The sequence below is a fragment of the Mustela erminea genome, chromosome 17 (assembly GCF_009829155.1).
Source record: "Mustela erminea isolate mMusErm1 chromosome 17, mMusErm1.Pri, whole genome shotgun sequence".
Taxonomy (NCBI): domain Eukaryota; kingdom Metazoa; phylum Chordata; class Mammalia; order Carnivora; family Mustelidae; genus Mustela; species Mustela erminea.
Genome location: NC_045630.1, coordinates 50,946,774 through 51,018,862, shown reverse-complemented (window position 1 = coordinate 51,018,862; position 72,089 = coordinate 50,946,774). Strand labels below are relative to the sequence as shown.

The window sequence follows — 72,089 nt, the reverse complement described above, 5'->3', positions numbered from 1 at the left end:
CCAAGACCCATCTTTTTTATACAGTATTTTAAAGCTTCATGGAATAGAGCATTAAATGACAGCAAGAGAAATTGCTCTGTACAATTCAAAACCTACAGTGATAATTGCTAACAAAAATTCACAACTTTCTCATCCTTTTGGAGACATGTAAAACTCAGCAGTGTGTACTACTGGTGAATGATAGCACTCTAAATATAAATGAATTGTATTTTTACTATCTAAATATAAATGAATTGTATCTAAATATAAATGAATTGTATCATTTGAAAGACCACCATTATATGACTAACTAATGCACACCTTTTCTACTGTCTTTTCTGAAGCTGTTTTTCCACAGGAGGGAATGAAAACTTGATCTGGCTAAAGATCCAGATTATGTCCAAATGACTTGGTAGACAAGAAAAATTCTTCAGTCATCTATCTTTCAAGAAATTCTATTCAAGTAAGTGCTATATATTAAAATGTAATTAGATGCATACAGTCACACACAATCTGTGAATACTCTTGAATATTTTTTGTTTACTTATAAATAAGACACACAAAAAACTAATTCAAAGTTTATGTAGCGATACAGGAAATACAGCAAAGTAGTATCTAAATAAATACCACAGATTTCAGAAAATAAAGAGATCATGGTGGATTGAAATTATTACAGGTACTTTTAAGAGAAGGTAAGATTTGATTTGTAGAAGCTACAGAGGAATCGATTAGGGAAGAAAAGAAAAAAGGATTTCTCAGCTTCAACAAAAGTAATTAGCTCTGAGAAATAGGGCATGTTCTGGAGATAATCAAAAAGTTTATTATGTAATTGTTCCTTCACTTATTTCCAGTGATGTCAAAACTGAATTCATTCTAGTAAACAATAATAAAAATAATAAAATATGACAATTAATTTTAACAAGAAAACAACAGATAATGGATATGATATGAAAAGCTAGAAAATAAGAAAATAAGTGAAGATGCCTTGGCTTAAATACAAAATTACCTCGGCTAGTTCAGTAAGTTGGTGGTCATCAAACTATATTTTATACAGCGATTCTTTATAATTTCATAAATCTCTTTTTTTTAAGATTTATTTATTTATTTATTTGAGAGAGAGAATGAGCAGGAGGCATAGAGGGAGAGGGAATCTTAAGCAGATGGCACCAAATGCAGACTCTGACATGGGGCTGGATCTCAGAACCCTGAGATCATGACCTGTGGCGAATTCAAGTGCTGGATGCTTAGCCAACTGGATCACTCAGGTGCCCTTTATAAATCTCTTCTAATGGAAGAATGGAACAAAATGTCACATCTAAATTGTGATATTTCTCTTAACAGAGCACGTCTGAAATCTTAAAATGTTATAGTTACAGTTCACGAAGAATAATATGTGTGTCATTCATCAGATTGCAAGACACTTTCAAGCATTCTAATTGAAGTGATTCTCACAGTAACCCTCTGAAGCAAGTATGGTTTTTTCACTGTCATCGTCGTCGTCATCGTCATCATCATCATCACTATTTACCATTGAATAAATAGCTGCTCAGAAGAGTAGAATAAATTTTTCTATTTATAGAGAAAGAACCCCAGCACAAGTTTTCATATAACAAATTTTTTGATTTATATAGTGTCATATATCTTAACATATATCTTAATTTACTGAAATTTAATATAGAAATGCTGGTAGAATATAAATAAATAGGGGATGCGTGGGTGGCTCAGTGAGTAACTGTCTGCCTTTAGCTCAGGTCATGATCTCAGAGTCCTGGGATCAAGCCCCATATTGGGCTCCCTGCTCAGTGGGGAGTCTGCTCCTGCCTCTCCTCTCCCCACCTCTCCCCCACTCATGCTCTCTCTTTCTAATAATTAAATAAAATCTTCTAAAAAAAGAATAGAAATTAATATACTGGCTATTTAGGAGTAATTATTTTCCATACAGTCATAATCAAGATTTGTGGGTAGTTGTAGATGGCAGAAAGGACAGAAATTCATTACACAGAAAACCAAGTCAATGTGTAAAAATGAACACATTCAGATTTTCTGAATGTAGCACACTTAAAAAATTCCTCAGCTTTGGGACACCCGTGTAGCTCAGTCCATTAAGCATCTGACTCTTGATTTTTGCTCAGGTCATGATCTCACGGTCATGAGATCAAGCCCTACATTGGGCTCTGTGCTCAGCTCAGAGTCTGTTTGAGATTCTCTCCCTCCCTCTGCACCCCCACCGCTTGCTCAAGTGAGCTCTCTCTCAAATAAATAAATAAATAATCTTAAAAAAAATCCTGAACATTACAAATATAGCTATAGATTTGTCAGAAGATGAAAAGTAATATTTATTGACCTCTCTTATGTTATTCATTTTTCATGGTATTCTTATTTTATTAGTCATGTTATAATTTGCATTCAATAAGTAATAGCTGCAGTATTTCATTTAACTGAATACCTCCAAGTTTCGCACAGTGATAATCATGTAGCACATGTCCGGTTTGATTAATAAAACTTAAATGTTTTATAAATTTGATTTAAAAAGTTAAGTATGATGAAATTAAGGTTCATAAATCTTAGAATAGTTGCATAAGATTTCATGATTGGGCTTTAAAACAACTGCAGCCTTGAGGTGCCTGGAGAGGAGAAATGAGTTGGGGGGGATATCGGAGGAGGAGAAAAACCATGAGAGACTAAGGACTCTGAGAAACAAACTGAGGGTTTTGGAGGGGAGGGGGGCAGGGGGTTGGGCGAGCCTGGTGGTGGGTATTAAGGAAGACACATATTGCATGGAGCACTCGGTGAGGTGTATAAACAATGAATCTTGGAACACTGAAAAATAAAATTACACAAAAAATTAAAGGCCATTAAATTTATTAATAAAGATACAAACATATTTTAATATTTCACAAACTAGTAAACTAAATGATGTAGGTAGGTGTGTATGTACATAAGCCAACATTTGGTTTATTTGTATTTCCAGCATCCCAGCTGAGAAAAAGTATTTTACATCAAAGTACAAACTGAAAATATCTATTTATAAATATCCACGTTTGGCAATGTGCAAGCTAGACATCTATAGTAAAGTTGCATACACATGTGTGTTTATATTTGGCAAAGTGATTGGAACTTTTAGGGAAAAAAGTAACATTGAGACTAAATTTTGCTTTATTATTGATGGTATAAGTAAATTTGAATTTATTGTTTATAAATGCATCTGTATGTGCCTAATGAACATCTGTACATCTATATGTGCTTTATAACAAGTAAAAGACATATTAAGACCGAAAATTGAAATATAGTGTCAAATAATAATCTATTAATCAGTTATAAAAAATAGATATCACTACAATGGAAACTACCAATGACTTAAGAAATTCAAGATTTCTTTTGCCTCCTCTCTAGACTTTTTCTCATTTTCATTGAGAACAGCTTTAGATAAGAATTGTGTAAGTGGGGCACCTGAATGGCTTAGTCCAACTTATGGTTTCAGCTCAGGTCATGGTCTCAAGGTTGCGAGATTGAGCCCCGCCTTGGGGTCTGCATGGAGTCTCCTTGTCCCTCTCCCTCTGCTCCTCCACCGGTGCTCGCACTCTCTCTGTCTCTCTGTCTCTGTCTCTGTCTTTCTCTAAAATAAATAAATAAAATCTTAAAAAAAAATTATGGAAGCACTTTTCCTATATCAATAAAATGCAATGTATGAAAACAGTTTAAAACACTTACACAAAATCTTAATATATAATTCCTGAAATAATAAAACAAAAGTCCTACATTATTATCAGACATCTTCAAATAAGAAAACAATCATAATTAATTAGTAAATAAGTAAATTTGAAATTTTAATCAATTAAATAGTATGTATATGATTACTAATACTTTAAAATTACAGGCAATAGGAGTTCTTTAATAGGCACTAGGGAAACAATGAGAATTGGTCCTTGTTCTTGAGCACTTCATATTTTTATAGTGGCACTGACAAGATAAAGCAACACAGCTCCTTCACTGCCACCACCCACCATCTCCCAAAAAGGAAAGGAGGTCTGCTATGGGCTTGGTAAACTTTAAGGACTCTAACAGAACCCTATTGTTAAGAGCCTTAGAGTTTTAAAAAAGTTTGCTCTGGCTTCCTTCTTTTGGTGTTCCCTTTGATGTGATCTTCTCAGACTCTCTTCTTCCTAATCAGAATCGAAAGCTACAGAGGCCAAGATATGGATGAGAATTTAGAGAGAAAGCATGAAGAATACTACTTGATCTATTTTAGTTGTAGGCCTTACGCTCACTTCTAACCCTGAGCTCAACTGAAAACTGCTCTGTGGTCTGTGAGCCAAAACAGTTACTAGTGATAACACATCCCTTTGTATATCCTTGGCCACTGTGCTCATATAATATCCCTTTAGAGAATGTCCCAGGTCTCAGACAGACAATGATTTAAGGAGAAGTTTCCAATATATAGGGTCTTATGTCCCAGAAATATCTCTCTCAATCTTTTCACATACTATATAGCAAAAGACAAGTGTACATAAGTACAAAGTGCCTTTGAGGATAAGGCACAATATACTAACAGGAGATCACAAAGTTAAGAGGAGAATGAAAGACTCAATGGTATACGCAACTTCAGAAACATTGAATGTTGCCAAGTGATAGCATATCTAAAAAAATTCACCTGTTGGTAATCCATCTGTTTCTAAAGCCAAGAAAAATAAGATTTTGTGGAATAATGTGAGGGAGGAAAAAACAATAGGAAAGTAGTAGAGTTAGTCTGTGTGTGTAACTTTATGATACATTGGAATGTGAGTTAGTGTCTTAAGGTATTCTCTCTAGTAAGAGCTAATCTATTTGTTTCTAAAACTGTGAATGACTTTATCTGCCATACCTGACCCCTTTAACCCCATTCCCAGAACTTCCTTGCAAGAGCTATAGGAAAGCAGCTGTTTGCACTCTTAACCCTCCCAGTACCTGGTGAATCTATTCCAACCTGATGTTCATTCCCATTCTGTCACCATGAAAGTCACCAACAATATTCATATTGTCAAATGTGGTAATCAATTCTTAGTTTGTTTTTTTTTCAATTCTTCCAACAGAATTTGGCACAGCTGATCCTTCATCTTAAAAATATATACCCCACTCTCCTTTCTATTTCTCCTTATTGCTCTAAAAGGTCCCTTTCAGAATCTGGTTGTAGATTCACCACTTCCAGATAACTCTAAGTGTTGATGTATCCCAAGCTTCTAGGACCTCTTTTTATTTATATCTGCAGTCATTTTCTTGCTCCTTTCACCCTAGTCTGAAGACCTCAAACACCACCTATATACTCATATTTCCCAAATTGATATTTTCCCCTGACTACTTTCCTATGTTCCACCTTCATATAGCCAATTTTATACTTGATACTTCTCACTGGATACTTACATAAAAACCTCAAACCTCAAATATGGCATGTCAAAACGGATCTTGTTTCTATGATATCCCCTCCCCACAACAAACCACATTATCTGTCCAGTATTCTCCATTTTGATAAATAGTCCCACTATTCATACCACTAACCAGGCCTAGAACTTTGCATTTTCTTGACTGTTCTTATTACCCAAATCCCATGTATATCCCCTTATAAAAGATTATTGACTCCAATTTCAAAATACCAGAAACACAATAACCGATACAAAGTACACTGCTATTCTCCACACTCAAGCCTTTGTCGTCTTGCTCACTGATGACTTCAACAGCATCTGGAGTGATTTCCCTGCTTCTAGTCTTCCCATTCTATAAGTATTCTCTACATGTTAACTACAGAACTACTAAAAGCTATTGAAAAAAAAATGAATCTAGACATAGACTTTTATCTTTTACAAAAATCGAATCAAAATGCAACATACACGTAAATATAAAATGTGACTACAAATCTCTTAGAAGACAACATATGAGAAAATCTAGGTGGTCACAGGTTTGGCAATAACTTTTTGTAACAAAAGTATAATCCATGAAAGATAAACCAATAGTTTGACTATGTTAAAACTAAAAACTTAGGCACTACAAAAGACATCCTAATAGTACAAAAAGGCAAGCCACAAACTAGTAGTCTGGAAGATTTATAGAACACGTATATGCTTTGTATTTGCAGAATATACAGGGACCTCTCAAAACTCAAGAATAAGTAAACAAGGGGTGCCTGGGTGGCTCAGTGGGTTAAGCCTCTGCCTTTGGCTCAGGTCATGATCCCAGGGTCCTGGGATCGAGCCCCGCATTGGGCTCTTTGCTCAGCAGGAAGCCTGCTTCCTTCTCTCTCTCTCTGCCTGCCTCTCTGCCTACTTGTAATCGCTGTCAAATAAAATAAATAAAATCTTAAAAAAAAAGAATAAGTAAACAATAGGCAAAAGATCTGAACAGATACCTCAAGAAATAAGATATATAGATTGCAAATATGCATATGAAAAGGTGATTACATATGTCATCAAGGAATTGCAAATGAAAATGAGATACTACTATACAGCTATTAGAAAAGCTAAAATCCAAAGCTTCTCACTCATCACTGGTGGTAATGCAAAATCATATAGCCCCTTTGGAAGACAGTTTGACAATTTCTTACAAAAATAATATAATTCTTATGTTATGATCTACCAATTGAATCTCTTGATATTTACCCAGATGAAAATTATGTCCACATGAACTCCAGACACAGATACTTATAACACCTTTATTCATAACTGCCAAAGCTTGGAAGCAGCCAGGATACCCTTCAGCAGATCAATGTATAAACTGTAATACATCCATACAAGGGAATAGTTTTCAGTGATAAAATGAGCTATCAAGCAACGAAAAGACAAGGAGGAACCTTAAATGCGTATCTCTGGTGAAATAAACAAATCTGAAAAGTCTACATACTGTATAATTCCAACTACACATTCTGGAAGAAGCAAATCTGTGGAGACGGTAAAACTATGGGTGCCAGGAGCTCAGGGGAGGGATGAATAGGTGAAACACCAGAGATTTTTAACAATGAAACTATTCTGTGTGATACGGTGAAGATGGATATGTGTTTTTATACATTTCTCAAAGTCTAGAGAATATACAACACAAAGAACGAACCCTAATAGAAACAGTGGACTTGATATAACAATATTGATTCAACAATTGTAAATATACCACGCTAATGCAAGATATTAATAAAGAAATCTATGGAGGTTGGGTGAGAGGGCATATAGGAACTGCATTCATTCTACTCTATTTTTCTGTAAAGTTAAAGTGCTCTGTAAGATAAAGTTTTTGTATTTTCTTAAAAAGCTATTGAAATTATATACACAAATATATCCAGTATGTTTTCAGATTTAAGATAAATCTTAAAGTCTTAAACTCTTAAATTCTAAAATAACTCTTGCCAGAATTCAAAAGAATTTGCATGGCCCATCTCCTGCCTGTCTTTTAAATACCATTTTCTATCTCTCCTTTTCTGTGTGTCCTTGTTTTAATGTGCCTTAGGCACTACCAGTCTTTTTGCCTTTCCTAGGCAAATCAAGCATGTTTATCTTCAGGGCATTTGCCTTTGCTACTCCTTTAAGTGGAATCCTGTCTCCTTATTTGCTTCATATTTCTTTTTAATATGCCTATGTATGATATTATGTTTCATATTAATTTGTGTAGTTATTATCTATTTTTGTAGGAAGTATGAAAGATTTATGAAAGAGAAGATGGTTTTGCTCACTGCTGTATCTCTACTTCGTAGAATAGTGCCTGCTGTACAGCAGGTGCTCCCTAAATAGTTGTAGAATGAGTGATTGAAAAACTTGCAGGGAACCATCTTAAAATATTTTGAAAACTTCTATAAATACTCAGAAGTTAAAAGTACAACAAATCCCCATTTACCAATGACCAGACTTGAAGAATTGTCAACATTTTGAAGGGAGTCATTAAATATGGCACATCTATTATTGTAATGACAGTTCATTTTATCAGCTTCTTTTAATGCGAGCAAATGGTCTGTAAAACAGACAAAAAAAATATCATGTGGTTAAAAAGGCCCACACTGCATTAATAGAACAAATCTATATAAACAAAATAACTCATCATTATAAAACACCATATGTGAATGTATCAAAGCATTCTTTCGTACTCCCATAACAACGATAAAACAGCAGATTAAATACACAGTTGAAAATATTTCTCCTGACTCGCTGCTCTTCATTTTACACATTTATATATTCTGCTTCCTTCAGGGCACCTCTTTTATCATCATCCTTTTCAATTTCTCATATCTCTATGACGTCCTGTTCAAAGACCTCCTGAAACATGCATCTTTGGGACTGTGTCTGCCTAAACTGTTTGACCTTTAGTACCCAGCTTTTTTAGTTTATCTTATCAGCTAAGCTTGTGCCTCACTGAAACCCTTTCATAATTGGTCTAGAGACTACCAGTTTTTGACACTCATGTCATCTCATGTTTTAAAGAATTTTCTTAGCTTTAAAAGGTAATGCACTGAAAAAATATATACACGGTGTTCTTTTTCAACCTGTGTGATCATGGAAGTGTTTCAAGAATTAATTTACCTACTCAATGCCTTGTATTTGTGTACAAATATTATGTTGAAATAATGACAATATTTTATTCATACATCCTTACCTATGTTTTCTGAATGATGTTGGACTCACATGTATCCCTAATGGCCTTTCATTTTGGTCAGCAAATTTTCTGTGTTAAAATCTGTGCCAAGCATTGTTCTAAGCAATAATGATAAAACAATACACAGGATAGATGAGGCTCTTGCCTCAAATCATCTTATATTCTAGCAGACTACTATGCAGTTTCACCAGTTAAGTAATTAGCCTCAACAGCCTGTCTTTCTTATCTAAAGCACTGGCCATACATTTCTTACAGTATTTCATATGCCTATTCTAGTGGATAGGGATGGAGTGCAGAGTAAGAGAAACTTGTTCCTTCCTCTTCACATACCAGACTGGTATTATTTATTATAGACCATAAGGAGTATTATTAAGAATCCATACCAACCCATTTTCAATTAGCCAGAAATAAGCCAAAATAATTAGTCCAAAACAACCAATTAGACTGGCATTAAGGAACCTGCATTTGAGTTAAAAACCAACTAAGCATCATACAGTTTCTAGTTGTTTCAGTAATGCAAGAACAAGAAACAAAAGAACTTATAGACTAGAATATAAATATGTGGATTTAAAGAAGTCATAAACTGTACAAAAACAGATGCATAGATCAAAGGAATAGAAAACCCAGAAATGGACCCACACCTGTGTGGTCACTAATCTTCGACAAACCAGGAAAGAATATTCAATGAGGGAAAGAAAAACCGTCTTCAATAAATGGTGTTGGGAAAACTGGACAGCAACATGCAGAAGAATGAAACTGGACCACTTTCTTATACCACACACACACACACACAAAATTTTAAATGGGTGAAAGACCTAAATGTGAGACAAGAAACCATCAAAATCCTAGAGCACAATACTGGCAGCAGCCTCTTTGACACTGATTATAGCAACTTCTTACTAGACATGTCACTGGAGGCAAGGAAAACAAAGCAAAAATGAACTATTAGGACTTCATCAAGATAAAAATCCTCTGCACAGCAAAGGAAACAATCAACGAAACTAAATGGCATCCTATGGAACAGGAGAAGATCTTTGCAACTTACACGTCTGATAAAGAGTTAGTATCCAAAATATATAAAGAACTTACAAAACTCAACACCCAGAAAACAAATAATTTAGTTAAGAAATGAGCAGAAAACATGAATAGACATTTTTCTAAGACATACAGATGGCTAACAGACACATGAAAATATGCCAACATCACTCATCAGGAAATACAGATCAAAACCATGGTGAGATATTATCTCATACCTGTCAGAATAGCTAAAATTAAAAGAGGAAACAACAGATGTTGGTGAGGATGTGGAGAAAGGGGAATCCTCTTACACTGTTGGTGGGAAGGCAAACTGGTAAAATCACTGTGGAAAATACAGAAGTTCCTCAAAAAGTTGAAAATAGAATTACTCTACAACCCTAAATTGTACTACTAGTTATCTAAAGGATGCAAAAATGTGATTCAAAGGGGCATGTGCACCTCAATGTGTATAGCAGCATTATTAATAATAGCCAAATTACGGAAAGAGCACAGATGTCCATTGGCAGATGAATGGATAAAGAAGATGTATTATATATACATCAAAGGGACTAATACTCACCTTCAAAAAGAATGGAACCTTGCCATTTGCAACAATGTGGATGGAACTACAGTGTACGATGCTAAGTGAAACAAAACAGTCAGAGGAAGAAAATACCATAGGACTTCACTCATATTTGAAATTTTAGAAACAAAACAGATGAATATGGGGGAAGGAAAAAAAAGAGAAAAGCAAGCCATAAGAGACTCTTAACTATAAAGAGCAAGGGGTGGTGGGAAGTGATGGGCTAAATGGGTAATGGTTATTAAGGAGGGCTCCCACTCATGTGCTTGTGTTGAACACTAGGTGTTTTTTTTTTTTTTAAGATTTATTCATTTATTTTAGAGAGTACAGGAGCAGAGGGAGAGGGAGAGAGAGTCTCAAGCAGACTCTCCACTGAGTAGGGAGCCCATTTCATGAGGCTTGATCCCATGACCCTACGATCACAGACTTAGGCTGAAATTAAGAGTCCAGTGCTTAGCCGACTGAGCCACCCAGGTACCCCCTGAGCACTGAATGTTATATGTAACTGATTAATCACTGAATTCTAAAACCAATATTACACTATACATTAACTAATTAGAATTTAAATAAAAATTTAAAAGAAAAAAGAAAAATATATACGGTCATAAATTATAATGTTTATAAAATTGAGCATGTTTTATATTAGTTATTAAATGTTGAAAATTAAAACTAAGATGGCTAAAACATGGAGTAATTACAGGTAGACTTAACCAACTATATATAATACTTATAAAAATTACAAAATATTGCTAGGAGAAGGAAATTTTAAAGCACTCAGTGTTCATGAGTTGGAAAACTAAATACTATTAAGATATCAAGTCTCCCAAAAATGACCAATAAATTCAATGCAATGTGAACATAATTCCAACAGATTTTTTTGAGGGGAGGATTTTTTTTTAAAGATTTTATTTATTTGCCTATTAGAGAGAGAGTGCACAAGCAGGCAGAGCGGTAGGCAGAGGAAGAAACAGGATCCACACTGAAGAAGAAATTGGATGCGCCACTGATTTCAGGATCCTGGGATCATGACTTGAGCTGAACCAACTGAGCCACTCAGGTGTCCCATAGTGGAGGATTTCTGATAGCAGGAGAAGCACAGTCTGATACTAAAATGTATGTGGAAAGGCAAAGAACAAGAATATCCAAAACAATTCTTAAAAGAAGAAGAAATTTGGAAAACTTTTGCCTGGTTTCATCTCATTATAAAAGTACTATAATCAGGGCTCCTACGTGGCACAGTCAGTTAAGTGTTCAATTCTTAGTTTCAGCTCACATCATGATCTCAGGGTTGTGAGCTAGAGCTCCTTGTAGGACTCTGCACTCAGCTCAGAGTTGGCTGGAGAGTCTCTGCTTCTCCTCTGCCCCTCCCACTCATGTGTGCTCACATGATCCCTTTCTCTTTGTCTCTCTCTTTCTCTCTCTCTCTGTCTCAATAAATCTTAAAAAGAAAGAAAGAAAGAAAAAGTACTATAATGAAGACTGTGGTTTTGATGTGAAGTCAGACATGTCAATCTGTGGAACGAAATAGAGCATCTGAAAATAGGTCTACAAAAATATGGTCAATAAATTACTGATCCGTACATTAATGTGGATGAATCTTGAAAACTTTATATTGAATAAATACACCAATCTCACCAGTGCATAGTGTATAAATATATCTACATGCAGTTTTAGGAAAAAGAGTCACTCATTTTTAATTAAAGAAGGTAGGTCAGAATTTAACTCACGCTGAGTTGTTAAGGAGATTTGCTAGATGTAAGAAAACTTTCTGGGGTAATAGACATGTGTTCACAGAAGAAACAGGTGTCACACTTCTCAAAAGTCTTCCTGTTTACATTTTAAATAGGTATGTTTTATTGTTTCTAAAAGATACTTCAATAACATTCATTTTAACACTCCGCAGCACTGTAGATCCATCTTAGTTTTATGTTGTTAAACACATGTTAATTTATATTTATACATATGTATCTCCAGTAACAATTTTATATATTCTTACAGGTTCAGCTTTTTCTAATATGATTATGGCTTCCAAATATTTACATGAGATGCAACCCCCTTTTTTTTTTTAAAGATTTTATTTATTTATTTGACAGATAGAGATCACAAGTATGCAGAGAGGCAGGCAGAGAGAGAGAGAGAGGAGGAAACAGGCTTCCGGCTGAGCGGAGAGCCCAATGTGGGGCTTAATCCCAGGACCCTGGGATCAGGACCTGAGCCGAAAGCAGAGGCTTTAACCCACTGAGCCACCCAGGTGCCCTTTTTCTTTTTTTTTTTTTTTTTAAAGAGAGATGCGACCTCTTATTAACTGTAAACCCACTATTCTAATTAGTTTAATTAAGATTGTCTTTTTTTTTTAAGCTTTCATATGATTATAACTTGGATAATATTCTTTCCTTACTATAGTTAAGGTGACCTAAACTCTGACAATGAGCCCCCTCTTTAGCAAAATTTGAAAATGATATCCCAGTCTTTGTCTAGCTGGTCTAGCTATCACTGTATTTCCTGGTTCCATTTTCTTTCTGAAACCTAGTAGGTCGTATCTGTCCTTTTCCCCTTTTTTTGTTCAGATATCCCTAATGGATTTCTGTTACTTGTAACCAAACAGTGTTAAGCACTCCAGATAAGATCAATGGTAGTAACCAGACTATACTCGAAGAATGATATGCAGGAAAATTTCAGGGAGGTTGTTGGCTTAGATGAATAAAAATCAGCACACTCAGAAAGAATGTCACATTTAAATATCTAGAGTGATGACGACAATATAAGGAAACTTTTTTTTTAATTAAATTAGTTTTTAGTCTGCAAAGGTTACCAAAATTATTTTGTATAAATTCTTAAGTTAGTATATTTTGAATCAGTATGACATATACACATTTAATACATTTACCTTTTGCTCTATGCATTTATCTTTTCACATATTTTTTAAAGATTATTTATTTATTTATATGACAGAGATCACAAGTAGGCAGAGAGGAAGGCAGAGAGGCAGGCAGAGAGAGAGGAGAAAGCAGGCTCCCCGATGAGCAGAGAGCCCGATGTGGGGCTCGATCTCACAACCTGAGCTGAAGGCAGAGGCTTTAACCCACTGAGCCACCCAGGCACCCCTCTTTTCACATATTTTAAGATGAATTTGTCCTGTTGACTCAATGGCTTCTGGATACAATAATAAATCTCTGTGCATTAGTAAGTATGTGAATTAAATTCCTAATAATGTCTGTAATAAAACATACTTTGTAAGACCTTATCTTAGTTGTGAACTAAAATTCATCTCGAAAAATACTTATTTTGTTCTGTCTTCAGTAGAAAGACCTTGGTAGGGTCCTGTTGTTTTGTGATAGGTAGCTGTAATATATGGGCCTCTGATCTTAATTTTTCTCTATACACTAATATACACTATGTAAAATATACACTAATGTAAAATATATACATTACAATAGTAGTTTTATGATCTGTGGCAGAAATAATTTGAGCTTGGTACAAATTCCCACACCAGGGATATTAGCAAGTGAGAAATCTAAAGCAGGAAAATAATTTTGTAAAATGTTAATTTAAATCACACCTTGTTCCCAAAATAGATTAAGAGTTTAAAAACACAAAATAATATGTAACAAAATAGCATAAATTAGAAGTAGGTGAGAAAGGAAAAAAAAACAGTAGGCGTATAAATCGGAGCCAAGGACAGATATAAATATGCATTTCATAAAGTGTAAACTTGCTATTGGGGAATCTACAAATTGGACTCTGATTTCGAACCAGCTAAAAAGTAAATCTTGATCCGATGCATGATTCACCGTGGCTTTATAATAAATCTCCAACACATTTTCAAAGGAAGACAATTATCTCCAAATACCAAAGCTAGATAACACCTTATTAAAAGAACACTTAAAGAATACTGAACTTAGTGTAATGGACAGCATCTCTACAGAAGGCCTCCTAATGCCATTAGAGGCTCTAATGGAAGAAAGGAAGGAAGCCTTTTTCCTGAGGTATTCCTCACTATTTTTACACTGAAGAGCAATGTAGTAAAAGCAAATATATATTTGGGGTCCAAGCGGAATACATATTCTTTAATCGGTGTTCTGTACAAACATGAAGAGATGATCAGTGAAAAAATATTAGATAGGGTTGACTTTGAAGATGTGGGCCCTGATAAGTAAGAACTTGGCATTTATGTACTCTAGATGCTCATGGAAGCTTATGATTCTTGCTTTAACTGAGTACACAGTATACTGTAGGGTACACACTATTTTTTTCCTCAAAAACTTTGTGGGGAAACCAGCACTAAGACTTGCTTAAAGTAGGTTCTCCAAAAGAAATTAAGAAAATTAATATTGACTGGTGCCAGGATTGTGACTTACTAAGACCTAGAAATCACCCAGTTTGGAAAATAACATGGTACCTCTAGTGGAGATGGAAGAAGAAGAGATGGAATTCCTGTGAAGGGTCTGGCCCTTAGGGAAACATATGCCACTACACAAGTCCCTTTATTTAGGGACTGGGAAGGGTAAATTCCTTTCAAACCTAGCATAGAGACCAAAAGTAATCTTGTAGATTTAGTTTTAAGTAATTGAGGAGACTACTGATAACAATATGACTCTATAACTTGGTTTACCTAATACCACAAATTTGTAATCTTAAAAGAACCAAGTCCTGCATATTTAAAAATTCATGACTGTAGAGTTCTAAAAATAATTTTGCTAGGTTGAAATTAAGTGTTATTTCTACTTAAAGAAAAGTCTTTGATTATATTATCATATTCATAAAAATTGTATTGTTAATCTATAAGTTTATCTTACTAGTTTTTCAGGTATCATTGGCTGAGTGTTGATTTTAATTGAATTTAAAATCTATATATAATTGCCCTACATAGCTCATTTATATTGCTCTCTTATTTTTCTATTTTTCTAGTTATAAAATATAAATTGATACCTTTTTCTGTTAATATATCTAATCACAGCAGGACCAATGAAAGCAGTCTATTAAATATCATCAATCTTTATTATTACAAATCATAAATACCAATTAGATACATGATACTGCTTCCATAGGAAACCGATTCTAATATTTTCTGAACTATAAAGCTATTTGAGTTTATAAAATTGAGCCATATATTTCCCAATACATGTTATTTCATATCTGTATGTTTATGTGCATAGCAGGTCATTTCAATCACCTTACCTATAACCAAGAAAAATCTTTGTTTATTTAGACATTACCTTCCAGTCTTAATAATAGTCGCTTCACAAAGAAATGAGAAGTAAATAAAAATTAGATGATAGAGCAGAGTAAGGACAAGTTGGGGTTCCAGGCATCTTTCTGTCACCTTATCTGACTAATAGGCTTCCAAGTGCAATAGTATCTGCTTTACTTCAGCCTTCAAAATTGTGCATAGGTTCTTCTTTTAAGAAGCCATTCTTAGCTTGGCACATACCAGGAAGGAATTTCTTGGAAACCTGATTCCCAACCTTAGCCAAGTAAGCATCACACAATTGGGCATATCGGCAATTATAAAATGTACACTGAGTTGATAAGATACAGTGTAACATTTGAATCTATGGATCTTCTACTGTGTTATATGACAATTCTCATAGTCCCTGAAAACCTTCCAGTTATTTTGAAGTATGTCAATATGAATAGCATGGGTCTCTTAATCTATTTAAAAATACTTTCCTTTCCAACTAATGCACATCTTAGGGGCACGATTATATCCAAAATAAACTGCATACTTATAATAGGTGGGAGAAAAGGCCATTTTTTTTTCATTTAATTTTTTGGAGAAATTATTCCTTTTGATTTGCCTCCTCAAACTCTCCCATAAAGTTTTTGCCTTTTTTGAAAGTCAGTGGGTGAAAAATGTAGGATTCTTAAAAGAAAATTACCATGCCTCTCCCTGCCTACACGTTCTACCAGTATATGTGGAGTCAGAGCATCCAAACAATTGCCAGAACTACTCATTTCTAAAGTCATGCTTCATGTGTAATAACAATATGTTCCAAATAAAAAGAGGCAGTAAGACTTGTGATGTAATAAATCTTCCATTTTTAGTTACCCTAAAGCATTTTACATAACTAAAGAATATACCACAATAAATGACTGAGTTATATGCATCTTTTTTCCTATTAAGTGGGGAAAGAGAAATTATGACATGGAAAATGGAAAGGGAAACTTTTCATGAAGTTAGGGTCAGGAATTTCATTTTTTAAAAACTACTACTGTCAAACATACCCTTGGAAATCTCTTAACTACTTACAAAGGAACTTCATTCTACTATTGAAATCATTAAACCGTTAGAGGTCTTATTTGAAAGACTATTTGAAAGTATTTGGATTATATCTTGAGACAATGGGGATATATGGGCTCATTAATCAGGGGGTTGCCGGTATCACACCAGGGTGTGGAGAATGAAGTGGAGTTGCAAATGCACAAAAATGGGGATGATTTAGTAAGACATTTATGTAATTCAAAATGAGAAATAATGGTGAATGAATCTGAGAAATAGTAGAGGGGGAAGAATTATTAAATACATGTTAGTGACATGAAAATTAGGATAAGATTTAGTAGTTGATTCTATGTGTAAGGTAAGTGAAGTGTCCTAGAAAATTCCAATTTTCTGTCTCTGGCAATTGAATAAACAATGCCACCTACCACTCAGTCATACAGAAACAGGACAATGAATAGGACAACACTAAAGTAGAAATCAGTGGGCTCTGTGGAGTGGCATATATTGGTCTCTGCCACCCAGCTGCATGATGTTTGCAAGATTTCAAGAGAATATGCTTCAGGCATAACACTGTTAACATACATTGAATACAATGATTGCCAAAGAAATACTGAAGGACAAGCATCATGTAAAATCCCAAAGGAACCTTTCTTTAAGTACCGATTTTTGAGTATCCTTCTAGATTTTTGTTTTTAGTAAGTCTGCCGTGGAAACAGGGAAACTCACCAGGTATTTTCTGAACACACTTTGGTTTGGAAACTATGGCACAGAGATAAGCATATGCACCAATTATAGAGTTTCTTGCCTGGTATGGCTAATGCTTTCTTTCTCAATCTTTGTTTATTAAATGGGATTTCAGGGTGACCAACCTCTTGAAAGGCCTCTGAATGAAAATCAACTTGGTCTTAGCACAGATATTCCCAGAGAAACAAAAGATTTCTCCCATCACCACACATAGCCATCGAACACTTTAGCTCAGGTGTCAATTATTTTCCTGGACAGTGTGGAAAGTAATCAAAACAGTCACTTCTGTTTTGTTTTACCAGATAAAAGCAGATTAATTATTTGGAACTAAGAATATTACAAACAGTAATTCAGTATATCTGGTGGAAATCACGGCAAGGCTTTTTTCCAGTTCAGTGTGTAGTGTTCTCTTTAGATGATCCAGATTGGATTTCAAAGCATAATCAAGTCAGGTCAAGTCAAAAAAGAAACAAATCTCTTTTTTGGAAAGTATTTCATAAGCCAGTTGCCAAGATTCTACTTACTCAGTCAAATCTACAGCAGTATTTCTAATTCTATACCTCAATACAAGTTTTGTGCATTCTTAGTTTGACACTAATGTTCAGATGACTTCTGCTATGATTTCCTGTGAGAGATTAGGCCAGGTACCACTGCCTCTTCTCTTAATGGTGATTACAGATACCAATGAATTTTATTATTGCTAGGACTTTAAATAATTCAGACACTAGAATGAAAACTAGTGGAAAATAGCAAAAGTTAATATATAGGGCCTCTTCCTTGTGCTTAGACTAAGCTATGTCCCAGTTATTTCTAGACTTACCACGAAGAAAGTTTTGCTAGCAGGTAAACATATGCGTATATAGCGGAAAGGAAAGATTTAAACAATTTCATGAGATATGAAATCCTGGAATTTCAAGGGGACAGTGCTACAGAATGAATGTTTGTGTTCCCTCCAAATTTATATGTTTGAAATTCTAACCCCAAGGTGATGATATAAGAATGTGGGGCCTTTGGGAGGTGATTAGGTCCTTAGAGAGCCTTCCAGAATGGGAGCAGAGCCCTTACAAGAAAGCCAAAATGATCCCTTGCCATTCTGCTATATGAAACACAGTGAAAGATGGCCATCTAGGAAGCGAGTTCTCACCAACACACCAAATCTACTGGCACCATGCTCTTGGACTTTGAGGCTTCCAAAACTATAGGCTACCCAGTTTGTGATACTTCTGTTATAGCAAAATCACTTGGGATTTTTCTTACGGGCTATGGTAATGGTGAGACACCACCACTATTACACATGAAGAGACTCAAGAGAATCAGAATGAACATAAGAGTGAAGACTGCAGGTTTATAAAAAATAATAATAATAATAATAATAATAATAAATAACGGTGACTGTAGAGTAGAGACATCAGTATTTTTAAAGAATTTTACATTTCAAGTAGAAATAGAAGAATTTATGGATAGCACTGAAGGCCTTAATATGATTCAAGACCATAAAGCAGTGGGACACTAACATTATGTACGGTTACATTCAGCAGTGTGGTAGTGCAGGAAAAGAAGAGGAAGCATTGGTGTAATTCAGTATTGTGGTGCCCCACCTCTACTTGACCCAAATAAATCCTGATTAGATTAATCCAATCCTATTGCCTCATTCCTTTTGTTAGAAATTGGCTTAGAGTTGCTCCAAGAGATGTGAAAGTTCTGAGGAGATGTGAAGCTTCTAGATCCTATTTCCTAGGGAGAGATAAACAGAAAACTAATGCTTTTCTTTCTGCTTTGTTTTGCTCTATCTGCTGGTGATACCCAAAATTTCAGCCATTACTTTGTGACTAGAAGAATATGCTGAGGGGGCACCTGGATGGCTCAGTTGGTTGAGCGTCTGGCTTTCGGTTTTGGCTTAGGTTAAGATCTCAGGTTGGGCTCCATGCTCAGCAGAGTCTGCTGAAGATTCTTTCCCCCTTATTTTCCCCCCTCTTCTGTTCCTCCCCATACTCACTCTCTCCCTCTCTAAAATAAATAAAATCTTAAAAAAAAAAAAAAAGATATGCTGAGGATGGCAAGGAGAAGGGATAAATGGAGCCATATTTTTTATGACATCATTAAGTCTCTGAATTAACCCATCCTCCAACCCTCCATTCACAGAGTTAGTAATGTGAGATAATAAAGTATCATTCTGAAATCACTTGAGCTTTTTCTAATAGGTGAAAGCATCCTAAAGAAAGTAGTCATATTTCCCACATTTTTATTATGCCTTCTAAACATTGTGAGTAAAAACATTTCTTTTATGTAAAAAAATTAGAACAATTATCTCTATGTATGGTTTAGTACTCAAAGTTTTTACAGAACTTTACTATGAATTTATTAGTGATTCCTCCCCACTGTTGTGTACGATAGGGTCAGTGTTCTCATATTTTAACTATTAAGAAGCCAAGCTAAAAGAGATAAACTGGTTTATCTAAAGTGACTTAGTATGTCTGTAATTTCCAACTCCTATGCAAGAACTCTTCTTTGATTAGAACTTTGCCTCTGCTTCCTGCTCTGGTTCACTCAGCATTAATGGCTGACTGACTGGTAGACAGTGTGTCTCCTCTTACTGCAAGAAGTAGTTTGGGTTAAAATTAAAGAGGTGCTGAAATAACTTTCATACTTTAGTTTTTCTCTAGATTGAACACCCCCAAGAATCTGCAAGTGGCATAGTCTTAGTGAGCTTAATGCCACTGTTTAACATTTATATAGGATTCTGAGTACTGGAAAAGCTCTTCGCTTCTGCTGACATTTTGACATGGGTTTAAGCAGTTATGTGAGGGATTATTTCAGCTCTGCCAAAATGACAAAGAATTTTGCTAATTGTAGAAGAATCTTAACATTTTTTAAGCATTGTGCTTTCTTAATACTTCCAGAGCTTTCATTCAAATAAAAGTCCAAAAGAAGATTAGTTAATGTTGAATAAAAACACAGGTTAAACAATTCTATCCTTAGATTATCCACGCATGAGGTTATTATTGCTTTTAGTTCTCTAATATTTGATATTTCTTTCATTTTATGACATTTTCAATCCCCTGCTACTCTTTATGAATTCAACTAATTCAAATATTTGGTTTAAATCCAAATTATGAAAACTCTATTAAAAGCCTTGTTAGTTAATATTTATTTTCACTGATAAGCATTTTAAAGGAAAAACAAATTGTGAACATTTTTATTTAAATAAGTTTTAGCAAAAAATTAGACAAATTATTTTTCATTGACTAAGAAAATGAGATAGAGCTGATTAATCCTGAGGGGGATGGGGTTAAATATGTCAATATAATGCTGCAGAAATATAATTGAATCAAAAATATCTAACAGGATAAGTGTACAAGCCAAACTCTGAGTCTAGATTTATTAGAAACAATGAAAGTATTCATTAATTATTAATCATTAATTAATTAAAATCATTAATTAATTAAAATATCCTTTTTAATGCATATTGGACCCAAATAACCCACTAGAAATTTGTTTCGTATTTTTTCCTGGAATAATTCAGGTGATGGTGAGGAGATTCCACAAAATATATAGTGAGATAGTTTGGTTATTTCTCTTTATTTATTTGTAGTAAAAGTATCTAGAGCTAGTTTAATTATTTGAATGCAGTATTTTGATTAGTGCCTAAGGCTCTTTTTCCTCTGTGGTTTTTACATGTGTTTTTAAATTTCATATAAGATATTATTATATATTATACTTTTTACTATGTGTTTTTTGTAAACAACTTAATTTTCTTTTGAAAACAAGGGAATGTAATCCATAAATATAGCTATAACTGAATTCACAAATAATATTTTTCATAAGAAGTATCATGACTTTTTAATAATTACAATTTGAGGATAGTTATTATATGTTTTTCTATTCTTGTAAGCTCATATTATGGCCCAATGTTTTACACAAAGATGGTGCTCTGTAAAGGCTTATTGAACAAATTCAAGTATAACAATTACAGGTCTGTCTGATTAAATAAAATATGCACATCAGGAGAATTGGCTTTTGAATAGTAACAGATAGGAAATGTTTTCTGAACTCAGGCAAACCTTGACAGAATCTTAGGTCTGCCAGTTATTATCTATGTGACCTTAGGCAAATCACATCCCCACTAAGAACTCTGTTCCCTCATTTATAAAATGGGGATGCTCAACCTCCATTGCTGTGAAACCACTAAAGGCAATGTATGTAAAGTATCTAACAAATGTCTACCATGTGGTATACATTCATTTAAATGATAGCAATTATATTTATGGCTTATTAATTCTACTTTTTAACTTTCTGTAAATATAGCATTTCTTATTATTCAAGGTTGATATATGACAAATTTTCATAATAGATAAGTTTTCAGCTCTGTGTACTGCTCTTTCACACCTTGCATATACTCTACATTTTGCTGCCAGTAATCAATTCCTTTATAGCTTATTGGCAGTGTGACTACTCTAATATGGATGGGGATTCCCAGCCCCATGACAGAAATTATCCGACACTGCCCATATTTTTCATCTCTTACCTCCTTCAAGGTGGATCCAAATTCAAGAGTAAGCATTTCTAAGGCATCGTGGGGGAATTGGAATATCTGATTCTTTATTTGTCCTTACTGGTATCCATTGAAATATCTCATTTCTTGTCTCATCTTTTGAAACTAAAAGCTAATTGAGAAATTCCCTTCCAATTGCTTCTGTTGCTGTGCCATAATTTTCCAAGAGCAGTGCCATCAAGGAGCCTGGGTAGAGTCAATACTCTGACCAGGTAGCATTGGTTACAAGGTATTGGACAAGTTTTCTCTTTATTTCTCTGTATGTGCAGAGAAAAATGTCTGAAAAACAGTTAATAGTTCAACTGTATTAAACTTCCATATGCAAAAAGACAAGGAATATTCAAACAGTAATGGATAATCTGTTGTTATTAGCTGAAAGGGAATTTTAGAGGGAGAACTGTATCCCACTAGTAGAGGAACTAAAATCAGGTTTAGATACATCAAAGTCAAGTCAGTCAAGAACTCAGAAGTTTGTAAGAGGCTGCTATGCCTTTGCTGCCCAGTAACCAAGGGCAGGAATCAGGTTACACACAATACTCTGACCAGGTAGCATTGGTTACAAGGTATTGGACAAGTTTTCTCTTTATTTCTGTGGCAATAATGGTTAAAGGGGAAAGAGAGAAAGAGAGAGAGAAGAAAAGTTCTTCCTTGTGTCTTCTTGGGAGAAAAAATTGCCTTGAAGTTGTATAATTTTTACTTCATGGAGTGCTTACCTGTTATTTGTAGCTTGGCGAAGATACATTGGCTCATGAGTAAATATTACATAGTCTGTTCTATCCAGGGTTTATATTATTCCTAAATCATACTACTTTTCTTCATAATACTCCAAGATAAATTAATTCTAGAACTTCAGAAGACACTCAGAGACAGAAGATAATTGAATTTAAACAGATCTTTTAATAAACCAACTATAGAAAGTGCAATTAAATGGAATGTTACTTATTTTTATCCAGTTCTGACCAAAAAAAAGTGATTGTCCTATTGTAACATGAATCATGGATCATCAGAAAGCTTAGGAATCTAGAAGGAAAAAATGCAGAATCAGGAAGAGCTATGGAGAAGATCACTCAGGATAGACACTTTCACACAAATCTCATCTAAATTTCCCCAGTAATGCTTCAAGACTATGCATCAGACAAGTGATCTAGAATGCTGATACATTATAGGAGGTAGACCATTGTGAATGGATAGATCAACCTATGTGGGTATTGTCTCTTGTTCTGGCTCTAGGTCAGCCAGACAAGCAATTGGGAAATAAAGTAGAAAAGCTGACACCTGCACAGAAAGATTGGAATTCATGAGAGTGTGGCTACTGGAATCCATAAGGACAGAATGGAATTTGTGTTTGTCTCTCACCACCTACAAGAATGATACCATGAGGGGCACCTGGGTGGCTCAGTGGGTTAAGCCTCTGCCTTCGGCTCAGGTCATGATCTCAGGGTCCTGGGATCGAGCCCCGCATCGGGCTCTTTGCTCGGTGGGGAGCCTGCTTCCCCCTCTCTCTCTGCCTGCCTCTCTGCCTACTTGTGATCTCACTCTCTCTCTCTCTCTGTAAATAAATAAATAAAATCTTTATAAAAAGAAAAAAAAAGAATGATACCATGATAGCTGCAAGAGAAGGAGGTACCCTTTGCCCTGTTGCTTCACTACACCTGGCCCACAACTTGAAGCAGGAGACATGATATGAGCTGAAGAATCTGAGGATCCTTTGGTGCCCTACTCTATTGAAATGAATTAGTAGGTCAGCAACAAGGTAAAAGAGCTTCCACAGTACCTGCTGATCTGCACCAATCTTTAGAATTTAAGATTTGCCCTCCAGATCTTACACAAAGTATCTTGTGGGTAGTGCCTGCAGGGAAGGGGGTTCTGGATATGTAGTTTCACTTTAGGTAATAGACACAGTACAAAGTTACCACAGGTATTAATACTATACATTTACTTTAATTATGAATGAGCATGTTTATACCTTGTTCTCAGTCATTTTTATTTATACTTGTAAACTACTAAGTAGTTTACTGGTTATTTCATTGTGTGAATAATACCAATAATGGATTATGTGATAGCAAAATATATGTTTAGGATACTAGCAAAGTAAAGGGACCCAAATTATTTTTGAACAAATTTGAAATAATTTACTATTTCCAAAAATGTGACCAAAAAAACTATGTTTGGTGTTTCAATTGATATTTTATAGTTTGGTGTTGCTTTTTGTTGAATTGTGTATTATTAGATGGGCAGTAGTTAAAAACATACCATAACTTTATCAGTCCTTAAGATCTCCAAAGGGCTTAAACTATCCTAAAATCTACAATTATCAAGAATAACTGAGTTGTTTATACAAAAATCTCAAAAAACAAACAAACAAACAGAACCTTTTTATGATTTAAAAAGTAAAATCCTACAGACTAAGTCCAGTCAACTTTTGAAGTCACCTCTTGGTAGATAGTCTGGGAATAAAGTTAGGAGCACTCCTTACAAGATGAAGCCTCAGAAGGGACAATTTTCTAGGTGGCTGAAATTTGTATATGTAATAGAACTATGGATTTGTTTTATGTTATCACCAGGAAGTTTAAATTTATCAAGACTAACCTTTGTAAGGAACTATAGAAAATGTGATGCCTATCAATATCTTTCAACTGATGAATAAATAAAACCTAGTAGTAAAGTGTCATCTCTTGCAACTTTATTCAGGCTCCAAAACTGATTCACTGATTCATCAAAATTTAGACAGATTTCAAATCCCTTTTATATTTCCTCTCCTCTTGTATATTGTGTATCCTTACAGAAAGGGATGGTAATTCTATGTAAATAAATTGAAAGAGCTCCTGGACTAAGGTTGCCAGATAAAATACAGGACATTCCAGTTCAATTTAAATTTCAAATAACCAACTTTTTTTTTTTTTTTTTTGTTAAAGTGTAAGTGTTGCATGGGTGTGTGTATATGTGTGTGTATATATATATACATATATAATATGTAGGTTTTTTTTTTTAAGGTGTATCTGTTATCTGAAATTCAAATTTAACTATTTGCCTTGTATTTTTATTTTATTTGTCTGGCAATTCTACTCTGAGCATATGGTAGGAAATTAATATAAAAATGCTCACCTGAATTATATGAATCACCATATGGGAATATCAGAAGAGGGAATGAGAAGGCTGGAAAGAAATCTTCATGAGATCATTTGCAAAGTTTTCTTGATAGGGAAGATGTCCCCTCCTTGCCTCCTTATCCCCATCTCTACTCCATCCCTGGAGTCATGTAAACTAGCCATTTTAGCTTCAGGGGCTTACCTATGTCACTAAGAATGAATTAAATTGGCTGTGTATCTTTCCCATTCCCCAAGTAAGTGTTTATCATTGTTGTCATGTTTCCCTTGTCTCTCAATGTTTCTTAGTAACAATCTCAGTTGTGAACATTGAAAAGGAACAAAAGATTCTGTTGTCATAAAAGTGCTTCTAATATATTTTTTTAATTATACGCTGTGGTAATATAACTAGCTTAAAAAGTCATCTTTGACGCCATCAAGAGAGGAAGGAAGGGCTCTTGAAACCCCAAAAAGACAAAAATAGAAAAAATGTTAAAACTGCAATTGATCCCATTCTGATGCTTTCAACAGCTTCTTTCCTCTTTCAGTTATGAGAGCTTAACATTTAAAGACATATTGGGAGGAGCAGTGGCAAAATGATTATAAACAAATGAAGACTAAATCTACAAAACAGATGAATAAAAAGCAAATATATATGTTTTCTTTTATATATCAGTCAAATAAATGAATTGCTTTTAAACATTATACCTTCTCCATGCCCTGTAAAAAAATCATAAAATATATAAAACAAAAGTTAACCTGGATTATTGCAAAAGTTTATTGTCACTAGTTTTCTAGTGATTTTTTCCAACTAATTTGTATTGACATCAGTCACTATAACAAGATGTTACAAGATTTTAGAACAATACACAGTCTCTCTTAACAGAGTAGCATTTGTAGTTAGATAGCTCAAAAATAAATATGGATTCTGTCTCTTTTTAGCTAGAGGATCTTGGTCAGGTAGGCTATTTAACCTTCAGAAGCTCTGGTTTGGTGTCTCCATTTAAAAGTTGGTGTTATTATGGGCACCTCTTTTATGGGGCTGTGTTATGACTAAGTGAGATAATGGTTGTACAGGTTTTAGAATAGGGCCCACCAAATAATGGACCCTAAGATAATTATTATTTATGATGCAGCTCATTTTTTCTAGAAGTTATGTCTCACAGATTGTCACATAGAAATATGTGAAGTTTTGTCTTGAGTCTGGCAAGAAAAATTGAAGAAGCATTGAACTCCAGGGAGCACAAAGGGGAAAAAGATGTTTTTATTCATTCATTTATTCAGTGTATTTACTATGTACCTGACACTATGGGATACTGAGTTTATAGAGCTAAATAAAGCACCCTCTGTCCTCAAAGACCATATACTCTAATAGAGGGAAACAGCCAGTGTACAAGACATTGTTTTATAGTGTGTTGAGTGCAATGATGCAAACACTCACTAGATGAAAGGCACTTACCAGCACCTAGGGTGGACAGAGAAGGAGACATCCTTGAGTATAAATATCTTTGTTTAGTCTTAAAAGATATACATGAATTATTCAGATAAAGGATAGTTTATGGCTGGATTTTACGACGTAACTACAACTTGGAGTTTCACTGTAGCATAGTACAGTGTCTACAAGAGCTATAGGGAACTACAATGTCAAGTGTAATACAGCACAATCAAGATATTAATCTATTGGATGCCACAGCCAGATAGTGGAAGATCTTACACAGCAGAGTTAGGAATTCAGATTTTATCATGACATCACTAAGGGACTATGGGAGGATTTTAATCAAGGGAGAGATATAATCAAACTTTTCCTATTTAAAAGATCACTCTATAGACATGAAAATATTTTATTGGAAGGAGGTGTGTTCAGAGCTAAGAAGCCCACATCTGTTACAGTAATCAAGGTGGAATTCTGATTAAGAAAATGGAAATGACAGCAGAGACAGAGAAAAAGGATCAGGAAACACTTAGGACTAGAATTAGAAGGGTTGGAATGTGAGGGTGAGGGAAAAGAATAATCAATGGGGACTCCCAAATGTCTGCTTTAGGACACAGGTTAGAGTATGGAGGCTGGCAGAAGGGCAGGGCATTGAGTTTCTGTAAGTCATTAAATAACTGGCAGCATTAGCCAGAGAATCTAACTGTGAGGCATTTAATTGGTATCAGGAAAACAGTATTTCAACATGTTCTCCTCTGTTAGGCTTTTAATTTTCCCAGAAATCTAGAAGTAGTGTATTCTGGTTTTAAAGCACTTGGCAGATACTTTGCATATATCTAATCAGCTCTTTTTCATTTCAAAGGGGGAGTTTCAAGTGAAAAGATGCTCTTTTCTCTAGTAAAGAGAAGAGATGGAGAAGAAAGCAGTCAAGGGTAAGAGACTCTTGCTAACAATTTTACCTTTAGTGGACAGCAAAGCATATGCCATAAATTCACACATATATGGAGTTACTCAAAAGAGAGAACTCCTAGATATTTCTAAAGCATTTCATCTAAAATTGAAATGAAAGCAAGAGTACTTGTAAAACTAGATTTAAATATGGGGTCAAAACATAGATGGGAAAAAAAAGCTGCATATGATTAAAGACAATCAAAAAGGGGCGCTGGGTGGTGCAGTCATTATGCGTCTGCCTTCAGCTCAGGTCATAATCCCAGGGTCCTGGAATCAAGCCCCACACTGGGCTCTCTGTTAGGCGGGAAGCCTGCTTCTCCTTCTCCCACTCCCCCTGCTTGTGCTCCTCTCTCTCTCTCTCTCTCTCTCTCTCTGTGGCAAATAGATAAATAAATAATCTTAAAAAACAAACAAATAAATAAATAAAGACAATTAAAAAAATAGTATAAATGGAATATCTAATGAATCTCCAAATAACTAAACTTAAGAGAGTCCTTTTCTCTGGGAAGTCTAGCACTTGCTACAGCACACAAGTTATATAATAACAACAACATTACTTATTAGAATAAGAAATTTTATGAGACATTGGTAGAGTATATTGAAATGGCAGATTACTGTGAAGTCCCAATTTTCAGTAGCTTATAACTTTGGCAGAACATTTAATTTCAAATGGAACTTGGCATGAATTTACTCTCTGTCAGACTTCAGTCCTTGCCAAGTTTGACAAACATCCAGTTCAGCTGTTTTGGGATAATGTGAATGCCAAAGTAAAGACTTTTTTTTTTTTTTTTAAATATCCAACTGAACATTTTTCATTATAAAAAAGCAAAATGAGTAAATGAGTGTTTATTGTCAGGCTCTTTAATTAATGTAAAACAATCCTCACACACAAAGCAGAAATGCAGAGTGATTCAATGAGCAAAGTAATAGAGTGGGAACTCCATAAGTAATTCCAGTTTTGCTACTAATTCACTTTATACATTTGGAAAAGTAACTTAGCCTCTTGTGTCTCAGCTTACTCAACAGTAAAATTAGGAGATTAATAGAAACCTGCATAATAATAATAATGAAGTGACAGAAAAGCAGTTTTCAAATTTAAACATATAGTAGTGCCTTTTGTCAATATCTTTGCATTTTAATAGATATCTTTGCATTTTTTATAGATAAGTAAATTTTGCTAAGCAATGATGACATATATAAAGTTGTATAAAAAGATCGTCTATTAATATATAAACTATACCCTGGGAATTAGGATCTTGGGAAGCTGTGTTTATTCCCTTTGACTCATTGAATCATTTAGTAATTAATGATTTGGTTCACCATTTTGTAAATTACTACTTTGTTATATAAAACAACACTCTTATGGCTTAAAAAGCTTAATTCAGTCTACTCCAAAAAAAACAACAATTTTCTATTTGAAGATAGTTTATGCACTGGATTAAAAAAACAACTAGCTCAAAAAAATAACTGAAAACAATGTAGGTTCTTTCTCTGTGTAATGAGTGAAATTACTATTGTCTTGGTCACATTAAAAATCAGGAAGCTCTTTTGCCTGGCACAGTCAATTAAATGACAGTTTGAATTGCCTCTCAGGACAACCTCAAAACAGCAGAATAATCTAATAATTTTGATTCCATACACATAACAAAAGATTATATCCAACAGATTTCCGTTTATTTATGTCTACACTGCATAGAGCCACACACTAAAGAAAAAAAATTAAATGACATTTAGTTATATACTTATCTACAGACATCCAGGTATTTGCTATTGTGTAAGAGTAAGCACAAGATGGAAAGAGTAGGAGATGGAAAAAGTAGGAGACCTCAACCTCCATACCTAACAAAGATCAACAAATAGCTATCTAAAAATGAAAACAGATCTTAGAGTGCTCTGGGAAATCATTTAAGAAACACCAATTATTCAGTGCAACCAAAAAAAAAAAAAAAAAGAAGAAGAGAGAGAGAGAGAGAGAATATACACACACAAACAGAAAGGAGAACAGCTTCATTTTGCCTGTACCATCTCATCCAACAAGGTAGCTTTGTCAGTGCCAAGAGGAAACAACCCAACTAGAGAGAGTTTTCAGAGAGAAAGGAAGGATGGGTTAAGTGACCAGCTTTCCAGCCTTTTAGAGCACTGAAGGATGGTCCTGGTTTGGTTTCACCCCACTCAGATATTGGCAAAGCTGAGATATATAGAGATGGCTAGGGACAAGGAAGAGGTCAAATAATTATTTTATGATGCTCAGAGAGCTACAAAAGAACAGCAGTAAATAATTGAACAATACCAAGAAAGCAGTGCAAAAGCAAAAGAGAAGTTCAACAAGAAGATAGAAAACATAAAAAAAAAAAAAAACAGAAATTATGGAACTGAAGAATACAATGACAAATTGAAGAATTCATTAGAGTTTCAACATCAAACTGGACCAACCAGGAGAAAGAAGCAGTAAACTTGAAGACAGATCATTTGATATTATCCTGTCAGAGGGGGAAAAAGGAAAAAAAATGAAAAGGAATTAAAAAGCCTGCAGGTTTTATGGGTTATCATTTTAAACAAGCAACCTTTGTATCATTAGGTTCTGAGGAAGTGGTGGGTGGCAAGCTTCTTAAAAGAAATATTGGCTGAGAACTTCCCACACCTAGGGAGAGATCTGGACATCCAAGTACATGAAGCTAATACATCACCCCAAAATTCCAATGCAAACAGTCTTCTCCAAGACACATTATAATAAAACTCTCTGAAATCAAAGATGACAGAACTTTAAATGCAGCAAGAAAGAAAACCTCTCTAATATAAGAGAACTCTCATAAAGCAATCAGTAGATTTCTCAGCAGAAATCTTGCAGGCCAAGAGAGAATAGGATATGTATTTAGAGTGCTGACAGAAAGAAGACCAACCAAGAATACTTTACTTAGCAAAATTATCCTTCATAAACGAAGGTGAGATAAAGACTTCCCAAACAAGCAGAAGCTGAGGGAATTCATTATCATTAGATTTGCCTCATAAGATTTTCTGAAAAGGCGTTCTTCAAGTGAAATAAAAGGATGCTAACGAGTAACACAAAAACATTAAAAAAATAAAACACTGGTAAAGACAAGTATTTAGTCAGATCACAATACTCTAATGCTGGTGATGTATTAACCACTTAATTCTAGTTTAAGGGTTTAAAAATGAGAATATTTAAAATACCTATAGCAACAGTAATTTGTTAATGGACACAATACAAGATATAAAATGATGCAGACGTCAAAAACATACAATGTGTGAGAAGAAAATAAAAGGGTAGAATATTCCATTTTCTATTTTCTATTATATCTATAAGATGTTTTAAGTAAGTTTAAGGGCTACTATGAAACAAAAGCCTACAGTAGATTCATAAAGACAATAACAGGGGAAATCAAAGTGTACAACTGTGAAAAACTACCATTCACAGAGGATGACAGCAAGAGAGAAAGGAACAAAGGAGCTACAAAACAAACAGAAAACAGTTAACAAAATGCAATATAGGAAGTCCTTACCTGTCAATAATTACTTTAAATATAGATTAATTAAATGATCCAATCAAAAAGTTTAGAAGGACTGGATGGATAAAAAAAAACAAGACCCAACTATATATTGCCTACAAGAGACTCATTTCAGCTTCAAGAACACATACAGGCTCAAAGTGAAGTAGTAGAAAAAGATATTCTGTGCAAACAGAAAGCAAAAGAGAGTAGGAATATCTATACTTACATCAGATAAAATACACTTTAAGTAAAAAACTGTAACAAGAGACAAAGAAGGTTATTATATAATTATAAAGGGATCAATTCACCAAGAAGATAGAAGAATTGTGGTTGTGTGTGTGTATGCATATAGATAGATAGATAGATAGATAGGTCTATATCTATATGCATATATGAATGATCACAGCACTTAAATATATTAATCATTAATAACAGATTTGAAGAGAGTAATAAAAATATAACGAGTAGACTTAAGTACCAACTTTCAACAATGTATAGATATGAAGACAAAATAATCAGAAAGGGTTTTCCAAATAAACTATCATGTCATCTGCAAAGAGAGAGAGTTTGACTTCTTCTTTGCCAATTTCTTTCTTTTTCTTGTCTGATTGCTATTGCTAGGACTTCTAGTACTAGGTTGAACAGTAGTGGCGAGAGTGGACATCCTTATCCTGTTCTGATATCAAAGGGAAGGCTATCAGCTTTTCACTATTGAGGATGTTATTAACTGTGGGTTTTTCATAGGTAGATTTTATGAAGTTGAGGAATGTATCCTCTAGCCCTATACTTTGAATTGTTTTAATCAGGAACAGATGTATCTTGTCAAATGCTTTTTCTGCATCAGTTGAGAGGACCATGTGGTTCTTCTCTCTTTTATTGATTTGTTCTACCACATTGATTGATTTGCAAATGTTGAACCACTCTTGCATCCAGTGGATAAATCCCTCCTGGTCATGGTCGGTAATCTTTTAATGTACGGTTGGATCCTATTAACTAGGATCTTGTTGAGAATCTTGGAATCCATATTCATCAGGGATATTAGTCAGAAATTCTTCTTTTTGATGTGGTATTTGACTGGTTGGGGGACGAGGTGTAATGCTGGATTCATAGAAAGAGTCTGGAAGTTTTCCTTCTCTTTCTATTTTTTGAAACAGTTTCAGGAGAACAGGTGTTATTCCATCTTTGAATGTTTGGTAGAATTCTCAAGGGAATCTGTCAGGTCCTGAGCTCTTGTTTTTTGGGAGGTTTTTGATCACTGCTTCAATCTCTTTACTAGATATTGGTCCATTCATGTTGTCCATCTCTTCCTGATTGGGTTTTGGAAGATTATAGATTTCCAGGAATGCATCCATTTCTTCTAGATTGCTTAACTTATTGGCATATAACTGTTGATAATAATTTCTGATGATGATTGTTTCTATTTCCTTGGTGTTAGTCATGATCTCTCCCCTTTATTTCATAATTTTATTAATTTGGGTCCTCTCTCTTTTCTTTTTTTTTTTTTTTGATTTATTTTTTATTTTCAACATAACAGTATTCATTATTTTTTCACCACACCCAGTGCTCCATGCAATCCGTGCCCTCTATAATACCAACCACCTGGTACCCCGACCTCCCACCCCCCGCCCCTTCAAAACCCTCAGATTGTTTTTCAGAGTCCATAGTCTCTCATGGTTCACCTCCCCTTCCAATTTCCCCCAACTCCCTTCTCCTAACTCCCCATGTCCTCCATGCTATTTGTTATGCTCCACAAATAAGCGAAACCATATGATAATTGACTCTCTCTGCTTGACTTATTTCACTCAGCATAATCTCTTCCAGTCCCGTCCATGTAGCTACAAAAGTTGGGTATTCGTCCTTTTTGATGGAGGCATAATACTCCATAGTGTATATGGACCACATCTTCCTTATCCATTCGTCCGTTGAAGGGCATCTTGGTTCTTTCCACAGTTTGGCGACCGTGGCCATTGCTGCTATAAACATTGGGGTACAGATGGCCCTTCTTTTCACTACATCTGTATCTTTGGGGTAAATACCCAGGAGTGCAATGGCAGGGTCATAGGGAAGTTCTATTTTTAATTTCTTGAGGAATCTCCACACTGTTCTCCAAAGAGGCTGCACCAACTTGCATTCCCACCAACAGTGTAAGAGGGTTCCCCTTTCTCCACGTCCTCTCCAACACATGTTGTTTCCTGTCTTGCTAATTTTGGCCATTCTAACTGGTGTAAGGTGATATTTCAATGTAGTTTTAATTTGCATCTCCCTGACGGCTAGTGATGATGAACATTTTTTCATGTGTCTGATAGCCATTTGTATGTCTTTATTGGAGAAGTGTCTGTCCATATCTTCTGCCTATTTTTTGATATGATTGTCTGTTTTGTGTGTGTTGAGTTTGAGGAGTTCATTATCGATCCTAGATATCAACCTTTTGTCTGTTCTGTCATTTGCAAATATCTTCTCCCATTCCGTGGGTTGCCTCTTTGTTTTCTTGACTGTTTCCTTGGCTGTTCAGAAGCTTTTGATTTTGATGAAGTCCCAAAAGTTCATCTTCGCTTTTGTTTCCTTTGCCTTTGGAGACATATCTTGAAAGAAGTTGCTGTGGCTGATATCGAAGAGATGACTGCTTATGTTCTCCTCTAGGATTCTGATGGATTCCTGTCTCACATTGAGGTCTTTTATCCATTTTGAGTTTATCTTTGTGTACGGTGTAAGAGAATAGTTGAGTTTCATTCTTCTACATATAGCTGCCCAGTTTTCCCAGCACCATTTATTGAAGAGACTGTCTTTTTTCCACTGTATATTTTTTCCTGTTTTGTTGAAGATTAATTGACCATAGAGTTGAGGGTCCATATCTGGGCTCTCTACTCTGTTCCACTGGTCTATGTTTCTGTTTTTATGCCAGTACCATGCTGCCTTGGTGATCACAGCTTTGTAGTAAAGCTTGAAATCAGGTAACGTGATGCCCCCCGTTTTATTTTTGTTTTTCAACATTTCCTTAGTGATTCGGGGTCCCTTCTGATTCCATACAAATTTTAGGATTATTTGCTCCAGCTCTTTGAAGAATACTGGTGGAATTTTGATCGGGATGGCATTAAAAGTATAGATTGCTCTAGGCAGTATAGACATTTTAACAATGTTTATTCTTCCAATCCAAGAGCTTGGAATGGTCTTCCATCTTTTTGTGTCTTCTTCAATTTCTTTCATGAGTGTTCCATAATAACCTTCTAACCTCTCTCTTTTCTTTTGGATGAGTTTGGCCAGTGGTTTATTGATCTTAATGATTCTTTCAAAAAGCCAGCTTTTAATTTCATTGATGTGTTTTACTGTATCTCCAGTTTCTATCTTATTGATTTCTGCTCTAAACTTTATTATTTCCCTTCTTGTGTGTAGGGTTGGCTTAGTTTGTTGTTGATTCTCCAATTCTTTAAGGTTTAAAAAGAGCTGGTGGGATGCCTGGGTGGCTTAGTTGGTTAAGCAGCTGCCTTCGGCTCAGGTCATGATCCCAGCGTCCTGGGATCGAGTCCCACATTGGGCTCCTTGCTCAGCAGGGAGCCTGCTTCTTTCTCTGCCTCTGCCTGCCATTCTGCCTGCATGTGCTCGCTCTTTCCCCTTCTCTCTCTCTGATAAATAAATAAAATCTTTAAAAAAAAAAAAAAGAGCTGGTATATTCTGGATTTTTCAATTTTTTTGAGGGAGGCTTGGATGGCAATGTATTTCCCCCTTAGGACTGCCTTTGCTGTATGCCATAGGTTTTGGACTGGTGTATTTTTGTTCTCATCGGTTTGCATGAATTGTTTAAGTTCTTCTTTTATTTCATGGTTGAACCAAACATTCTTTTTTTTTTTTTTTTTTTTTTATAAACATATATTTTTATCCCCAGGGGTACAGGTCTGTGAATCACCAGGTTTACACACTTCACAGCACTCACCAAAGCACATACCCTCCCCAATGTCCATAATCTCACCCCCTTCTCCCAAACCCCTCCCCCCAGCAACCCTCAGTTTGTTTTGTGAGATTAAGAGTCACTTATGGTTTGTCTCCCTCCCAATCCCATCTTGTTTCATTTATTCTTCTCCTACCCACTTAAGCCCCCATGTTGCATCACCACTTCCTCATATCAGGGAGATCATATGATAGTTGTCTTTCTCTGCTTGACTTATTTCGCTAAGCATGATATGCTCTAGTTCCATCCATGTTGTCGCAAATGGCAAGATTTCATTTCCTTTGATGGCTGCATAGTATTCCATTGTGTATATATACCACATCTTCTTGATCCATTCATCTGTTGATGGACATCTAGGTTCTTTCCATAGTTTGGCTATTGTGGACATTGCTGCTATAAACATTCGGGTGCACGTGCCCCTTTGGATCACTACGTTTGTATCTTTAGGGTAAATACCCAATAGTGCAATTGCTGGGTCATAGGGCAGTTCTATTTTCAACATTTTGAGGAACCTCCATGCTGTTTTCCAGAGTGGCTGCACCAGCTTGCATTCCCACCAACAGTGTAGGAGGGTTCCCCTTTCTCCGCATCCTCGCCAGCATCTGTCATTTCCTGACTTGTTGATTTTAGCCATTCTGACTGGTGTGAGGTGATATCTCATTGTGGTTTTGATTTGTATTTCCCTGATGCCGAGTGATATGGAGCACTTTTTCATGTGCCTGTTGGCCATCTGGATGTCTCCTTTGCAGAAATGTCTGTTCATGTCCTCTGCACATTTCTTGATTGGATTATTTGTTCTTTGGGTGTTGAGTTTGCTAAGTTCTTTATAGATTCTGGACACTAGTCCTTTATCTGATATGTCGTTTGCAAATATCTTCTCCCATTCTGTCAGTTGTCTTTTGATTTTGTTAACTGTTTCCTTTGCTGTGCAAAAGTGAACCAAACATTCTTGAACAGGATGGTCTTTAGCTTCCAAGTGTTTTGAATTCTTCCAAACTTTTTTTTTTTAATATTTTATTTATTTACTTGACAGAGAGATCACAAGTAGGCAGAGAGGCAGGTAAAGAGAGAGAGGAGGAAGCAGGCTCCCCGCTGAGCAGAGAGCCCGACGTGGGACTCGATCCCAAGACCCCGAGATCATGACCCGAGCCGAAGGCAGCGGCTTTAACCCACTGAGCCACCCAGGCGTCCCTCTTCCAAACTTTTTCTTGTGGTTGAGTTCCAGTTTCAAAGCATTGTGGTCTGAGAATATGCAGGGAATAATCTCAGTCTTTTGGTATCTGTTGAGCCCTGATTCATGATCTAGTATGTGGTCTATTTTGGAGAAAGTTCCATGTGCGCTTGAGAAGAATGAGTATTATTTTAGGGTGGAATGTCCTGTATATATCTATGCGGTCCCTCTGGCCGAATGTGTCATTCAATGCTCTTGTTTCCCAAACTACTAGAACTCATACAGCAATTCAGTAATGTGGCGGGATACAAAATCAATGTACAGAAATCAGTTGTTTTCTTATACACTAACAATGAAAATATAGAAAAGGGAAATTAAAGAATCGATTCCATTTACTGTAGCACCAAGAACTTAAGATACCTGGGAATAAACCTAACCAAAGAGGTAAAGGATCTGTACTCGAGGAACTGCAGAACACTCATGAAAGAAATTGAAGACACAAAAAGATGGAAGTGCATTCCATGCTCAAGAATCAGAAGAATAAACATTCTTAAAATGTCTATACTGCATACAGTAATCTATACTTACAGTGCCATCCCAATCAAAACTCCACCAGTATTTTTCAAAGAGCTGGAACAAACAATCCCAAAATATGTACGGAACCAAAAGAAACTCCACATTGTTAAGGAAATGTTGAAAAAGAAAACCATAACTGGAGGCATCACATTGCCCGATTTCAAGCTTTACTACAAAGCTGTGGTTACCAAGACAGCATGGTACTGACACAAAAACAGACATAGAGACTAGTGGAACAGAGTAGAGAGCTCATATATGGACCCTCAACTCTGTGGTCAACTAATCTTTGACAAAGCATGAAAAAATATCCAGTGGATAAAAGACAGTCTCTTCAACACATGCTGCTGGGAAAATTTCACAGCTATGTAAAGAACAATGAAACTCGACCATTCTTTTACACCATACACAAAGATAAACTCGAAATGGATAAAAGACCTCAACATGAGGCAGGAATCTATCAGAATCCTATAGGAGAACATAGGCAGTAATCTCTTCAACATTGGCCACAGCGACTTCTTTCAAGATATGTCTCCAAAGGCAAAGGAAACAAAAGTAAAAATGAACTTTTGGAACTTGATCAAGCCAAAAGCTCTGCACAGCAAAGGAAGTAGTCAACAAAACAAAGAGGCAACCCATGGAATGGGAAAAGATATTCGTAAATGACACTACACACAAAGGGCTGATATCCAAAATCTATAAAGAACTCAACTCAACACCCAAAAAACAGATAATAACATAAAAAAAAAAGGGCAGAAGACATGAACAGACACTTCTCCAAAGATATACAAATGGCTAACAGATTAACATGAAAAAAATGTTCATCATTATTAGTTATCAGGGAGATTCAAATCAAAACCATATTGAGATATCACCTTTTACCAGTTAGAATGACCAAGATTAAAAAGACAGGTAACAAGTGTTGGAGAGGATACACTAACTGTATCCTCTGTTACACTGATGGTGGGAATGCAAGTTGGTTCAGCCATTTTGGAAAAGAGTGTTGAGTTTCCTTAAGAAATTAAAAATAGAGCTCCAGGTATCTTAATAATAGACCCTGCAATTGCACTATTGGGTATTTACTCTAAAGATACAGATATAGTCAAAAGAAGGGCCATCTGTACCCCAATGTTCATAGCAGCAATGGCCACAGTCACCAAACTGTGAGAAGAACCAAGATGCCCATCAACAGATAAATAGATAAAGAAGATATGCTCCATATATACAATGGAATATTATGCCTCCATCAGAAAGGATGAATACCAAACTTTTGTATCAACATAGACCGGACTGGAAAAGTTTATGCTGAGTGAAATAAGTCAAGCAGAGAAAGTCGATTGTCATATGGTTTCACTTACTTGAGGAGCATAAGGAATAATACGGAGGACATTTGGAGATAGAGAAGAGAAGTGAGTTGGGAGAAATCAGAGGGGAGACAAACTATGAGAGACTGGACTCTGAGAAACAAACTGAGGGTTTTGGAGGAGAGGGGAGGGGGGATTTGGGTGAGCCTAGTGGTTGGTATTATGGAAGGCACATATTGCATGGAGCACTGGGTGTGGTGTATAAACAATGAATTTGGGAACAGAGAAAAAAATTAATTTAATTTAAAAAATTTTGCAGAAATAAAAACTAGAAAAAGAAATATTTGTGAAATAGAAAGTATAATGAGCTTTTTCCAGCCATGTTTAGCCATTTCATTTAGCTGCTAAAATGTTAGTAAAATAATCCCAATATGATGACAAAAAAAATCAATAAGGAAACATTGGATTTGAATTATACTTTAGAAAAAATGGAACTAACAGACATTTACAGAACATTTCATCCAACAGCAGCAGAATGCACATTCTTCTTAAGCACACATGGAATTTTCTCCAGAAAAAACATTTGTTAGGTCATAAAACAAATCTCAGCAAAGTTTTAAAAGATTGAAATTATACAACTATCCTTCTAGCTTTAGAAATAAGAAAATAGAAATCAGTAACAGGAAGAAATGTAGAAAATTCACAAATTTGTGAAGATTAAACCCACACTCCTGAACAATCAAAAGGTCAGAGGTGAAATTGAAGTGGAAATGTAGCTTTAGGTCTCAAAAAATATATTGAAACAAACAAAATTGGAAGCACATTTCAAACTACTGAGATTTAACAAAAGCAGTACTGTGAGGGATGTTAATAGTGATAAAGTAGAAAAAAAAAGAAATATTTCAAATAAGCAACCTAATTTTACAACTTGAGGAATGAGAAAAACAAGAGTAAACTAAGCTCAAAATTAGCAGAGGGAAGGAAATGCCTAAGAACAGAGAAAAAATAAAATAGAGATCAGAAATAATAATAGAAAAGATCAACAAAACTAAGAATTTGCTTCTTGAGATAAATAAAATTGATAAACCTTTACCTAGACTTGAACGAGAAGAAAGAAAGAGGACTCAGTGGTTCCTAGGTGGCTCAGTGAGTTAATGCCTCTGCCTTTGGCTCAGGTCATAATGCTAGGGTCCTGGGATCGAGCCCCGCATTGGGTTGTCTGCTCAGCGGGGAGCCTGCTTCCTCCTCTCTCTCTCTGCCTGCCTCCCGGCCTACTTGTGATCTCTGTCTGTCAAATAAATAAATAAAATCTTTAAAAAATATATTTAGAAAGAGAGAGGACTCAAAATTTAAAAAAAAAGAGAGAGAGAGCTTGTAATGTGTACCACAGAAAGACAAAGAATCATTAAGAGAATACTATGAACAATTATACACCAACAAATTGGCCAACATAGAAAAAGTGGATAAATTCTTAAAAACACACAATCAAGACTGAATCATGAAGAAAGAGAAAATCTACAAAATCTGTCGGATATTGTATCAGTAATCAAAAAGTTCCCAAAAAAGAAAAGTTCAGGGACAGATGGTTTCACAGGTGAATACTACCAAACATTTAAAAAAGAATTAATATTGGGGCACCTGGGTGGCTCAGTGGGTTAAAGCCTCTGCCTTCAGCTCAGGTCATGATCCTAGGGTCCTGGGATCGAGCCCTGCGTCGGGCTCTCTGCTCAGTGGGGAGCCTGCTTCCCTTCCTCTCTCTCTCTGCCTGCCTCTGTGCCTACTTGTGATCTCTCTCTCTCTCTGTCAAATAAATAAATAAATAAAACTTTAAAAAAAAAAAGAATTAATATCAATTCTTCTCAAATCCTTCCAGAAAATTGAAGAAGATAGTCTCACTTTATGAGGCCAGCTTCCTGATTTCAAAGCTAGATAAGGATATTATAAGATAAGAAAATTATAAATCAGTATCCCTGATGACTATATATGCAAAAATTCTTCATAAAGTTCTAGCAAACTGAATTTGGCAACACATTAAAAGGATCGTTCACCAGGACTACATGGGATTTATCATTGGCATGTATGGATTATTCAACATAGGCAAATCAATAGATGTGATATACCACATTAACAGAATGAAAAACAAAAATCATATAGTCATCTTAAAAGATGCAGGAAAAGCATTTGACAAAATACGGCATCCTGTCATGATAAAAACTCTCTATGAATTGGGTATAGAAGGAATATAGTTTAACATAATAAAGACCATAAATGACAAACTAACACCCAAACATCATACTCAGTGATGAAAAGCTGAAGTCTTTTCCTTTAAGATCAGGAACAGGACAAGGTTGTCCATTCTAACCGCTCTTATTCGACATATACTAGAAGTCCTAGCTAGAGGAATTTGGCTAAACAGAGAAATAAAAAGCAACTAAATTGGAAAGGAAGAAGTAAAAATGTCTCCGGTTGTTGGTGGTAAATTTGTAAATACAGAATCCTAAACACTATCCCAAAAAGCTGTTAGACCTAAAAACAAATTCAGAAAAGTTTTAGGGTACATAAAGTTTCAGGATGCATAAAAACAAATTTCAGTAAAATTTCAGAATACATATGCAACATACAAAACTTGGTTGTGTTTCTATATATTAACAGTAAACTCTCTGAAAAAGAAATAAAGAAAACAATCCATTTAAAACAGCATAAAAATAGTAACATACTTCATAATAAATTTAACCAAGAAGTGAACAATCTATATAGGGAATAATATAAGATGTTGATTAAAGACATTAAAGAAGACACAAATAAATGGAAGATGTCCCCTGTTCATAGATCAGAAGAATTAATAGTTTTAAAATACCCCTACCCAAAGCCATTTATAGATTAGTGTAATCTTTATCAAAATTCCAATGGCACAGCACAATACCCTCTAGTTCTATCCATGTCATATGAGGAATTTGAGAAGCAGAGTAGGGGATTTTGAGGGTAGGGAAGGAAAAAATGAAAGAAGATGGGATTGGGAGGAGGGAGACAAACCGTAAGAGACTCTTAATCTCACGGAACAAACTGAGGGTTGCTGGGGGAAGAGGGGTTGTGGAAAAGGTGGTTGGATTATGGACATTGGGGAGGATATGTGATATGGTGAGTGCTATGAAGTGTGTAAGCCTGACAATTCACAAACCTGTACCCCTGGGGCAAGTAATACATTATAGGTTAATAAAAATAATTAATAATAATAATAAAATTCCAATAGCATTTTTAACACAAATAGAAAATAATCCTAACATTCATATGGAACCACCAGAGATGCCAATTAGCTTGAGCAATCCTAAGAACAAAATTGAACGCACCATATTTCCAGTATCCCAATTATATTACAAAGCTATAGTAATCAAAACAGCAAAGTACATGCATAAAATCTGACATATAGACTAATGGAACAGAATCAAAAGTCCAGAAATAAGCCCATATATGCATGGTCAACAAATATTTAAAAAGGTAGCCAACAGTACTCAATGGGGAAAGATAATGTCTTCAATAAATGATGTTAGGAAAACTAGAAATTCACATGCCAAAGAATGAAATTGGAACCTAACTTACATCACTCAGAAAACTAACCAAAAATGGATTAAGGATTTAGATGTAAGACTTGCAACTGTAACACTTTTTGAAGAAAATAAAGGAAAAAGCTCTTTGATATAGGTCTCAACAATAATTTTTTGTATATGATACCAAAAGCACAAATAACAGCAACAAGAAAATGAACAAGTAGGACTACATCACACTAAAAGCCTCTGCAAAACAAAAGAAACAGCCAACAAAATAAAAAGGCAATCTACTGAATGGGAGAAAATATATCCAAACATCTAGTATATCCAAAATATTTACAAAAAGTGGTTAAAATCCAAAATACATAAGGAACTCCTAAAACTCACTAGGAAAAATAAGATTAAATATGGGCAGAGGAATTGAATCATTAGGAAATTTCAAATAAAAGCTGTAATGAGATTTAATCTCATACTTGTTAGAAGGGGTATTATCAAAAAGACAAGACAAAAATGTTAGAATGGGTGTTATCAAAAAGAGATAGCAAATACTGAGTAGAATATGGTGAAAGGGAGCCCTAACCCCTTGTTGGTGGGAATATAAATTGGTAGAGCCACTGTGGAATACTGTATAGGGGGGGTCCTCAAAAATTAAAAATGGAACTACCTTATGATCCAGCAATCCCAATTTGGGTTATATATCTGAAGAATATGAAATCACTGTCTTGAAGAGGTATCTGCATTCCCATGTTCATCGCAGCGTTATTCACAATAGCCAAGATATGGTAACAGTAGAAGTATCCATGAATAGATAAATGGTTAAAGAAAATGTGAGATTCACACACACACACACACACATGCACACACATGCACACACACACACAGGAATATTGTTCAGCCACAAAAAAGAAAAAATCCTGTCATTTTCATCAACATAGATGGAGCTTGAGGACATTATGCCAAGTGAAAGAAACAGAGGAAACCAAAAGCTGTATAATCTAACTTATAAATGGAATCTAAAAAAAAAAAAAAATCAAAATCATAGAAGTAGAGAGTAGAATGGTGGTTGTCAGGAGCTGAAGGGTGGGAGAAATGGGGAAACGTTGTTCAAATGTATGAACTTTTGTTTGTAAGATGAATAAGTTCTGGGGATATGTTCAGCATGGTAACTATACCTAACACCATCTACTTGAAAGTTACTATGAGAGTAGAGTTTTAATGTTCTCACCATAACAGCAATAAAATAATTATGTGAGGTGACAGTGCATTAACTAACCTTATTGTGGCAAACATTTTTCAATCTATACATACATCAAGTCATTACATTGTATACCTGCAATACTGTGATTTATAGTAAGAAGTAGATATTTGGTTTTTGTCCTTGTTTTTTGGCACAGAGCTTCTAAACCATTGGATTTTCATAAAAGATGAGAAGCAAAAAGTTGTCTTTTATTATATTAATGAGGTGTCTTTTAGAAAACACCTAAGTAACCCAGGGATGGGGGGTTGTTGCCAGGGTACCCAACCATGTGATTAAAGAATTGGAACTTTCGGTACCTCCCCCCGATCTCTGAGAGGGGAGAAGTGCTGGAAGTTGAACTAATGGCTTATGGCCAATGATTTAATCAGACATGCCTATGTAACAAAACTCCATAAAAAACCCCAAAAGGTTGGAGTTCAGAGAGCCTCTAGGTTGGTGAATACTTGGAGATTCCTGAGGAGTAGTATGCTGTGAGAGGGCCTAGAAGCTCTATACCCTTTCCCCATACCTTGCTATCTGACTCTTTCTGAGTTATATCCCTGGGCACAGAGTGACAAGATTATTTGCTCATATTAGAGTGAGGCCATGAGAGGTAGTGTTGCACTGCCTGGAGAGAAAGCAGGCAAAAAACCCAGAGGCAGAGAGCATGAAAACAGCTATCTGAAAAACACCTAAAACACACAGGGTAGATGATTTGCTCTTCTTGAAGTGCTTACATGAGAGCAGCAAGTATGGAGATCCCTGCCTGGTGACAAAGGAGTTGGTTGTTGTCATTTCCCTTCTCCACAACTCCACATATACTCAGAACCACCTGTAAACAGCATAGTGCCAAAACTGGCTGCTTAACCCGCTTATACCAGGTCCCACACCCCTGCTGCTAGTATGGCTCTTTTTAGTCAGTTTTGTTTCAGTTATAGCACAGTGGGCTCCTTGCCCCAGAAGACCAAAAGAAACCCCTGCCTACACCATGTCTACTGACCAGAGAGTTCTGCAAGGCTTCATTTCTAGTGGAAGGAATATCAGGATCTATTTGAAAAACAGGCTATTGCACATCTAGTTAAAACTTTCCACATTCCACAAGATCAAACACTCCCCACTGCAGGCAAGGAGAACCTCTGAAGGATAGCATAAACAAAGCACAGCTGCAGAGTACACACAACACACACCAGGGACACTCCCTGAAGCACCAGGCCCTGGACATATGTGACCTCTTCTTCAAAAAGCATTACTCAGAAGCAAGACACACAACAGGGTTTTCTAACACAGAGAAGAAGACAGAGATCTAGACAAATGCCAAGACCGAGAAATTCATCCCAAATGAAACAAGATAAAGGCATGCCAGAGATCTAAGCAAAACAGAAAGAAGTATTATGCCTAATGGAAATTTTATTTTATTGTTATTTTCTAAAGATTTTATTTATTTATTTGAGAGAGAGAACAGTAGCAGGGGTAGGAGCAAAGGGAGAAGGAAAAGCAGACTCCCTTCTGAGCAAGCAGCTTAACACTGGGTTCAATCCCTGGAACCTGGGATCATGACCTAAGCCAAAGACAGACACTTAAACAACTGAGCCACCCAGGTGCCCCCTGATGGAGAATATAAAACAATAATTACAAGAATACTTGCTGGAGGGCTGCCTCAATGGCTCATTTGGTTAAACATCTGCCTTTAGCTCAGGTCATGATCCTAGGCTCCTGGGACTCAAGCCCCATGTTGCGCTCCCTGCTCAGCTGAGGTCTGCTTCTTCCTCTCCTTCTGTATGTTCTCACTTTCCCTCTTTCAAGTAAATAAAAAAAATCTTAAAAAAAAAAAAAAAGAATACTCATCGAGCTTGAGAAAATACTTCAGGGAGGCCCTTGCCACAGAGATAAAAGAGTTAAAAAACAGAAATGAAAAATGGCAGTAACTGAGACTTGAAACAGACTGGATGCAGTGAACAAAAGTATGGAAGAAGCAGAGGAGTGAATAAGTAATAAAGAAGATAAAATAATGGAAAATAATGAAGCCGAACAAAAGAGAGAAGGAAAAATTATGGAAGATGAGAATAGACTTAGGGAATTCAGTGACTCCATCAAACATAGTAACATTCATATTATAGGAGTCCCAGATGAGAAGAGGGATAAAAGAGGGGGTGCCTGGGTGGCTCAGTGGGTTAAAACCTCTGCCTTCAGCTCAGGTCATGATCCCAGGGTCCTGGGATCGAGCCCCGCATCGGACTTTCTGCTCAGTGGGGAGCCTGCTTCCCTTCCTCTCTCTCTGCCTACTTCTCTGCCTACTTGTGATCTCCGTCTGTCAAATAAATAAATAAAATCTTAAAAAAAAAAAAGAGGGCAGAAAATTTATGAGGAAATCATAGCTGAAAACTTCCATAACCTAGGGAAGAAACAGACATACAGATCCAGGAAGCACAGAGAATTCTCATCAAAATCAATAAAAGCAGGTCAACACCAAGACCTATTGAATTTAATCTGCAAAATGTAGTGATAAAGAAAAAATCCTAAAAGCAGCAGACAAAAGAAGTTCCTAACTTACAAGGGAAGACATTTGAGACTAGCTGCAGATGTCACTACAGAAACTTGGCGAGCCAGAAGAGAGTGGCCTGGTATATTCAATATTGGTGAATGGGAAAAATCTGCAGTCAATAGTATTCTATCCACAAGACTATCATTCAGAATAGGAGGAGAGATAAAGAGATTCCCAGATAAACAAAACCTAAAGGTGCTTATGACTACTGAAATAGCCCTCAAGAAATATTAAAGAGGAATCTATGAGTGGAAAGAAGAAATGAAAAGTGACAAAGACAAGAAAGGAACAGAGAATTTCTGCAGAAACAATGACAAAACAAGTAATAAAATGGTCATAAATACATATCTATCAATAATTACTCTGAACATAAATGGACTAAATGCTCCAATCAAAAGTCATAGGGTGTCAGACTAGATAAAGAAACAAGACCCATCTACATGTTGCCTACAAAAAATTCATTTTAGACCTGAAGACTCCTGCAGATTGAAAGTGATGGAATAGAGAAACATTTGCCATTTTAATGGCCATCAAAAGAAAGCTGTAGTAGCAAAACTTACAGCAGACTAGATTTTAAGCCAAGACTATAAGAAAGTGATGAGAAAGGGTACTATGTCATAATAAAGGGCCTATCCAACAGGAAAATCTAATAATTGTAAGTACTTATGCTCTCAACATGGGAGCAGTCAAATATATAAAACAATAACAAACAGAAAGAAACTAACTGATAATAATACAATAATAGTAGGGGACTTTAACCCCCTACTTGCATAAATGGACAGATCATATAAGCAAAAAATCAATAAGGAAATAATGGCTTTCAATGACACACTGGACCAAATGGACTTAACAGATATATTCAGAATATTATTTCTCAAAGCAAAAAGATTAAGATCATACCATGCATATTTTCAGACCACAGCACCGTGAAACTTGAAGTTAACCACAAGAAAAAAAAAAATGGAAAGACCAAAAATACATGCAGGTTAAACATGCTACTAAACAGTGACTGGGTCAACCAGAAAATAAAATAGAAGTAAAAAATACATGGAAACAAATGAAAATGAAAACAGCATTCCAAAACCTTGGGGATGCAGCAAAGCAGTCCACAGAGGGAAGTATGTAGCAATACAAGCCTACCTCAAGAGGCAAGAAAAAGCTCAAATAACAAGAACAGCAAACAAAGCCTACAGTTAGCAGAAGGAGAGAAATAATAAAGATTAGAGCAGAAGTAAAGGTTACAGAAACTAAAAAACAAAATAAGAAAAACAAGTAGAACAAATCAATGAAACCAAAAGCTGGTTCTTTGAAAAAATTAACAAAATTGATAAACCTCTAGCCAGACTTATCAAAAAGAAAAGAAAGGACTCAAATAAATAAAATCACAAACGAGAGAGATGTAATAACAAACACCACAGAAATATAAACAAGTATAAGAGAATATTATGAAAAACTACATGCCAAAAAAATAACAACCCGAAAGAAATGGATAAATTCCTAGAAACATATAAACTACCAAAACTGAAAGAGGAAGAAATAGAAAACTTGAATGGTCTATTACCAGCAAAGAAATTGAATTAGTATCAAAAACCTCCCAACAAACAAATGTCCAGGGCCAGAGGCCTCACAGGTGAATTCTATCAAATATTTCAATATTTCATTTGGTTTTTTGTTTGTTTGTTTGTTTGTTTATGAGATAGAATGAGTGGGAGAGGGGCAGAAGGAGAAGGAGAGAATATCCAGCCAACTTTGTGATGAGTGCAAAGCCCAGGGATTGGGGGGTGGGGTGCTCCATCCCACAACCCTGAGATCATAACCTGAGCTAAAACCAAAAGTTGGACACTTAACTGACTGAACCACCCTGGCACCTGTATTCTACCAAGCATTTAAAGAAGAGTTAATAATTAATCTTCTCAAACTATTCCAAATATAGAAATGGAATGAAAACTTCTAAATTCATTCTTTGAGGCCAGCATTACCCTGATTCCAAAGCCAGATAAAAACTTCACTATAAAAGAGAACTATAGGTCAACATCCTTGATGAACATGGATGCAGAAATTCTCAAGAAAATACTAGCAAATCAAATCCAACAGTACATTAGAAGAATCACTCACCACAATCAAGTGGGATTATTTCCTGAGCTGCAAGGGTAGTTCAATATTTACAATACTTTGAAATCAATCAACATGACACACCACATTAATGAAAGAATCATATAGCTCTCCATATGATCCTTTCAATATATGCAGAAAAAGCATTTAACAAAGTACAACATCTATTCATGATAAAAACCCTCAAAAATGTAGTTTAAGAGGGAATGTACATCAACATAATAAAGGCTATTTTTGAAAAACCCACAGTTAATGTCATCCTCCGTGGGGAGAAACTGAAAGCTTTTCCTCTTCAGTCATGAACAAACAGGGATTTCCACTCTCACCACTGTTATTAGACCGGAATAGAACCAGAAGTCCCAGCCACAGCCATCAGACAACACAACAACAACAAAAAAAAGGCATCCAAATTGTCAAGGAAGAAGTCAAACTTTCATTATTTGTAGGTGACATAATACTCTATATAGAAAACTCAAAAGATTCCACTAAAAAACTGCTAGAATCAATAATGAATTAGGAAAGTTAGAGAATTCAGAATCAGTGTACAGAAATCTGTTGCATTTCTATACACCAATAATGAATCAGCAGAAATAGAAATCAAAGAGTCAGTCCCACTTATAATTACACTAAAAACCAAAAGACATCTAAGAATAAACCTAACCAAAGAGGTGAAAAACCTCTACTCTGAACTATCAAATACTAATAAAACACATTGAAGATGACACAAAGAAATGGAAAGACATGCCATGTTCATGGACTAGGAGAGCAAGTATTGTCAAAATGTCTATATTATCCAAAGTGACCTACACATTTAATGCAATCCTTATCAAACTACCCAAAGCATTTTTTCACTGAGCTACAGCAAGCAATCTCAAAATTTGTGTGGAACACCAGAAGACCCCAAATATCCAAAGCAATCTTGAAAAAGGAAAGCAAAGATGGAGGCATCATAGTTCCAGACTTCAAGTTATATTATAAAACTATATTATAAAATTATATTACAAAGTTATATTATAAAGCATAGTGAACAAGGCAGTATGGTGCTGGTATTAAAACAGACACATAGATCAATAGAATGGAATAGAAAACCCAGAAATGAACCTACAAGTATATGATCAATTAATCTTTGCCAAAGTAGGAAAGAATATCCAATGAAAAACAGTCTCTTTAAAAATTGGTGTTGGGAAAACTGGACAGAAATATGCAGAAGAATGAAACTGGACCATGTTCTTATACTATACAAAGAATTGAATTCAAAAATGGATTAAAAACCTAAATGTAATACAGGAAACCTAAAATCCTAGAGGAGAACATAGGCAATAACCTCTTTGACATTGGCAGTCGCAGTTTCTTACTAGACATGTCTCTAGATGCAAGGGAAACAAAGCTAAAATAAACTATTAGGATTTCATCAAAATAAAAAAGCTTCTACAACATGAAAGAAACAATCAACAAAACTAAAAAGCAACCTATGGAACAGGATAAGATACTTGCATATGACATATCTGATAAAGGGGTAATGTGCAAAGTATATAAACAACTTCTAAACCTCAACACCCCCCCCCAAAATAATCTAGTTAAAAAATGGGCAGAAGACATGAATAAACATTTTTCCAAAGATACATATAGATAGCTAACAGACCCATGAAAAGATCCTCAATATCATCCATCATCAGGGAAATACAAATCAAAACTACAATGAGATATCACCTCACATAAGTCAGAATGGCTAAAGTCAATACACAAGAGACAACAAGTGTTGGCAAGGATGTGGAAAAAGGTGAACCCATTTATGCTGTTGGTAAGAATGCAAACTGGTGCGGCCACTCTGGAAAGAAACTATGGAGATGCCTCAAAAAGTTAAAAATAGAACTACCCTGTAATCCAGCAACTGTACTACTAGGTATTTGCACAAAGGATATAAAAATAATAATTTGATGGGATACACGTACCCTGATGTTTATAACAGCATTATCAACAATGACCGTATTGTGGAAAGAACCCAAGTATCTATTAACTAATGAATAGATAAAGAAGAGATGGTATATTTATATATTATGGTATATTACTCAGCCATAAAAAAGAATGAACTCTTGCCTTCTGCAATGACATGGTTGGACTTAGAAAGTATTGTGCTAAGCAAAATAAGTCCACAAGAAAAAGACAAATACCATGTAATTTCACTCATGTGGAATTAAAACAAACACACAAACATGAGGGGGAAAACAAGAGAGGCAAAACAAGTAACATACTCTTACCTAGAGAGAACAAACTGAGGTTTACCAGAAGGGAGGTGTGTCAGGGGATGAGTTAAATAAGTGATGAGAGTAAGGAGTACATTTGTGATAAGCAGGGGTTGTTGTATTTAAATGATGAATCAGTTAGATTTTACACCTGAAACTAATATTACTCTGTACTGTAATAATAATTTTAAAACTACAGACAACATGTAACTAGAAGAGTGGGAGTTCCCCTAAAATAACAGGAGTGGGTATCAGAGAAAGATGGTCAGTGATTGGTGTTCTTAGTCTATGTAATACTTCAAGCAGATCGCTTTCACGTTTTCTTGTTTTAGATCCTGTATTTCCATAAAAGATTTTGTTTGAAGAATTGGCTTGTTGATTAGCATTTCAAGACTACTCTAATTTAACAAATCCAGTATGTGACTTAACTTGGCCTGTAATAGTAAATACATTTAAAGATCTGTGTGTTTATATTATATAGTAGCATCTTGACTATCACAGAAATGTATTTGATAACATAATATTGTTAATCATCAGTAGGCTTAGATTTTTGTTTAAAAATGTCTTCCTGACTTAACTTGAGGTGATAGTTAATGATTCTTCGAGGGAAATAGTAGGACATTGATGTATAGCTTCTCTCCAGCCAGGAGATAAACTCAGCTTCAATGTTGATGTTTTCAGTTGAAAAACCGGTTCTCAAGTCAGTCAGCCTACACTAATGTGCCAAATATTCCTCTCTAAGCCAAACATATATCTCAATATTACATTTCTTAAACACAATATAATATGTATTCGTGTATCTTTACACCTTATCCTTTATACCCTTTCCTATACCTAAAAACATCTGTAGCAATCCAGCATATCCATCGTGTACTATATACATAGTTTGCTTTTGTTGCTGTCTTATCATTCCATTACTTGATCATTTCACTTAGGTATAACTCCTACAACATCCTGAGAATAATTACCCATACATGATGCAACGTTTAGTGTCCATATCCACAAAGGTGAGTGGACAGATATTAATGTATGTATTTCCACAGAAAATACTATTAAGCACTATGGACATAAAAGTGTTTTTTGTAGTAACGTAAACATAAAAAAGTGGAGTCTTTTGCAATAATGTAAACATGAAAGAGTGGAGTGTTTTGTTTTTAGCACAATATTATTAGCATAGAAAATAAAGCTAACCCTTAATTTTTAATGAAGCCACTTGACTTTATCTATAATGTTTAAGAAAATGTATTATAAAAAGTATTGAGATTGTCTTATTATTAGGATAATATTTCAAAAACCTCCTCGAAGTAAATTAATTTATAACTCAGAATAAGATGTCACACTAGTACTTTCAGATTTTCTCCCTGGGAAAGATGACACAGGAAGCAGTATTTGTAAAACTAGTTGTGAAATACAGTCACATGAAGGACCAACATTGCAGCTTACCTTTGTTTTCTCCACGGATGCCAAGATTTTTCATAGTCTAACCTGTTAGACTCATACTGTGTTTTAAAGAAAAGTTCTTTTAGTGATAATCTGTTTAGAATCTTTTTAAGTCCCTATCTAGTAAAAACTGTAATATTCTAGAATAAGTCCATACTGATCACTCCCTTCTTTAACCATGTATTTTAAACTATGATGGCTCTTAGCTTGAATATCTTGATGAACATCCTTTGTGAAAATTAGATACAACTCTCAATTTTGTTTTTTCCTGTTTTTAAAACAACTTGATCCTTAGTCCTAGAAGACCTTGTCAAGAATACCTTAAGAAATGGGGTGCCTACATGGCTCAGTCAGTTAAGCACTGGACTCTTTGTTTTGGCTCAGCTCATGATCTCAGGGTCGTAAGATCAAGCCCTGTGCCAGGCTCTGTGCTAGGTGCAGAGTCTGCTTGAGATTCTCACTTTCTCTCTTTTCCTTCCCCTCTCCCTCTCTAAAATACATAAATAATTCTTTTTTAAAAAGAGAATACCTTAAGAAAGGCTATCCAACTTAGCATATCACTATCATTACTCTTGTCAACTCCTGCTTTACATTCTTTGATATTTTCTTTTCCATCTTCCTCACTCTCTTTGTGACTCTTTTCCCCAGCTATGCATTACTACTTTGTGTTACGAGACATCTATTCTTAATGTTTAACTACCTATTAGCCAACTTATTGATGTGATTATCATTCTGCAAGCACATATTTATAACTCTATTATAAATATTTGTGAGTAAAGATTGGGAGATGACATTGAAGCTAATACATTCATCGGGAACAGAAAACAATGCTTTTATTTTATTTGTAATCCTCTAGCATGCAAACAGAGAATGTTTCTGTTGTATTCATAGGTGATCAATGTACACTAACCAAACTTGCAATAGGAAAATTTATTAATAAGCTATACAATGAGAGACCTGGTTACTAGAAAGACAGACAGAAAGAAAGAAGAAAGGAAAAGAAAAGAGAAGAGAAGAAGAAAGGAAGGAAAGCAAGGAAGGAAGGAGAAAAGAAAGAGAGAGAAGGGAGGGAGGGAGGGAGGCAGGAAGAAGGAAGGAGGAAGCAGGGAAGGAAGGGGAGGGAAAGAAAGGAAAGAACATCTGTCAGAAATACTGCACATCGCCTCGTGGTTAGTAATCACAAAATTAGGAGAGGAGAATCAACCCAGAAAATGTATTGTATCAGAATGAATGAAGTTGATAAGGTTATACAATATAAGCTATAAAGGAATTTTAGCTTGATGAATTGTCCTTTTCTATTTCAAGGATATTCCTACCTTGTGGACTAATGATTAGAGAAAGCGGCCACACCCCGGTAAGAGTAAAGGACACCTATGAATAGTTTCTCATTGTTTTGTTTTCCTTTTTTCTAGACTCCAGTGTAACTTCAGCCTTACCTCAATGTGATTTTGACATTTTGCAATCACCAGTTAACTCCTATCATTTATGTTTTGACTCATTTTTGAGAACTGGCAGAGACTTTCTCTGCATAAATATAACATTTATCAAGTTGATTTTTGTTGTCATCTTTATCTTACTCATTTAATGTTGATTTTTCATCAGTTTTCTTTACAGAGAGTGACTTTTACTGAGCTTACAAAATCTGGAATTGTATCTTGTTTAGAGCCAATAGCTCTCTATTCACAGATTATGATGGCAAATTCAGGGTTTTTTACATCTAAAATGCTTCCCTCTGCTTTCCCTAGAAATACTGTCTCCAGAAAGTTTACCTAACATAGGTTATCTTGGAAGTGAGTAATAAGATACCAGTAATATAAGTTTGTCTGTGAAATCCCCATACGTTTCTGAAATATAAAAACATTTCTTTTTTCCTTTTCTTTTTAAGATTTTACTTATTTACTTGAAAGAGAGACAGAGAGAGCACGAGTGGGGTGAGGGACAGAGGGAGAAGCAGACTCCCTGCTGAGCAGGGACCAGCACATGGGACTCTGTCCCAGGACTCTAGGATCATGACCTGAGCCAAAGGCAGACACTTAACTGACTAAGCCACCCAGGCACCTCCTTTTTGTCTCTTATACCTGGTTTTCCTCAAAGTGAAAACTGATGTATAGGAAAAACAAATTATTAATTTTGAAAACAGAAATTTTAAAAGAAACAAAATTAATGACCATGGTGTTTATTGTTTCAACTTTAAATATTAATCCAGAGAGAAATGATTGACTTTGAGGATAAATGTTAATTGGGCATACAGTTTATTTTAAAATATTATAGAGGTTATAAATTGTCTCACATAAAGCATATTGAATTGCATAATATTTATTTATTCAAATGAATGAGGAAACTGAGTTGGCATAGCATAAATTAAAACTTAAAATATAACCAAATTAATAAAAAAATTAACTCCTAGAGTTGATAATCTAACAACAAAGCATTTTTGCATATTTTTATACTCCTTTCAATTCCAAGAACAGAGTCAGCACCCTAAAACAATCCAAAAGCCCTTAAACAAATCTTTTAGAGTCTCAGCATTTAAATTTTGGACTCAACGTATTGCTACAAGGCTTTGCTGTTTATCTCTTAATCCTTTATTGTTTAATAATCTTTCTCCACAGATGGTGACATGCAAATTATATTTTCCCTATGTAAATAGTGCTAGGAATGCAGATTTAAACCTGAATAAATCAGATTTGTTTTAGGTGCCATTGACAATGAAGAGAAGGACACATGGAGATGCCAAGCAACCTTTTTGTTTCATTCCATTCCTTATGGCCTTTTGATTCCTAAGCAGGTGGGAAATCATCCAAACAGATTGTATCTCACTATTAATTTAATCTTATCAACTGTTTACATTGAATTAAGAGTGAGTACTTGTCAATTCACATAATTAATTTAAGATGTTTATGCGGGCATTACCATGAGTAAAAGGAAAACTATCTGAACTTTGGCACAGTTATATTCGTGTTCAACAGAAACGCTCTTTCCGAACTGTTAGATCATTTCCACTTCCAGGTGATAAATGTGACTCTCCGTATCATAATCTAGAATTCCTCCTCCTCACTTATAGTATCAACAAAGAAAGCTACTCTCATTTAATTCAGTGGTCATATCCAAATTGTGTACATAATGCAATGCTAGGATGCTAAATACTTATTTAAAAGTTAAGATGTAAGAGGAAGTTTTGGTAAACTCTTAGAACCAATGCTTTTATTAAAACCAAAACCAAAACCAAAAAACAAAATAAAACAAAACAACTCAAACAAAAAGAAAAACCTCCTAAAAACTGTTGCTATGTAAATAGCCTAAATAGTATTAAAAAAAGAATAGAGTTGGCACTTCAACCCACATTTCCTTCACTCAACTCTTTCAAATATTTTTTGGCTTAATGAACATGGGCAGGTGATCTTAAAGCTGATTGGGATGTGTATCATAAGTAAGAACCAGAAAATATTTCTTCCTTTAATTTCCTAAATATATTTTCCACATAATGATGATGGTAATTTTTCTCCATGTTATTTCTGGTATTCAAGGAACATAGGGTAAACATAATCAGAAATAGGACCAGATTAAATATTTGACAGTGATTTTCCAGACAGCTTTACATTCAAATAGCTTGTTTCCATAGAATCAGCAGGTTTCAAACCAAGAAACTACCAACAATATAGCCTCAGTACTCCAGTTAGCTGGATGTAGGCAGAATAAGACCAGCAGGTATGAAGACTCAGTAACTAGTCAGAAATAGGCTACAATTGCCCTGGATTGCAACAGCTATAACCTAAATAGTAATTATCAACAAACAGGCAGAATGGCAAAAATCGGAGTTAGAACAAATCAGTATACAGAGAATAAAGGAAAAGGGATATGATACCATATCAACATTCAGAGCCATAGTGCTAAAACATGTCTTCAATTTAGTACATTCGGTAGGATAGTGTGGTCCTTTGAAAGATACCAGTTCTCAAACTTAACCATTGTATATGTTGATTAATTGTTCTAGGGCAGTCTTGGATTTTGGTATGTTTTTAAAGATCCTTGGTGATTTTAAATTGCAGCCAGAATTAAAAAGCACGTGTACATTAAAAAAATAAATTAAAAAAGCACTTGTCCAGAAAATAATACATTAACAAGAAAACTGAATGAAAAAGTATGTATTTGGTCTCCATCTTTAGTTCTGGGACAGAGATCCTAAAACCTTTGGAATTTCCTAAGGGATGAATGAAATAAAGTTGTCTTTTGTTATTCACAACAAGCTCTTTTCAACCTTACCAGAGTTAGTTGTTAACTTTTGGAAACCCCCTAAAGATGGAGAATGGTTGCTGGGGTACAAATCTATGAATAGAGAGCTGGGACTTCAGCCCTATTCCACCTTCACCAGATCTCCAGGAAGGGGAGAGGGGCTGGAGAGTGAATCATTCATCAGTGGCCAGTGATTTAGTCAACCATGTCTATGTAATGAAGCCTCCATAAAACCCAAAAGGAGGGGATTTGGAGAGCTTTGGGGTTGGTAACGTGAAACCAGAATAGGCCCAAGATGGAGTATCAGCACACCAAAACTTACCTGAATTTCTGTGTTACCTCTCCAAGAAAAAGAAGTTCACAATCAGTACTTCAGTGCTTGCATACTCAGGAAAAGTTACCTGACTCAGCCCCAAGACTTCCCTTTGCTCCATATGAAGAAACTAACCTTGCTTTAACAAATCAGCAAATGCCCAGTAGAACTTCCTTGTTCCTACCCACTTTAATATAAAACTCTCTTGCTTTGCGCATAGGTCTTTCGAATTCCTTTCTCTGCTAAATTGGACGCTACTTGACTCCTGAATTGCTGAATAAAAGTTTACAAGATCGGTAAATTGTCTATAAAGAAAGCATATAGAAAATTTTCTTTTAACAGTGAACATGTAGAGGCGCTGGGAAGATGGTGTGCCTAGAGAGAGAATGGAAGTTCTGCGCCCCTGCCCCCATATCTTGCCCTGTGCGTGTCTTTCATCTGGCTATTTCTGAGTTATATTCTGTTATGATAAGCCAGTAGTCTAATAAGTAACTGTTTTCCTGAGTCCTAGGAGCCACTCTAGCAAACTAATCATATATGAGGAGGAGGGTCATAGGGAGTCTCTGATTTATAGCCAATTGGTTGGCGTATATAACTGGTATTTTTAATTAATATTTGAAGCGGTAGTGGGAGTGGAGAGGCTTGTGGGACTGAGTCTTTAACATGTAGGATCTGACACCATTTCTAGGCAGGTGGTATCAATACTGAATTATAAGACACCAGTTGGTGTCCAGAGAGCTGGAAAATTGCTTGGTCATAGGGAAAAACCCATACACATCCAGTTACAGAGATGTCAGAAATGAAGTATTGAGAGTGGAGGAAAAATACAGAAGATTTTTTTTCCTTTACAGGGTCCCTAAAATTACAGTCCTTTCTTTCTCTTCCTTGGCTGCCAAGCCCCTGTTTCATATTCTTCCAATTTGGCCTACATGCGGGAGGATGTACATCATCAAACTTGGAGTCCTCTTAGGGAACTATTGACCAGTGTTGGCCAGTCGTTATGGCTTTTGAGTTCTTTATGGAATCATTGAGTTTTTCCTAGTATTTCAGCTATACCTATACTCTGTTACACAAACTAAGTTTGGTGTTTATTAATGATATCAAATTGACATATATATGTAAATATATATATGCACACACATATATATATGTGATGGCTAACTGAACAAAATAAAAAAATACATTCTAATTAAAAAAATGTATATGTGAGAGACACAGATCTTAATTCCATAAGTACATCGAAGAGATCTGATAAATGTATACACCAATAATCACCATCCCAAACAATATATAGCACATTTCCATAATCTCAGATTTGATCACCTTATATCAGCATGCTCCAAGGGCAACTCATTTATTTCTATCCCCCCAAAATTGGTTTTGCTTTTTCTTTGAGACTATGTACAACAACCACACAGTATGTTCTATGTTCTATGTTGTCTGGCTTCTTTCGCTCAATTTCATGGTTTTAAAAATCATCCTTGTTGTGTGTGTATCAATAGTACACCCTTTCTGTTACCGGGTTGTGTTCCATTGTGTGAATGTACCACAATTTATTCATCCATTCTCTTACTGATGGGCCTTTGACTAGTTTATAATTTTCAGCTATTATAGATAAAGCTGTTCTGAACATTCTTCAAAAAGTCATTTTTGGGAGTTGTGTTTAAAATTCTCTTGAGTAAAATGAAAAGGAGCAAAATTGCTGAGCATGGATAGGTGAGTGTTAAACTAAATAAGAAATTTCCAAACAGTTTTCCAAAGGGATTTACCACTTCATGCTCCAGTGATGGTGAAGTGTCCCAGTTGCTCCATGTCATCTCCAGCATTAGCTGCTATCAAGCTCCTTAATTTTAACCATTGTAGTCAGAGAATACAGTTTTTCATTATGGTTTGAATTTGCTTTTCCTATGACCAATCATGATAATCAGAGCTTCTATAAATGTGGTTTCTGGACAAGCAGTATCAGCACCATTAGGAAACTTTCCGGAAATGCAAAATTTATATCCCACCCTAGGTTTAATAAATCAGAAACTCCGTAGTTGAAGCTTAGCAATCTGTATTTTAACAAGCCATGATTCATGCTTAAATATACTCATTTAAATGAGTTCATTTAATCATGTGATTTTCCATTTCTTAAACTCTGTAACATAAAATATAGGTAAAAGTTAGATATTTAATTTATATTTAATAGAGGTTATTTTATACAATAGAAAAATCATTGTCCTTATATAGATAATGTTTTTAAGTTAGCCTACCAACAAGACTAGAATTCATCCACTTTGAATTTCTTCAAAAATCTAGTGCCTATATAAGTAGGCACCTATTTGATTTCTTGAACATTAAACTCTAATTCCTTTGTATTTAAATAATAAATTAAGAATGACATTTTAAGGAAGAAAATTACAGCATCTCAGACATCTAAAGCCCTGGAAATACTATTTTCTCCAATTTAATGTTATTATCCCCAATTAAAACTCTTATTTTTTATCATATTACAGTATACAATGTGTAGCAATTTTTTAATTAACACCTACATTAACTTTCAAGTTTCTCATATATATGAGACTATGGCACAACAAACTGTGAGAGACTGTGGACTCTGAGAAACAAACTGAGGGTTTTGGAGGGGAGGGAGGTGGTGGGTTGGGAAAAAAATAAAAGATAAATAAAAGCACATAGCTCCTGCCCTTGAAAAAGAAAAGTAGTAGGCGTTACAATGTTTGTGATTAATTTGAAACAGTATAAATCAGCCATACAGTTGAATATGTTTCTTTTGGACTTTAAGATTCTAACAAAAAGTTGGGAAAAGATATTTAACTCATGTTGTGCAGATTTCTTTACAGTTTTCCAAAATTCATGAGGTCTTATGTGCTTAATGTTCAGTGGTATTCTACATTATTTTATCCACCTTATTCTTGATTTCATTTTTGTCCTGTATATTCTCTCTGATCTTAAATACATGTCATCCTCTTATAAAATTCATTTAACTCTGATTTTCCTAAGAAACATTTGCAGCTGGGATTTATATGTATAACAAGTGTAGTGAAATGTTATAGTAATGAATTGATCTTTCATCAAAGTCTTGTAATCCTCCTAGATAATAGATACTCTAATTCCTGAAAGTCTGCCACCCATGCCAAAACTGGAAATTTCTCAGTGCCTACAGTTCTCCATAAAAGCCAATCTTCTATTTTGTGGCTTGGCCATTGGTTCCCCTTTTTACTCTTTCCAACATATCTCCTACACAAATTATCTCCTTTAATCTCCTTTATTCTTCAGTTTTTCATTATTCTTTACTACCATGATATAGCTATCTTTTTACTACATTGTTCTATTCAACTCATGCCTTTGAAAATCACAGATGCCAAACCCAAGGAGCATATGACACTATCAAACCACTTTGGAAAACACCTTCCAAAGAGATCTTATATTAAGGTTTATATGTATAGTTATGCAATATATAATTACACATATGTACATGTAAGTAGTCAGTGTGGTACATTAGCAACTTATTCCTGTTTGACAGATAAGGAAACTAAGAACCAGAGAAGTAAAATAATTTGTCTAAAATTATCATACAGTAGGTAGCAAAGCTAGAATTTGAACCCAAAATGCTCTATGTTCCATTATAGTAACTGCACATTAAAAGATAGTGATAGATAGCATAGATGGAAACTGCCCCTTCCACCTCCACCAAGGATGCTAATGACTCAGGACTAGATGAAATGAGGGACACTTGTTCAAAAATGTATGATTTCAAGAAAGCAAAAGTAGACCATTAAATAAAGTACAGGACCTTCTTAGCATGGAACCCTCTATAACTGAAGTTGCCCCTGCTCCCTATCATCCATCTAGGAAATCCACTCTTTTTCTACTGTAGGGTAATAATTTTCCATGCATTTTCAACTACCTCTTCAGAGATTTTCCATTTCTCTATGTTGGTTTCTCTTATTTACTAACTTTCTACATGTTTCTTTTATTAGGTTCAGCATCAGGTTCTACTAATCTGATATAGTTTCTTATCTTGTTTGCCCCATGAATTCTTATTAATTTTATCTCCTTTTACAAATAGCCATATATTTGAAGGTTATCCAGCCCCCCACTTCAAGAAAATAAATTTTTTAGCTTTGCTGTATTTTACATAAAGTGAATTAGGCCCATCCAACTCTGGAGCTATTATACAAGACTTGCTTCATGTAATGGAGCCATATAAAACTATGCATTAAAATGCAGAGAGTAATTTATTGCAAACTTCTAATTCTGTAGAACATATCTCTCAATTACTTCAGTATAAATTTAATAACAGTTTTTGAAAGGAAAAACACTTTATTTTTTATTTTTGGTAATCAAAAATTGCATATATTTTAATCATGATGATATACCACTTTTCGCATTTACCATCACAATGGAAATTTAAACCTAAGACATTTTAACATTTTAGAACCTAAGCATTCAGCTCTATCACTATGGGGCTCAGTGGTTTTGCAATGCATAATTTTGAAAAGCGGCTTTTCATAAAGTGCGTGCATGATATTGAATAATTTAACTGCTTTAGGATTGACTGTATAATTTCAAGGCATAAAAATAAAAACAGGGTTTTGTCTGTACTTCCTACTCGGCTAAATTTATAGTTTCATGCTTTTTTCTTTAATTGAATTACATTTTTGAAAACTTTAAGGTACCCCCCAATAAATAGCACCCCTGCTCCCTGCCCAAGTTCTGATCCAGTTGAGAAAAGAGAGAATATTTTTCAGATGGGACATAAAATAAACCTTTAAATGGGAAAAGTCTGGACTATAGCATATGATTTATAATTCTAAATAGGTGTTCTCCCTGAGTCTCAGATTTATACAGATTGACCATTACATCTTCAAAGCAGCCCCTGACATGGAGCTTTCTAGTTATCTAATACTATATAAGAATATTACCCCAAAACTTTGTAAAGTAAAACAGTTAATTAGTATGACTACAGATCATGGGAGATAGGTTTTGGTTCTCTTAACCCAATAGATCTATCCTTCTAGAGCTGTGGTCTACACTCCCACCATCTGGAGAAAGAGATAAACAGTTTCATTGCAGAGTCCTATACCAATATTATGACTAGCTCCTCAATGCCAATCACTTTTTCTTGGGGGATTCTCCTAGGACTGCTGAGGGATAAATCACATTTACTGCCAAAAGTCTCTGAAATAAGTCAGAATAGAACTTTTTTGAAAAAAGACAAAACTCCAAACCACCTTATTTTATTACTTATCCCACATTTTGACATTCCATGTAGTCCAATATAATCTAGCATACATTCTTCAGTGAAATCAAATGACAAGATTAAAATAGTCCAGTAATAAAATACCACCTTGATAGAGGTGGTCAGAATTTACAAATAAGCATATTCTCATCATCAAGTTCCATGATCTCTATTCCTAGCCCTTACTCTGTCCTGGAGGTGGAGAAAGGAAAATCCACAAATCAAACCTCTTTACAAGTTGGAGTCTAAAATAATTAGTAAAATCAAAATCTCTTTCCCCCGTGAGTTAAATATCCAAAGAAATTAAAGCCAAAAATATCCTCTTCCATTTCATACTTTGTTCAATCTTAATCAGAAGACTCAATGCTTGTGTACACTTTTTAGGCTATCTCTCACTGGAATAAGATTTATTATGAAATTTTCATGAATTCACAAATGGAATTAATTTCATGTCAAGTTTCCAATGTACCTCACTTTTAAATAACACTTAAAGATGACAATATATGCAAAATTAATGTAGAATTAGTCCCACGCTCACCAAATTTAAAAGCGAGCCAACCCTTTTCCCAAAAACAGTTCCTCAGGCAAAATTATATTCCTATAATCGGTACTTAGTGTTGCCAAAAACAATGGCAGAAACTCAGTAGTTTCTGAGGGAAAGAGTCTTAGAAGAATAAAGTATCAGATCAATCCTCTCCAGGATGTTTTCAGACTTTAATACTTGTGAATATAAATTCAACAGGGAGAAATACCCGCAGAATTTTAATTTTGCCACCATGCAATAACCAGTTCTGGGAGGCAAATCTAATTTTGCATAATGTCCAGTGTCTTCTTTCTAAGTGATTGAGTGCTGTTGACTCCTTACAAAGTTAAAAAATATGAAATAACAGCAGTCTGTGTCATTAGGTCCTAGGTTAGTTTTCCTATAACCAGAACCTGTGGGTTTCTGCTCCAGGGATTTTTTGAGGGTGTGCTTTCTGGTTAAAACCTACTGGGGAATGAGGGAAGCAGAATAAATCAAGAGAGGAAGCTAGACAAAATTGTGGGTTTAACTGAAGTTTAGACTTAGCTTGACCCAAAGGACAGTTCTGGAGAGTAAAGGCACAGAGGGTACAAATGGGAGCTATAATATCACTCTCAGCAACAAGGGAATCTGACAAAAGAGATCTGCATGAGGCCACAATGATCCACCAATGAAGGGTAAATGCAAGTAGAAAGCCTGAAAGAACAGAGTTTCTACTGATTATTAAAACCATACTTGATAAATAACAATTATCCATAAAGAAGGTGATAATTTTGATTTTGCAAATCTGTGGAAAGCTGTCATCAAACATCTCAAAAATTTGGTAGTGTATTTTGAATTTTATTTTCAATCAAATGAAGATACATGAATAGGAAATTAATGAATTTAAAATCTGTTTCTTCCACTAGGAGATAATTTAACAATAACTTTATAAAATGAATTTTTGGCCCTCTTACTAGTAAAGTATTGGGCATGAATTTTAAAGTATAACATTTCTTGCTTCTTTCTGAAAAAATTTAAAATGAGTATCTAAGCTTGCTAAAACTGTTTTAATTTTTTTTCTTTTGTTCCTGTTAACCTACTTATGTCGGACTGATCTCTGCATTAAGAGTCAAAAGCAAGGAGAATAAACAAACAAACAAACAAACAAAACACATTGATTCGGTTTAGATTGATTATCCCCTGTAAGTAGCATTCATCCAACCAAGATAACAAGCAAAAAGAAAAAAAGTTCATTTGTCACTGTAAAACTTCTAAATATCAATGTACATAGATTTGTTCTAAGAGTGACTTTAGGTGTGTAACATAAGGAATCACTACTTCACATGTGAGTTTTGTTAAATTACAGTTAAGGAATAAGTTATGACCGCAGGGGGGATTCTCTATATTAATCATGTATATAAAAAATTTTCAATAAATGATGTCCTTAAATTTGTAATTTTTTAATTTTTCACTGTTTTATATTTTTTCTGATTATATTTATTGGAGAATATATTTTTATCTGTTGAATAGAATGACAAAAACAGGTTTATGTTTTTGTAGGAATTTTCATTCAATTTTTGAAATAGTTAATTGGCATTATATTTTACAAAAGTGTGGGTCCAAGATGAATTTCAAGTTTGAAAAAATAACAGAAGTAAAAAATATTCTTTCACCAAAGCTAGTTTGAGAAGCAGTGCTCTATAGGATATGTGGGAATCAGCTGCCTTGAAGTTAAAAAGCAGCTCTTTACTCCACTGTGCCTGTAAAGTTCAAGATAGAGCTGCAGCAGCTTTCACTCTGAAGCTGCCCAAACCTGACAAAAACTGTGCTTTTGCTTAGGCTAGCACCCCAGGCTAAGTACCTCCCACCCTTTGTGGTAAGCAACATGCTAAAGGTACATCCAACACCACAGCCAAGGTTTGCCCCATTGACCTTCAAGCTTCTGCTAAAACAGCAATTCTCAGGGTCATTACTGAGAAGGGTATAAACTTTTCTGAGAAAAATATTTTTTCCTTTTCCTCTCATCTCAAATGTCCACTCCTCGCCCTAAATTGGTTATCCTACTTCTTCCTTTTTCTTAGAAAAAAAATATGAAAGAATCAGGAAAGAACAGCTTTATTTTTTCGACTACTAATCCACAAACCCATTTTTTTTCTTCAAAAAGGATGGATTCTTTCTAATACCAGCTCTCCTGGTATGTACAAAAATTCTATTCCTTTGCTCCTCAATCACATATTCTATAATTTTTCATTTTTCTCTTGTCTCTTCGATTTTTCTCTTTCTACTGGATTGTTTACAAATTTGCTATCATATTTCACTCCTTAATGTAGTTCATCTCCTCCTTTTCCTCAAGTAAATGCCCTCTTTTTTTGTTCTTTTTTCTCTTAAACCAAGTTGTATCTACCTTCTTCCCCCACCATTCCAAAGTCTCTGCTCCTGTTGAAGTTACCAATGTCCTTCATTTAACCAAATTCATTGGTTTATCTTGGCCCTCATCCTACCCGACCTGGGAGAGCTTTGATTTTTTTTTTTCCTTTCTTGAAAAAAAATTTTTTTTTTTTTAATTCAGGACTTAACAGTCTCCAAGTTTTCTTTCTACCTCACTGATAACTTCTTCTTAGATTGTTTTGCCAGTTTCTTCTGACATCTTTCTAAATGTTGGAATGCCCTAGAGTTCTGTCTTTGGCCCTTTTCTCTTCCCTAGCTATGTGCAATGCCTGGGTGGTAACTTTACACCTTCTATTTTTTGATGTCTCCTAAATTTATGTCACCAACACTGACATTACCCCTAAATCTGGATTTGTATATCCAACTATCTAATTAATAGCTCCACTTGAATGTCTTCTATGGACCTCTCACTTAATATGTGCAAACTGAATACTTCAGTCCTCACTTTCCAAACTCAGTCTCAGCCAGTGTTTCCTTTTCATTAAATGGTGCCGGGACTTGCCCAGTTGTTCAAGGCAAGAACTTTGGCGTTACATTTAACTCTTCTCTTTGCATCTTAACCCCAAAAAATGTAGATAGAGGCTATGGGCCTTACCTATAAGCCTGGATCACTAAAAAGAGCAACAGATTTTTGTACTCTTTTTCTCTCTTTTCTTATTAGCTAAGCTGGAGGCAATGTATAATGAGGCCTTGAGGGTAACAGAGACAACATTTGAAGGCACCTGGATCTGTGAGATCCAGAGACATACCTTCCATGTGGGTTATCCAATAAAACAAACATTAAACTGTTGTATAAATGAAAAATGAGCATTTTTCAGGTTAACCTACTGAAATTTTGGAGCTGTTTGTTAGAGCAGTGGCTTGACCTTACTTATGTAAAAGTTCCTACTCAGAAAGGTAATTTTGCTTTTCAACAAAAAAAAGTGATTGTGTGCTATTGGCTTACTGGTTAGACAAGAGGAGGTAAAGAAATTGAAAAAAAAAAAAGAAAAAGAAGCAGGAAGGCTAGTGAGCCATATTGTTTTGTGGAAAAAAATTTAATAAAAATTCTTGAAATAACTTGAATAACTTGAAATAAAGACTATCACTTAAGGAGCCTATAATTTTATTTTGGTTTCTTTTTTTTTTTTTTAAGATTTTATTTGTTGGGGTACCTGGGTGGCCCAGTGGGTTAAAGCCTCTGCTTTCGGCTCAGGTTATAATCCCAGGGTCCTGGGATCAAGCCCCACATTGGGCTCTCTGCTCAGCGGGGAGCCTGCTTCCTCCTCTCTCTCTCTGCCTGCCTCTCTGCTTACTTGTGATCTCTGTCAAATAAATTAATAAAATATTAACAAAAAAGATTTTATTTGTTTATTAGCTTTGGTGTGATAACAGCTGGGGAAAAAAACCTCAAGGTCAGGATAATTCAAATGAAACAGAGATAAAGCTACCATGAAGTTGATTTAATTGAAATATTTAGCAAAATTCTTATTCCACTGAGAAACAAAAACATTGTCCTAATGATAAATCCTGGATTTAGCTGTTAAGATTAAAATTAAAGTTAAATTCTCCAATGGTATATTCATAGGACAATCAATATTCTTAATGCTATCACATACATGACAAATTAATATGTATCACACTTATTCATGAATAAGCTTCTGGTTATCTAATTCCTGTAAGAGAAACCAAATTGTAATTTACCTCTATGTTTAAAGGGTTATCCTACATTTTCCCAAACCTACAAATCCATTAAAATTTTGTGTAATTTCTAAAAATATCCTGTTCTCTACAGATTTTTTTTTGTAACAATCTACATGTTTAGAAAACTTTATTAAATACCTTCTATGAGAAAAATGTCAGCTTATTTCAAATGATTTACTCTTAATTATTTATATATATTTATTATTCATTTTTATTTATTATACATATACTTTTTTAACCTAATCGAGAAATATTCCTGGAAGAATATAATATTTTATTGTAGTAGAAATAGGGCAACTCCTGAGTCAGTTTTTCTGAACTATATGCTTTCTTTTCAATATGTTATAATTTTTCATTCAAATCAGAAGTGTATGATAAGATAACTTAAAAATTCTTTTATACAATATATTTCTGTAAGGATGAGTTTTGGGAAGAGAGAATACAGGTGATCTGTGGTTTTAAGTTTCGTTTGAAAAAATAATGTCTGAAATATAGTGGGCAGCTTTTGAAGACAGCAGAGATGCAGTCTATGTTGTCACTGACACCGGTGACTATTATGAGGAAGAGTCTACATGGGCTACTTGAAAACATGGTTTTTAACTCAGAATAAGGTCGAATTCTCACCCACACACCATTGGGAAGCAATAAACTTCAAATATACTTTTCCTAGCCTCTCTGAGACACTCTGAAAATTATCTTGGAAGTGACTGAATTCTTATTCTGAAAAGTAGACAATGGGAGAAAACTATCAGTTGTAGCAAAGTCAAGTGGAATTATAGATATATGTTTTCTGTCTCTTAAAATAACTTAAAAGTTGAATCAATAAAGTCGGTATCTACTCTTGAGGAACCCAATGGCTGACTATGAGGATTTTATTCTACTCTACTGGCAGATATAGTCATTCAAATCTGGTTTTAAAAGCTAAGAGATAAGAAATAAATTTATTACTTAATCTGGTCAGGCATAGGAAGTGCTGGACATGATCAGAAACAATAGCTAAAAGAACAGGGCCTACTTCTGCTTCACTTTTATGTCCCCAGTGCATTATAAGTTGTAAATATGCCTAAGAAAAAGTAATTGGTATGTTAAAATATAGGAGAAAGATGCACAGATGTAATATTTGGGGCCGGTCTTTCATGGGCAGCTTCACTGTGGTAGGAAGCCCTCACTGATCTTTGAAAGACCTCTCCTGAAAGCTGAATTCTGATTTCAATGGAGTAGACTTTATACTTCATTCTTTGAGACCCAGTATTTCTTTATCATGGAAAAATAAATTTATCAAGAATCAGAAGAAATATTTACTTTTCAGGAAAAGTAAAATCATGCTATATAATTCTGTAAATAAAGATTTGACAAGGCCTGAGTGGTAATTACACAAGGGATTTATGGTACGAACACAGGAGTTTCCTGTGTTTCCACAACCACTGGCTGTCTCTTTCTCCCTCTTGCTGAGTTTGTGTCTATGTATGAATATATTTATTTGTTGTATAGAGAGTTGGGTGAGAAGATAAAGCAAACTCTATTAACTTAAATAAAAAGATAGGTCAGTCTGTTCAGAAGGCAAATGTGGACTATTATCTGGAGGTAGATTTTCTTAAGAGAATCCACAAATAAATTACACTAACATTGCAGTTCATTAAGTGTGTGTGTGTGTGTGTGTGTGTGTGTGTGTTTCCTGCTAGAATCCTTAAAGGTAGTATCAGGTAGAGAACAAGTAAGGGAGACAAATAATAAAACAATCTTTATGATGCATAAAACTTATTCCATTATATTAAGGTAATAATATATATTATAAAATTTAAACTCATTTTATAGATGAAAAACTATATTCACAAAAGCAAACAAAATTTCTCCTATGATAAAATATGTGTTTTTCTTTGAAGAGTAAGTTATGGGAATAGGATAATAGTATATTATTGTGTGGTAACTTAAAATGGAAAAAATACTAGTAAGTAGAGTAAAAAATTATTAAAGTTGCATTGGAACCAACCATGCAGAAGACTGATAGACAATAGATGAATATCATGTAATTCATTATTAAGTCTACAAGAAAAAAAATTGATCTATTTATCATTTACTAATTTTATATATTTATTTATTTTGTTTAAAGATTTTATTTATTTATTTGACAGACAGAGATCACAAGTAAGCAGAGAGGCAGGCAGAGAGAGAGGGGGAAGCAGGCTCCCTGTCGAGCAGAGAGTCCTATGCGGGGCTCCATCCCTGGACTCTGGGATAATGACCTAAGCCGAAGGCAGCGGCTTAACCCACTAAGCCACCCAGGCACCCCTATAATTTACTAATTTTAAATGAAATGTTCTTGTCAGGCAGTTTAACTAAAATATCTGTTAATTTTATAAATTTAATTTGTTAATTAATTTTTATTTAAAAGATTGATCTGATACTCCAGTACAATCACAACAGCAAAATGCAATATAAACTGTACTTTCTCCTGTAAATAATATATGACAGAACCAAATAAAATGAGGGAATTGGTAGCCAATAATTATCACAAGGATTATTCTTCTGCCACGTGTACACACATAACAATATTATTTAGTATCGTTCCTTGAGAATACAAGCCATTACATAAATTTTGTCATTTTAACCTAGTTTGCTAAGTAAACATTGCCTAGCAGTCAAAGAATATATAACTCACTTTCCAAAAGCTCCTCAGACTGATCTTTAAGCCACTCTGTCTTCAATTTCAATTAAAGCAAAGGTAACTTAAAGTTGCCTTTTGTTTTTTACCTAGTTAAAGCCAGAATAAAATTAGTAGGTAAATCAAAGTGACGAATAATGGCTGAGATATCATTTTATATCAGTAGCAGCAAAAGACGCAATAGACATTCCTAAATGTCTAACAAAACTAAATTTTAAAATTAAGTTAATATTACCTATTTATTTCATATTGAGCTGGATAAGTAGAATTCTCATCTTTTATTTGAAAATGTAACTGTATGCGGGTGCCTGGGTGGCTCAGTCGGTTAAGCAACTGCCTTCGGCTCAGGTCATGATCCTGGAGTCCCGGGATCCAGTCCCACATCAGGCTCCCTGCTCAGCGGGGAGTTTGCTTCTCCTGCTGACCTCTCTCCTCTCATGCTGTCTCTCTCTCATTCTCTCTCTCAAATAAATAAATAATATCTTAAAAAAAAAAAAAAAGAAAATGTACCTTTATGGTTTGTATAAATGTAGACAAAACGCCAGGATGAAGAGTAAAAAATAGTATGGCCATCCACTTATTCTAGTTACTTCAATTATACTATATGCTGAAATTCAGATTTTTTTTTTAAGTAGACATAAGATCATTCTAGTGTTTTATACTAGTTGCATCAAACATTTTTTTAATTTTTTAAACATTTTATTTATTTATTTGACAGATGGGGGACAGCAAGAGAGGGAACACAAGCAGGGGGAGTGGGAAGAGGAGAAGCAGGCTTCCCGTGGAGCGGGGAGCCCCAAGTGGGGCTCCATCCCAGGACCTTGGGATCATGACCTGAGCCAAAGGCAGACGCTTAATGACAGAGCTAACCAGGTGCCCGAAACTTTTAATTTTAGATATAGATTTGTAAATTTCCAGGTAGAATTCCTTTCTTTCTTCCGGTATTTAGACATTAGTTGAAATTTATTAATTCTGAAAAACAGATAACAAAATAATCTATAAAGTCAGAATTTTTTCTTCTTGTTAGTAAAAACTGCCTTACTATATAAAAGTCACCTATAATCCTTTACTTCTCTCTTTCAAAAGACACTCCGAATTTTTAATTTGTTTGCTGTTTATTAAACAAATTCCCTCAGCTTCCATTGTGTCATACTCTTTTTTCTTACATGCTAATTTTTGTTTATTATCAGGTACCTGCATTGCCTGTTTTTTCTCTGCTTAATTTATTTTCCCTCACATTTTACCTGTGATTACATGTGTTTTTCTCACTCTATGTCATTCAGTTAGTCATTCCCAATACACTTGGTATACTTTGGAAATTTGTGGGGGCATTATTTGTTATCATGATTAGGAGCATGTTTAGTGGGCAGGGACCAATTTATGCTGGATGTCCTGCTTTCTGTAGGGTAGTCCTATGAAACAAGAAATGACTCACAGCCTGTACAACTTCAAAAAGTTTCACCAGACATTCATGATAACATGAATGTTTTATCATGATGAAATAATTCATGATAGTAAACATGATTAAATATTTTGAGGTGAGCATCTAACTCCAATTCACATAAAATTCAACTTATGTTTCTATGTAGCCTTTATCAGTTACCAAATCTATCTTCCTTTGACCTGAAATGCCAAAAGTCTCTTTCCCTCTCCTCTTTTGTGCCCTACAATGCGATTCTGACATTAACTACCCAGAATCAGGCCAAACTTTACAAGATAAGGGCACATTCCTCCCTAAAACTCACTTCAGATAACCAGCCTTGTGCCCAGGAGTTCCCAGGACAAACTGGCAACAAACTTGAGGGATTTCCACTACCCTCTCAGTTTTAATAATTCACTAGAAAAAAAACGAAAAAACAAAACCAAAAACAAACAAAAAACAGAATTCAGGAATGTGCTATACTTATAATTTCAGGTTTGTTTGTTTGTTTGTTTGCTTGCTTGCTTGCTTTTTTATGTAACAGAGAAGGATACAAAACAGAACCAGCCACAGAAGAGATGCCTGGGGTAGATCTGGGAGGATCCTCAGTGCCAAGTTCCTCACTGAGTCAAGATACACTGCTCTCCTGTCACACTGATACATAACAAGACACAAAGGATGTTAGCCAGGGAAGCTCACCCAAGTCACCCATGTCTAGAGTTTTTATTGAGATTTTTTTACACAACATGATTGATTGAATCATTGGTCTGGAGGTTGAACTCAAACTTTTGGTTCCCTCTCCTCCCTAGAAATCAGTCATATATCAATTGGCTCAAAGTCCCAACACTCTAAAGATACAGTTGATCTTTCTGGAGTAGCCAACCCTGATCCTGAGTCACCTCATTAGCATAAATTGAGGTATGGTCAGTGATGACTACCATGCATAATAAAGATAACTCCTGTCACTCATGAAATTTCAAAGATGTGGAAGATTTCTTCTAGGAACCAACCAAATTCTTTGTTACACAACATTCCCTATTAACTATCCTTATTTCAGATTCTCATCATCTTTCCAAAGATTTGTGTTACCATGTAAGTTATGTTCCTGCTTCCCTCTTAGTTCTGCTTCACATCCATTATCTGCAATAATTCCTATCAGAACAATCTAGCTAAAATGCAGTTTGGGCAATGTCAGTCCTCTGCTCGAAGTCCTTTAACAATATTCTGAATTCTACAAAGCAAATCTAGGTTCCTTAGCATAATGTACAAGGCTCTGTGAGAGCTTCATCTGCCTAGTTCTCTAGTTGTGTGCACACCCAAATTACTTATTATTCCATTAGGAAAAAACTTACCTAATGGCATATCCCTATTAAAGTGACTGATACTTCTCTTTGAGTGCTATTGCTCATTGTAATTTCTATTTTAGAAGCCTTTTCCCTGTTTTCACTCCTACATATGTATGTAACTCTTAATAAATCAAGATTCAGGGGCACCTGGGTGGCTCAGTGGGTTAAGCCTCTGCCTTCAGCTCAGGTCATGATCTCAGGGTCCTGGGATCGAGCCCCACATTGGGCTCTCTGCTCAGCAGCGACCCTGCTTCCCCCTCTCTCTCTGCCTACTTGTGATCTCTCTCTCTGTGTCAAATAAACTTAAAAAAAAAAATCAAGATTCAGGTTAAGGAAAATTAAATCTTTCTTACTCTACCCAGGTTGGCTGAGGTTCCATTTTTTGTGTGTGTTCTTTGGTACTCTGTAAATTATTTTTTGGCAAATTATGATCTATTAGAAAATCTAATTATGTGAGTGTCTGTACTGCAAAATTGCCACTGATACTTGTTCTCTTCTTCTTAATTTGTAATGGAAATCCCAGTTTATTGATGCCTGTTAAGATTTCCCATAAGAAAGACTACATTTTCCAGCTTACATCATGGGTGGTAGTGCAGTGTGATTAAGTTCTCATCTAAGGGATATAAGAAATACTATATAAGACTTCCAAGAAGTGCCCTTAAAGGGAAGAACACACATCTTTTCTGCCTACTAACGTGAGAATATTCAGAATATAATCAAATTATGTCATAAGAAGAAAGCCATGTATACAGGAAGCTAACATGAACTGTCCTGAGTGATTATTATCTTTATCACCCTTACACTACCTTGATATTTCTTTTTTCCACAAAGGAGAAATAAATGTCTATCTAATTTAAGCAGCTATTGTTTTGGTCACTCTGACCGAATTCAGTACTAATTGCTATTCTTCTCACAAAGTGTAAGCTCTTATTATCTTCTTAATTTTGAAGAACAAGAACAATAGCTAGAAGAGTATGTTCTCATAATTGTTCATTGAATTGAAATAAAATATAGATGAAAAAGCAATTGATTTCTATTTATAAGGAGACAATGAAGTATTTGTTCAATAATTTTAATAGATTTATTTCACTGAAATAGGATTTTGGATAATGATAATTTAAGGTTTCAAATATATGAAATGATTGCATGAACTTGTTCAAGTAAACAAATATCTATTAGATCAAAGTGACACATTATGGAAAGCTAGCCAAACTTCCCAAATGGAAAAAACTATTCTAAAAATAACATATTTGTATAGTTCAATATAATAAATTACTTATTCACTTTAGTGTTGAAAAACTTAAGGTAATATACAAGTTAATGGAAACAATATTTGGGTTTATTTATTTTGTTTGCCCTCAACAGGGTATTTTCTTGTCAATGTCAAAGCCAATGTTCGCACATTTTGGCTTCTATTATATTGCTTCTTACTTTTTTTCCTCTACTTCACAGA

At 35.0% G+C, this 72,089-nt stretch overlaps 1 long non-coding RNA gene across 1 annotated transcript; it reads left to right on the top strand.

Annotated features, from left to right (window-relative positions):
• The first annotated feature begins 27,073 nt into the window (after positions 1 to 27,073).
• On the top strand, positions 27,074 to 55,611 carry LOC116576419. The gene is made up of 3 exons (XR_004280147.1): positions 27,074 to 27,143; positions 50,277 to 50,348; positions 55,548 to 55,611. It is a non-coding gene; the product is annotated as an uncharacterized LOC116576419 (long non-coding RNA).
• Positions 55,612 to 72,089: the final 16,478 nt, after the last annotated feature.